Consider the following 72,089-nt stretch of genomic DNA (forward strand, 5'->3'; position numbering starts at 1 on the left):
ACACTTGATGTATATACAGTGTGAGGTACACTTGATGTATATACAGTGTGAGGTACACTTAATGTATATACAGTGTGAGGTACACTTGATGTATATACAGTGTGAGGTACACTTGATGTATATACAGTGTGAGGTACACTTGATGTATATACAGTGTGAGGTACACTTGATGTATATACAGTGTGAGGTACACTTGATGTATATACAGTGTGAGGTACACTTGATGTATATACAGTGTGAGGTACACTTGATGTATATACAGTGTGAGGTACACTTGATGTATATACAGTGTGAGGTACACTTGATGTATATACAGTGTGAGGTACACTTGATGTATATACAGTGTGAGGTACACTTGATGTATATACAGTGTGAGGTACACTTGATGTATATACAGTGTGAGGTACACTTGATGTATATACAGTGTGAGGTACACTTGATGTATATACAGTGTGAGGTACACTTAATGTATATACAGTGTGAGGTACACTTAATGTATATACAGTGTGAGGTACACTTGATGTATATACAATGAGAGGTACACTTAATGTATATACAGTGTGAGGTACACATGTACAGTGTGAGGTACACATGTACAGTGTGAGGTACACATGTACAGTGTGAGGTACACATGTACAGTGTGAGGTACACATGTACAGTGTGAGGTACACATGTACAGTGTGAGGTACACATGTACAGTGTGAGGTACACTTGATGTATATACAGTGTGAGGTACACTTGATGTATATACAGTGTGAGGTACACTTGATGTATATACAGTGTGAGGTACACTTGATGTATATACAGTGTGAGTTACACTTGATGTATATACAGTGTGAGGTACACTTGATGTATATACAGTGTGAGGTACACTTGATGTATATACAGTGTGAGGTACACTTAATGTATATACAGTGTGAGGTACACTTAATGTATATACAGTGTGAGGTACACTTGATGTATATACAATGAGAGGTACACTTAATGTATATACAGTGTGAGGTACACTTGATGTATATACAGTGTGAGGTACACTTGATGTATATACAGTGTGAGGTACACTTGATGTATATACAGTGTGAGGTACACTTGATGTATATACAGTGTGAGGTACACTTGATGTATATACAGTGTGAGGTACACTTAATGTATATACAGTGTGAGGTACACTTAATGTATATACAGTGTGAGGTACACTTGATGTATATACAATGAGAGGTACACTTAATGTATATACAGTGTGAGGTACACTTGATGTATATACAGTGTGAGGTACACTTGATGTATATACAGTGTGAGGTACACTTGATGTATATACAGTGTGAGGTACACTTGATGTATATACAGTGTGAGGTACACTTGATGTATATACAGTGTGAGGTACACTTAATGTATATACAGTGTGAGGTACACTTAATGTATATACAGTGTGAGGTACACTTGATGTATATACAATGAGAGGTACACTTAATGTATATACAGTGTGAGGTACACTTGATGTATATACAGTGTGAGGTACACTTGATGTATATACAGTGTGAGGTACACTTGATGTATATACAGTGTGAGGTACACTTGATGTATATACAGTGTGAGGTACACTTGATGTATATACAGTGTGAGGTACACTTAATGTATATACAGTGTGAGGTACACTTAATGTATATACAGTGTGAGGTACACTTGATGTATATACAATGAGAGGTACACTTAATGTATATACAGTGTGAGGTACACTTGATGTATATACAATGAGAGGTACACTTAATGTATATACAGTGTGAGGTACACTAAATGCAGATATAGTGAGAGGTACACTTAAAAATATAAGAAAGGAGGAACACTGCAGTAAGGCTGTTGGCCCATACTGGGCAATTCCTCCACAAATTCCACCCACTAATAGAATATACACTTCGATCATGTCTCCCCTCATTCTTTGTCTTACAAGTGAATGTAATTTAAAGGACTTCAATCTTTTCTTCATACGGAAGATGTCTAACGCTATGTATTAATTTTGTTATTATTTACTGAATATTTTCTAACGAATTTATATCCATCCTGTAATATGGAAACCAGATCTGAGCTGCATAATCAGAGCCCAGTGATTTTTTTTGTTTCAGTTGGTCTACTTGTTTGATTAGCATAATACCTAGTGACCGTGATATTACATAATTTATCTTCTTCAGGCCCACTATAAAAATTAATTATTGAGATATTGTTAGTGTCTTCCTGTGTGAAAACCGAGAGAAAATAATTATTAAAAATCGAGCACATTTCTTTCTCCTTGTGAGTAAGATGCCCGAAATTACTTTTAAGGGGACCTACGTGTCTTTTCTCTAACTTTTGTTCTGTAAACCTAGAAAAAAACTTATGGGTTAGTTTTCGAATCCCTAGCAGATTTAATTTTATTGTCCGATTTAGCTTTTCTTATCCCCTTTTTAACGTCTCTCTTAATGTAAATATATTGATTCATAAGATGACTCTCACCTCTTTTGATGCGCCTATAAATTCCTTTCTTCTGCTCTAAAAGATGTTTGAGCCTATTATTCATTTATTTTGGGTCATTTCTATTCGTTCTTATTTCTCTATACGGAACAACGCTCTTTCTACAGCATGTATAGTGTTTAAAAGGGTGTCATATTGATACCTCTCTTCGTTACCCCAGTCTACACATGATAGCTGTTCTCTAAGCCCATGGTAATCTACTAAGCAAAAATCTGGGACCGTTACTAAGTTATCTCTACTATCGCTTGCGCTAAGTTCCTATGAAATTTTTATATTATTAACAAGGGTTTCCTTGTTTGCCAGAACCAAGTCCAGTAGGTTCTGTTTATTTATTTATTTATTTATTTAGTAATTTTAGCATGCATACAGAGGTACAAAAAAATACAGGTAAGAGCAGCATGCCAAAGCCACTTATATGCATAGCATTACGGGCTGGCTTAAAATTAACTTAAGATTAACTAAGCAATGATGAAATCAGTGATAAAACATTATTGTAAACAGATAACTATAAAGCACAAATGAGTATTACAAAGACAGGTCATATGGTTGCTTGCATTGCTGTACATTCAGTAGAATGGAGTATTCTGTTAGATAGTGTATTTTAAAAAATAACAAAGTTAGATTGGGTCCTAGGTTTAACATTTGTGTGATATAATTGTGAGTAACATTTAGGATATACAATTTATAAGGTTCAGTTATTCAGTATTTATTTGGTTTTGTGTGAGTAAGTGATCTTTGAGAAGAGACTTGAATTTATAAACAGGTAGTGTTTCTTTTATATTTACAGGTAATGAATTCCAGATTTTAGGGCCTTTTATGTGCATTGAGTTTTTGCATAGTGTGAGATGGACACGAGGAACATCAAAGAGTGATCTGTGCCTTGTGTTATGGTCATGTGTTCTGTTGAGGTTGGCAAGGAGATGTTTGAGGGGAGGGTTAATATCCGAGTTAAGTGTTCTATGTATGTAATAGGTGCAGTAATAAGTATGGATGTTTTGTATGGTGAGTAGGTTGAGTGTTTTGAATATTGGTGGAGTGTGTTGCCTGTAGTGAGAATTTGTTATCATTCTAACTGCAGCCTTTTGTTGGGTAATTAGTGGTCTGAGATGGTTAATTGTTGTTGAGCCCCATGCACAAATTCCATAGGTGAGATAGGGGTAAATAAGAGAGTGATAAAGGGCCAGGAGGGCTGACTGTGGAACATAGTACTGTATCTTCGATAGTATGCCTACAGTCTTGGAAATTTTCTTAGAAATTTGTTGTATATGTGTATGAAATTTGAGTCTATTATCAAGGTGGATTCCTAAGAATTTTCCCTCTGTTAGCTTTGTGATAGGTGATCTGTTTATCGTTATGTTAAGAGGTACATCTGTAGCTCTGTTTCCAAACTGAATGAAGGAGGTTTTGTCAATGTTTAGTGTAAGTTTGTTAGTCCTCATCCAGGTAGATATTTTCTGTAATTCGGTGTTTACAGTATTGGCTAGCGTGACTGGGCTCGGGTGAGAGAAGACGTATGTAGTGTCATCTGCAAAAAGTGTGGGTTTGAGTAATTGCGAAGCATTTGGTAGGTCATTTATGTATAGGAGAAAGAGAAGAGGGCCAAGGACACTTCCCTGTGGGACACCAACTGTAATTGGTTGAGCGGAAGAGCTTGCCCCATTTGCGTACACATATTGGCTTCTGTTGCTGAGGTAAGACTTGAGGTAGTTGAGGGAGTGCCCTCGAATACCATAGTGCGACAATTTTACGTGGAGCAAGTCATGGTCAACTGTATCAAAAGCTTTACGTAAGTCAATGAAGATCCCCAGTGGGACTTCTTTTTTCTCTATTGCAGTGTATATATGTTCTAGCATGTGTATAATAGCATCATTAGTATTTTTATTAGGCCTGAATCCAAATTGGCAGGGGTTGAGTATGTTTTGGGAGATGAGGTAGGAGTAGATTCGTTTATGAATTAATTTTTCGAAGATTTTTGAGAGAGGGTGTAAATTGGATATTGGCCTATAGTTATTCAACTCTGTTTGGTCTCCTCCTTTATGGATCGGGGTGACCCTTGCTATTTTGAGAGCTGTAGGGAAGGTGGAGGATTCAATGGATTTGTTAAAGAGTGTTGCAATGATTGGTGATAGTACTTGTGACGCTTTTTTGTATATAAAGGGTGGTAAGGTATTTAAATCTCCTGCCTTGTTTTTTAGTGTGTTGATAATAAGGGAGACTTCAGTAGGGTTAGTCGGAGCTAGGAACAGTGTGTTCGGGTAGTTGCCAGTGAGGTAGTCATTTGGTGGGGTATCTGAGCTTGGGATTTTATTGGCAAGGTTTTGTCCTATAGTGGAGAAGAAATCATTGAGTCTGTTTGCTGTTTCTGTTGGTGAGAGTTGGGGTTCATCTGATTTTGCTAATTTTATTTCGCTATTTCGTGATATCTTTCTTGTTCCCAGAATTTCTGATAGGGTCTTCCAGGTCTTTTTTATATCACCTCGTAAGTTGGATAGTCTGTTCTCATAATACAATTTTTTTGCCCTTCTTATCAAGCTGGTTAGGATTGAACATTAAAATGGTATAAAATACCGACAGGCTGTTAGGTAAGACACATATGCAACAGTTAGGTATCTTTATTATGAAACGTTTCGCCTACACAGTAGGCTTCTTCAGTCGACTGAAGAAGCCTACTGTGTAGGCGAAACGTTTCATAATAAAGATACCTAACTGTTGCATATGTGTCTTACCTAACAGCCTGTCGGTATTTTATACCATTTTAATGTTCAATCTGTCAGACACTGCAACACAAGGGTATCTTGGTACAGACCTGCAATCAACTTCGACAACTTCCACTAGTGAGAGCGGCTGGATTTGAGAGGGACCTGACCTCTCAACATCTGAGTTCTTACCTCTCCTAGTGGCCTACGTCTCACCTCTTGGCGCTATATAAGCTCCATCCTGTCACTTCATCTCCATATTGTTTCATACTATGGAACAATGCTCTTCTCCAGACTGAGGGACTGACCACCTCAAAACTTTAAGGGTGATGGACTGATTACATCGTCTTCAAGTATCTTCTGCTTCTATCAACTTTTCTGTACTCGACTGAAGAAGCCTACTGTGTAGGCGAAACGTTTCATAATAAAGATACCTAACTGTTGCATATGTGTCTTACCTAACACACTGGTTAGGATTGACGAGTAACGTTTTGTTTGGTCTCTGGTTATGTGACCCATTCTGTACTGTTTTTCATATCGGTGTTTTGTATTTATGGATTTGAGAATGCTGGGTGTTAGCCAGGGACTATTCAGTCTCTTAGCTGTCATCTGTTTAGTTTTTTAGGGCAGTGCTTGTTATAGAGGTATTGGGTCTTTTTTAGAAAATTATTAAAACATTCGTCAATATCTGTATAGATTTCTAGCTCAGTGTGCCAGTCAATGTTTGTTACTGCTGTTGTGAAGTTATTAATGGCTGCCTCATTGTGAAGTCTGAAGGTGACTTTAGTAGTGTCTTGGGGTATTATACCAAGAGTTGTTATGAGGAAAGTAGGGTAGTGATCTGTGGTATTATCTGTAATTATGCCTGATTTTAAAGGGGATATGGTGTTGGTCCAGATGTGGTCAAGTAGGGAAACACTAGTCTCTGTAACTCTTGTAGGTTTTGTTACTGTTGGTAGCAACATGCAGTTACTCATTGTGTTTGTGAATTCAGTAACGTGTGGGTCCTGGTCTTGCAGGAGATTTATATTGAAGTCACCTGAGAGTAGTAAGTGATCTTTGTTCATGCGTGCATCAGTTATCATACTTCCTAGGTTTTGACTAAATTGGCTAATGTTTGATTGTGGAACTCTGTAGATGTTTATCACTGTGAGAGTTTTTTGTAGGTATTTGGATTTGAATTTAGCTATTATATATTCCCCATGTTCATCCCTTGTGCAAGTATTAGTGATGGTTTAGAAAGACACGTAAGCAAACACTATAACATATTTATTAGAAAAGTTTCGGTCCTGGGACCTTGATCACTTCTAACATACAGAGGTAGAAAGACATTATATATATAGGCGGAGAGTGAGATGTGACGCACGTGACCTGAGGAATGTCATAAGAACATAAGAATGGAGGAACACTGTAGAAGGTCTACTGGCTCATGCGAGGCAGGTCTTTATCAAAACAACCTCTACCTATGATGAGGACGGGTAGACGATGAAATCATGTGACTCCTGTGTTGTTGGGTTGATGCTGCTTAAGTATCATGTATGCCAATGTTTTTGAAATTTTGTAGTTTCCAGTGTTGCGTTCTATAGTGTCGGTGACGGCGATTAGTGAGGCTTCTAGGCACCGTCGGCGTCTGAGGTCTGGTTCGGTGAGAACGAGTTGTGCCTCATTCCAGTTCATCAAATGCCCCGTGGAGTCTCTGTGGAGGACACAGGCGTACCTTACATCGTCTCTGTTAGAGGCATTTCGATGCTCATTCAGGCGGACTGCAAGATCTCTGCCTGTCTCGCCTACATATTTCTTGGGACAGAACCCACAGGGGATAGTGTAGACGCCTGCTGTAGAAGTTAGAGGTGTGGGGCTGCGTTTCGTAGTGAGGTCTTTGATAGATGATGTGTTTATGGTGGAAACGTTGATGTTACTCATAGCAAGTGCCCGGCGAGTATTCGTGGCAACATCGCCACATGGGAGTACTATGAACTGTTTAGGGGGGTGTTCCATGGGCGGTTTGTTGAGGATAGGTTGTGCCTTGAGTCTGCAATCTCGGATGAAGAAAGATGGGAACTGAAGACGTGTAAAGGCTTGTGTTATGTAAGTGCATTCTTCTTCTAGAAAACAAGGGCTGGAGATGCGAAGAGCTCTCAAGAAGAAGCCAATGAGGACTCCTCTCTTAGTGCGGGTGTCTTGGTGTGAATAAAAGTGTATAAGATCGTCCTAGTTGGTAGGTTTTCTATACACTTTGAAGAGAAGTTTGTCACTGTCGGGAGATCTGCACAGTAGAACGTCGAGGAAAGGAAGTTTGCCATCATTTTCGAGTTCAAGTGTAAACTTTATTGATGGTTCAACTGCATTGATCTTGTTGAGAAGGGCCTGGATATTGAGACGTCTCGGATAGAAAACCAATATATCATCAACGTATCTTAGCCAGGTAACGGTGTTGGGAATGAGGGTGCTGAATTTCTCTGTCTCCAGGTTTTCCATGAAGAGGTTGGCACAGCACTGAGCGGGCTGCCCATTGCCATCCCAAAGCATTGTTTGTAACAGTTGTCCTGATACTTGAAGAAGTTGAAATTAACACACAGTTCCACTAGATTGATGAAATCTAGAAGAGGTAAAGGGAGGTCGTGGTTTTCAGTGAGCCTCTGTCTCAGAATGTTGATTGCAGCGTCAGTAGGAACGTTGGTAAAGAGGGCTGTGACATCGAAGGAAGCCATGCTTTTGTTTTTGACATTCAGGTTGGAAATTCGGGAGAGAAGGTCACCTGAGTGTTTGAGGTGGGCTTGACTGATGGTGCCCAGAAGCGCTGAAAGGTATTTGGCAAGGTGGCCGGCTAGTCTGTGTGGTGCACTCCCTATGCCTGAAGTGATAGGCCGTAGTGGGATGCCAGGTTTGTGTGTCTTAGGAAGGCCATACAGGCGTGCTGGTTTCGGTTGACCTGGTAAAAGTTTAAGTAGTTTTTTGCCTTGTTCTGATTTTCGTAAGATGCTACGAGCCTTTTGAAGGAAAGTCTGGGTACTTTGAAGTAGCACTGATTCCGATACAGGCTGGTATGTGTTGGCATCGTTGAGAAGATTTAAGACTTTATTGTTGTAGTCGACAGTGTTGAGTAACACCACACCACCTCCTTTGTCAGCGGTTGTAATGACGATATCATCGTTGTTGGCCAAGTTCCTGAGTGCTTGGATGTATCTTCTGGGAATGACCGGTCTTGAAGGCTCAGTAGCTGCAGCAGTGATAATTCCTTGGACAAAGCCCTTTTGAAACTCGGAGTCTCCAAAAGGTTGGTTCTTGGTTACCATATCCACCAGATTATGTTTCTTGTTGATGCCAGTAGTAAACTTGAGCCCTAGGCTGAGGGCTTCTGTCTCGATGACGGTTAGTGTATAGGAAGATAAGTTATTTATGATTTCTGGTCGTCCCATTTCGCTCCATTTGCTGTGGGAGCACAGGTCTTGTAGTTTTCGTGATAGCTTCAATTTCTGTTGGATGTTGGCAGTGGTAACTTGGCTGAGTATATATTCTGCAGTCCTTCTGTCAGGAGTAGGAAGTGAAGCACGAATCTGAGCGGCACGTAATGAGGCCTCCTTCTGAGCATGTCGCAGTTCATCAGAGCTTTCTCTAAGGTAGGCGTAAACAGCAGGAGAGAAAGGGTGTCTAGATGTGGTCAGTTGTCGAGGAGTGGACCGTGGTACAACCATCTCAGCAAGACAGTCTTCTAGGAAGTTGTATTCTCTGTATGCTATGTCCATAGTGTGTTGCAGTGTCAGACAAGATGGTATAAACCTTGGTAATAAATACCGACAAGTTGGTTTAGAAAGACACGTAAGCAAACACTATAACATATTTATTAGAAAACGTTTCGGTCCTGGGACCTTGATCACTTCTAACATACAGAGGTAGAAAGACATTATATATATAGGCGGAGAGTGAGATGTGACGCACGTGACCTGAGGAATGTCATAAGAACATAAGAATGGAGGAACACTGTAGAAGGCCTTCTGGCTCATGCGAGGCAGGTCTTTATCAAAACAACCTCTACCTATGATGAGGACGGGTAGACGATGAAATCATGTGACTCCTGTGTTGTTGGGTAGATGCTGCTTATGTATCATGTATGCCAATGTTTTTGAAATTTTGTAGTTTCCAGTGTTGCGTTCTATAGTGTCAGTGACGGCGATTAGTGAGGTTTCTAGGCACCGTCGGCGTCTGAGGTCTGGTTCGGTGAGAACGAGTTGTGCCTCATTCCAGTTCATCAAATGCCCCGTGGAGTCTCTGTGGAGGAAACAGGCGTACCTTACATCGTCTCTGTTAGAGGCATTTCGATGCTCATTCAGGCGGACTGCAAGATCTCTGCCTGTCTCGCCTACATATTTCTTGGGACAGAACCCACAGGGGATAGTGTAGACGCCTGCTGTAGAAGTTAGAGGTGTGGGGCTGCGTTTCGTAGTGAGGTCTTTGATAGATGATGTGTTTATGGTGGAAACGTTGATGTTACTCATAGCAAGTGCCCGGCGAGTATTCGTGGCAACATCGCCACATGGGAGTACTATGAACTGTTTAGGGGGCTGTTCCATGGGCGGGCACTTGCTATGAGTAACATCAACGTTTCCACCATAAACACATCATCTATCAAAGACCTCACTACGAAACGCAGCCCCACTCCTCTAACTTCTACAGCAGGCGTCTACACTATCCCCTGTGGGTTCTGTCCCAAGAAATATGTAGGCGAGACAGGCAGAGATCTTGCAGTCCGCCTGAATGAGCATCGAAATGCCTCTAACAGAGACGATGTAAGGTACGCCTGTGTCCTCCACAGAGACTCCACGGGGCATTTGATGAACTGGAATGAGGCACAACTCGTTCTCACCGAACCAGACCTCAGACGCCGACGGTGCCTAGAAGCCTCACTAATCGCCGTCACCGACACTATAGAACGCAACACTGGAAACTACAAAATTTCAAAAACATTGGCATACATGATACTTAAGCAGCACCAACCCAACAACACAGGAGTCACATGATTTCATCGTCTACCCGTCCTCATCATAGGTAGAGGTTGTTTTGATAAAGACCTGCCTCGCATGAGCCAGTAGGCCTTCTACAGTGTTCCTCCATTCTTATGTTCTTATGACATTCCTCAGGTCACGTGCGTCACATCTCACTCTCCGCCTATATATATAATGTCTTTCTACCTCTGTATGTTAGAAGTGATCAAGGTCCCAGGACCGAAACGTTTTCTAATAAATATGTTATAGTGTTTGCTTACGTGTCTTTCTAAACCAACTTGTCGGTATTTATTACCAAGGTTTATACCAAGTATTAGTGATACATTCTAGTTGGTCTGAGTAGTATATAGCTGTGCCACCCCCTTGTTGGTCTGGCCTACAGTTGTGTATAGCTGTGTAACCAGGAATGGCATAGACATCTGTAGTATCAGGCTTTAGCCAGGTTTCAGTTAGTGTAATGATGGACATATTGGCATGCAAGGAATTTAGTAATGCTAGGAGGTCATCGTAATGCTTGCTTAAAGATCTAATATTGTAGTTAAAGATAGTTATGTTGTTGTTGGCTTTGAGAAGTGCCTTTGATTGTTCTGCTGTGTAGTAATTACAGTAACTGTTTGATTCATTTAAGTCATTAAATAAGAGGTTGGTATCAGGATCAATGCTTGTGATCATAAGATTTGTAGTGAATCTATAGTTAGAATTAAGTATAAAACAAAGTAAATATTCTAAAGCTAATAAAATAGCACCTGAATTATTTAACAAATGTAAAAATAATGAGCTAAGGTAGTTTTTTAAAGCTAAAATAAAGGAGACAATATAAAAGGGACTAAAATAATTTGTGGTGAACAAATAAAGTGATGATCAAATAATGGAGCTTGGGAATATGATAGTAGGTAGTACTTTAAAGTTAGAATTATAATATAAAATTATAATATAAAAGGGACTAATGTAAGTTGTGGTGAACAATAAAGTGGTAATCAAATAATTGCACTAAGGTCTAATATAATGACTTTTGTGGAGTCTATGTTTTGAGCTAGAATGAGCTATAGTACAACTAGATTTAATCTAATAATATAAAAATACAAATTAAAAATAGCACCAGTCTCTCACTAGTAATTGCAATCTTGGTTATAATATGATAGTAAGATGGTAGACAGGTACACAGGTACACAGGTAGACAGGTACACAGGTACACAGGTACACAGGTACAAAGGATAATATAAAGGTTGGAGTTGAATATACAAACTTGAAAATTTGGCAACAAAATGTTATGGGAAGTATAAAATAATGTTTAATGTACAAAAGTAAAATTGACTGTTATTCTCTGTAAGATTAGTATCCCTGAGAAATCGTGATAGATCATTCTCGTTCGTGATTGTGTACAGTTGACCTACATTTGTTTTCCTAACAAGAATTTTCCCATCCCGTGTGAAGCATTGGTGTATTGTGTCGTTATTCTCCCGCTTAAGTTTTCTGACTCTATACAGGAGGTTCTGACGTTTTTTGGTAAGACACTCGTTTATGTATACCTCTTTCTTTACTTTAATAGATGCAATAATTAAGTCTTTTTTCCTGTCATGTGAGTGGAATCTAAGCATAACACTTTTTCTACCATTGGATCCTAGTAACCTGGCTTCTTTTATTTCTGACTCTGGTACAATAACACTTGTTTGGTCCTTTATGATCTGCAGAGTAATTTCTTTACTGTTTGTTTGGTTCATATCACTGGGAAAAAGTGGACTGTTAACTATTACTGCGTCCGATAGTTTATCTTGCTCAGTTTTATCTTCTTGGAGAGCAAAGTAGTCACTGAACTGGTTATCTAAGTTGTTCTTCCATTCTTTTACTGCTTCTTCAACCTTTGTATTAAGATATATTATTTGTTGGGTATGGCTATCTATGACTGCTTGGATGGTCTTGTCACAGTTAGTCATTCCTGGTGTTGATAACTTTTGTTCAAGACTGAGGATTTTGTTCTCGAGTTGTGTCATCCTGGTGTCTTGTTTTGTTAGCGTCTCTCGAAGATTCATATTTTCAATAACTAAGTTGGAGATGCATGTCTTTAAGGTATCTGGATCGTTGGTCATACCTGAGAGACTACTTGGTAGGTTGAATCCGGGGAAGAGAGGGGAGGATGGGCTGGTGGCAGCCATGTTTGTTGTTATTGTTGGGGTGTCGCCTTGAGCGGTGGTGAGTGGGGTGGTTGCTGGGCCGGCGTCCTCCTGGATACACTTGTTGAATAGTTGATTTTTCGGTGTTTTCTTGCTGGCCTTGGTGCTGTTTCCTCTTAGATTGCGCCTCATAATACTACAGGAATTGTTGTAGTTAAGAAGAAGTTGTAGTTATACAAAGCTTAGGGTTACGTTGTTCGGCTGGCAGCGGGGTGTTGCTTTCGGTTTGTGGGCAGTCTTCCTTTGATCTCTATTATTTTCGATTTGTAGGTTTCACTGTTGGTAATATTTGGTCATTCTGGGTGCTACGTTGGGTAGTGCAGTTTTGCTTGTAACTAGGTCATCATAGGAGCATTGGTAGCTTTGATAGTTGGAGAAAAGTACGGAGCTTGGAAGTCGCTTGGAAGTCTGTAACAAACTGCTTTAAAAAAACAATCCTAAAGTACCTCTATGAAGTCGTTAGACTTTAAATTCCCAGTCAAGGAATTCCAATCAATATGATTAAAGTTGAAATCCCCTAGAATTACTACGTTATCGTGCCTCGTGGCCCTATCAATTTCCTCCCACAGTAGTCTCCCTTGGTCCCTCTCTAAGTTTGGAGGACGGTGTATCACGCCTAAAATAAATTTTTCGTGCCCCTTGAAAATTGTGCCCAGGCAGACTCAGTATGTGTTATTTCCAACTTTACACCCATTTATATGCAACGCTTCAAGCGATCTCGGAGATACTGTGCCACCCCACTCCTCTTCCCGATACTTCTGTCTACTTGGAACAGTTTAAAACCCTGAATGCGATATTCAGCAGGCATGTCCCGACTTTTTCATATTAATTAACCCTTTGAGGGTCGACAGGCCCTCTCCGAAACTCGTTCTCAGGGTCGGCCAAATTTAAAAAAAAAAAAATTATTTTCTCTTATGAAAAGATAGAGAATCTTTTTCCGATCATAACGACACCAAAAGTTTGAAATTTGATAGAAAACTTACGGAATTATGCTCTCGCAAAGTTAGCGGTCTCTGCGATGTTTACACATCGGCGATTTTGCCCACTTTAAGCCCCATTTTCGGCCAATTTCACTGTACTAGTCGACAAAAAACATGAATATTTCGCTAGAACTCCATTTTTTCTATCGAATGGGTGCAAGAAACCACCCATTTATAAATTCAACTATCCAGTACAGTGGTCAGAATTTAGCAATTTTGCCAATTTCACACAAATTTCAAAAGATGCCAATTTCGGAATAGGGTCCAGAATAAACAAGAAAGACATTCCTGGCACTAAAATGACATTTCCTCTAGTCATTAGTCACGTCTCAAGGCCCCTCTTATATTCTTTTGCTTTCCACTTTGAATTTTTATTCTCACAAAAAATATAAGATTTACTGTTATGCAGACTACTGCATTAGTGTAAAAAATGGTATAAATATTATTGGTGCACTTGTAAAAGAATATTAGACTCACCAGTTGACGTGTATTGCACGCTTGGCACGATTTGTTTACTTTTGAAGTTTGGTAAAAATCGAACATTTCTGCTACTTTGAGCTCAATTTCAAGGCACCTTTCATTGTAAAACCAGTCAAAATCATCTCAATTTTAGTAATATGTCTTCCATTCTATAAAATGAGACCAAGAAAACTAGAATACAACAATAAATACTATACGAAAATACACTGCAAAGTCGCTGATTTATTAAAAAAAATGGAAAAAGTTTTTTTTTTCTCATTATGCACCATGTGCTGCAGGATTTTTTTTAGACTGTGCACACTGACCACATAGACCCATTCTTTCATATGAAGGCCTACCAGCTTTCTCCCACTAGATTTGAGGTCGCTAGAATTTATGAGTACTAGTACGTCAAAAACCCCTACGCGTAAGACGTACTAGTACGACGAAAACCCTCAAAGGGTTAAACCACGTCTCAGTTATGGCAAAATCATCAATGTTACCTGCACTTGCTACTAATCTCAACTCGTCCATCATATATCTAGCACTGCCACTATTAGTAAAGCATAAATTCGGAAACCCTCTCTTCTCTTTTCTCTTCCTGCTTATTTCTGTTCCTCCACTTCTTGATGTATATACAGTGAGAGGTACACTTGATGTATATACAGTGAGAAATACACATGATGTATATACAGTGTGAGGTACACTTGATGGATATACAGTGAGAGGTACACTTGATGTATATACAGTGAGAGGTACACTTGATGTATATACAGTGAGAGGTACACTTGATGTATATACAATGAGAGGTACACTTGATGTATATACAGTGAGAGGTACACTTGATGTATATACAGTGAGAGGTACACTTGATGTATATACAGTGAGAGGTACACTTGATGTATATACAGTGAGAGGTACACTTGATGTATATACAGTGAGAGGTACACTTGATGTATATACAGTGAGAGGTACACTTGATGTATAAACAGTGAGAGGTACACTTGATGCATATACAGTGAGAGGTACACTTGATGTATATACAGTGAGAGATACACATTATGTATATACAGTGTGAGGTACACTTGATGGATATACAGTGAAAGGTACACTTGATGTATATACAGTGAGAGGTACACATGATGTATATACACTGAGAGGCACACTTGATGTATATACAGTGTGAGGTACACTTGTTGTATATACAGTGAGAGGAACACATGATGTATATACAATGTGAGGTACACACATGATGTATATACAGTGAGAGGTACACTTGATGTACACACAGTGAGAGGTACACATGATGTATATACAGTGAGAGAAACACTTGATGTATATACAATGAGAGGTACACTTGATGCATATACAGTGAGAGGTACACATGATGTATATGCAGATTGAAGATTGAGACACTTATGCAGCATATGGGAATCTTTATTCAGGAAACGTTTCGCCACACAGTGGCTTCATCAGTCCAATACAAAGAGGAAGGCGTAAGGAGAGGAGGAGAATGAGGTAATCAGTCCCTCAACCTGGAGTCGATGTGTTCAGTCCATCAATCTTGTAGAATGTACAGCATAGGGCCGTAGACGTGGCTTATATACTGTAGTGAGGTGACGTGAAGCAGATGGAGGCGGGGTCATAGTGGTACCATCCACTAGTCGAAGTAGGTCTTCGTCCAAAGGTTGAACAAGTTTTGAAGAATTCTTTGTAACAAGACCCCATGATGCTGCCGTGTCTGACAGTTGTGATGAATGGTTTGAAAAACCGACAAGTTGAAGATTGAGACACTTATGCAGCATATGGGAATCTTTATTCAGGAAACGTTTCGCCACACAGTGGCTTCATCAGTCCAATACAAAGAGGAAGGCGTAAGGAGAGGAGGAGAATGAGGTAATCAGTCCCTCAACCTGGAGTCGATGTGTTCAGTCCATCAATCTTGTAGAATGTACAGCATAGGGCCGTAGACGTGGCTTATATACTGTAGTGAGGTGACGTGAAGCAGATGGAGGCGGGGTCATAGTGGTACCATCCACTAGTCGAAGTAGGTCTTCGTCCAAAGGTTGAACAAGTTTTGAAGAATTCTTTGTAACAAGACACGGCAGCATCATGGGGTCTTGTTACAAAGAATTCTTCAAAACTTGTTCAACCTTTGGACGAAGACCTACTTCGACTAGTGGATGGTACCACTATGACCCCGCCTCCATCTGCTTCACGTCACCTCACTACAGTATATAAGCCACGTCTACGGCCCTATGCTGTACATTCTACAAGATTGATGGACTGAACACATCGACTCCAGGTTGAGGGACTGATTACCTCATTCTCCTCCTCTCCTTACGCCTTCCTCTTTGTATTGGACTGATGAAGCCACTGTGTGGCGAAACGTTTCCTGAATAAAGATTCCCATATGCTGCATAAGTGTCTCAATCTTCAACTTGTCGGTTTTTCAAACCATTCATCACAACTGTCAGACACGGCAGCATCATGGGGTCTTGTTACAAAGAATTCTTCAAAACTTGTTCAACCTTTGGACGAAGACCTACTTCGACTAGTGGATGGTACCACTATGACCCCGCCTCCATCTGCTTCACGTCACCTCACTACAGTATATAAGCCACGTCTACGGCCCTATGCTGTACATTCTACAAGATTGATGGACTGAACACATCGACTCCAGGTTGAGGGACTGATTACCTCATTCTCCTCCTCTCCTTACGCCTTCCTCTTTGTATTGGACTGATGAAGCCACTGTGTGGCGAAACGTTTCCTGAATAAAGATTCCCATATGCTGCATAAGTGTCTCAATCTTCAACTTGTCGGTTTTTCAAACCATTCATCACATGTATATGCAGTGTGAGGTACACTTGATGTATATACAGTGAGAGGAACACTTGATGTATATACATTGTGAGGTACACATGATGTATATACAGTGAGAGATACACTTGATGTATATACAGTGAAAGGTACACATGATGTATATACAGTGAGAGGTGGTTTAGAAAGACACGTAAGCAAACACTATAACATATTTATTAGAAAACGTTTCGGTCCTGGGACCTTGATCACTTCTAACATACAGAGGTAGAAAGACATTATATATATAGGCGGAGAGTGAGATGTGACGCACGTGACCTGAGGAATGTCATAAGAACATAAGAATGGAGGAACACTGTAGAAGGCCTACTGGCCCATGCGAGGCAGGTCCTTATCAAAACAACCTCTGCCTATGATGAGGACCAGTAGACGATGAAATCATGTGACCCCTGTCATAGGCAGAGGTTGTTTTGATAAGGACCTGCCTCGCATGGGCCAGTAGGCCTTCTACAGTGTTCCTCCATTCTTATGTTCTTATGACATTCCTCAGGTCACGTGCGTCACATCTCACTCTCCGCCTATATATATAATGTCTTTCTACCTCTGTATGTTAGAAGTGATCAAGGTCCCAGGACCGAAACGTTTTCTAATAAATATGTTATAGTGTTTGCTTACGTGTCTTTCTAAACCAACTTGTCGGTATTTATTACCAAGGTTTATACCACAGTGAGAGGTACACACATGATGTATATACAGTGTGAGGTACACCTGATGTATATAGAGTGAGAGGAACACTTGATGTATATACATTGTGAGGTACACATGATATATATACAGTGAGAGAAACACTTGATGTATATACAGTGAGTGGTACACTTGATGCATATACAGTGAGAGGTACACATAATGTATATACAGTGTGAGGTGCACATGATGTATATACAGTGTGAGGTACACTTGATGCATATACAGCGAGAGGTACACATAATGTATATACAGTGTGAGGTACACATGATGTATATACAGTGAGAGGTACACTTGATGCATATACAGTGAGAGGTACACATAATGTATATACAGTGTGAGGTACACATGATGTAATTCATGTACATACTTGTGTATGTACATGAATTATAAACAACACATGTCGACGCGCATGTGCAACACCCATTCTCGACTAACAGTTAGAAATCGTGTGTATACCAGCATCAACGACTCTAGAAGGTAAGGCGCCTCGCTGTCCACTCTTAAGTGCCGAGTCTTAACAAAAGTGGTCCCCTAGTGTTTTTTATACAAGTTATGATGATTTGAGAAGAGTTGTGATCACCTGTGAAGAGTTTTAAACAGCTTTGAAAAGTTATTAAGAGGTGTGATGAATTGTGAAGCGTTGTGATGAGTTGCAATGAGTTGTGATGACTTATGAAAGGTTGTGACGCTGTGAAGAGCTGTGATGAGGTGTGAAGAGGTATGACGAGACGAGTTTGAAGAGTTGTGACGAGTTATGAAGAGCTGTGATAAGTTATGAGCAACTGTGATGAGTTATGAAGAGTTGTGGCAAGTTAAGAAAAACTGTGATGAGTTATAAAGAATTGTGATGAGTTATGAATAATTGTGATGAATTATGAAGAGTTAAGTCAAGTTAAAAAGAGATGTGATGAGTTATCATTAGTTGTGACAAGTTATAAAGAGTTGTGATGAAGTGTTGGATGAGTTATAAAGAGTTGTGACGAGTGATGAAGAACTGTGATGAGATATGAATAATTTTAATGATTCATAAAGAGTTGTGACGAGTTTCATGAACTGTGATGAGTCACGAAGAGTTATAAAGGACAGTTATTATTTGATGAGCCTTGATAAGTCGTGATGAGTTGACTTGTTGAAGAGATCATTGTCTTGATAAGTTGTGATGAGTTGACTTGTTGAAGAGATCATTGTCTTGATAAGTTGTGATGAGTTGACTCGTTGAAGAGATCATTGTCTTGATAAGTTGTGATGAGTTGACTTGTTGAAGAGATCATTGTCTTGATAAGTTGTGATGAGTTGACTCGTTGAAGAGATCATTGTCTTGATAAGTTGTGATGAGTTGACTCGTTGAAGAGATCATTGTCGACAGTGTTACTAGGAGGTCGAAAGAGACGTATAAGAGATGGGGAAGATGACTGTAGTGAGGAAGATGACTGTAGTGGGGAAGATGACTGTAGTGGGGAAGATGACTGTAGGAAAGACGGTTGTAGTGGGGAAGATGACTGTGGGGAAGACGGTTGTAATGGGGAAGATGACTGTAGGAAAGACGGTTGTAGTGGGGAAGATGACTGTGGGGAAGACGGTTGTAATGGGGAAGATGACTGTAGGAAAGACGGTTGTAGTGGGGAAGATGACTGTGGGGAAGACGGTTGTAATGGGGAAGATGACTGTAGGAAAGACGGTTGTAGTGGGGAAGATGACTGTGGGGAAGACGGTTATAATGGGGAAGATGACTGTAGGAAAGACGGTTGTAGTGGGGAAGATGACTGTGGGGAAGACGGTTGTAATGGGGAAGATGACTGTAGGAAAGACGGTTGTAGTGGGGAAGATGACTGTGGGGAAGACGGTTGTAATGGGGAAGATGACTGTAGGAAAGACGGTTGTAGTGGGGAAGATGACTGTGGGGAAGACGGTTATAATGGGGAAGATGACTGTAGGAAAGACGGTTGTAGTGGGGAAGATGACTGTGGGGAAGACGGTTGTAATGGGGAAGATGACTGTAGGAAAGACGGTTGTAGTGGGGAAGATGACTGTGGGGAAGACGGTTGTAATGGGGAAGATGACTGTAGGAAAGACGGTTGTAGTGGGGAAGATGACTGTGGGGAAGACGGTTGTAATGGGGAAGATGACTGTAGGAAAGACGGTTGTAGTGGGGAAGATGACTGTGGGGAAGACGGTTGTAGTGGGGAAGATGACTGTGGGGAAGACGGTTGTAGTGGGGAAGATGACTGTGGGGAAGACGCTTGTAACGGGGAAGATGACTGTAAAAAAGACGGTTGCCATGGGGAAGATGACTGTGGGGAAGACGCATGTAATGGGGAAGATGACTGCAGGAAAGATGGTTGTAGTGACGAAGATGACTGTGGGGAAGACGCTTGTAATGGGGAAGATGACTATAGGAAAGACGGTTGTAATGGGGAAGAGGACTGTGGGGAAGACGCTTGTAATGGGGAAGATGACTGTAGGAAAGACGGTTGTAGTGGGGAAGATGACTGTGGGGAAGACACTTGTAATGGGGAAGATGACTGTAGGAAAGACGGTTGTAGTGGGGAAGCTGACTGTACGAAAGACGGTTGTAGTGGGGAAGATGACTGTGGGGAAGACGCTTGTAATGGGGAAGATGACTGTAGGAAAGACGGTTGTAGTGGGAAAGATGATTGTGGGGAAGACGCTTGTAATGGGGAAGATGACTGTAGGAAAGATGGTTGTAGTGGGGAAGATGACTGTGGGGAAGACGCTTGTAATGGGGAAGATGACTGTAGGAAAGATGGTTGTAGTGGGGAAGATGACTGTGGGGAAGACGCTTGTAATGGGGAAGATGACTGTAAAAAAGACGGTTGTAGTGGGGAAGATGACTGTGGGGAAGACGCATGTAATGGGGAAGATGACTGCAGGAAAGATGGTTGTAGTGACGAAGATGACTGTGGGGAAGACGCTTGTAATGGGGAAGATGACTGCAGGAAAGACGGTTGTAGTGGGAAAGATGACTGTGGGGAAGACCCTTGTAATGGGGAAGATGACTGTAGGAAAGACGGTTGTAGTGGGAAAGATGACTGTGGGGAAGACCCTTGTAATGGGGAAGATGACTGTAGGAAAGACGGTTGTAGTGAGGAAGATGACTGTGGGGAAGACCCTTGTAATGGGGAAGATGACTGTAGGAAAGACGGTTGTAGTGAGGAAGATGACTGTGGGGAAGACCCTTGTAATGGGGAAGATGACTGTAGGAAAGACGGTTGTAGTGAGGAAGATGACTGTGGGGAAGACCCTTGTAATGGGGAAGATGACTGTAGGAAAGACGGTTGTAGTGGGAAAGATGACTGTGGGGAAGACCCTTGTAATGGGGAAGATGACTGTAGGAAAGACGGTTGTAGTGAGGAAGATGACTGTGGGGAAGACCCTTGTAATGGGGAAGATGACTGTAGGAAAGAGGGTTGTAGTGGGAAAGATGACTGTGGGGAAGACCCTTGTAATGGGGAAGATGACTGTAGGAAAGACGGTTGTAGTGAGGAAGATGACTGTGGGGAAGACCCTTGTAATGGGGAAGATGACTGTAGGAAAGACGGTTGTAGTGGGGAAGATGACTGTACGAAAGACGGTTGTAGTGGGGAAGATGACTGTGGGGAAGACGCTTGTAATGGGGAAGATGACTGTAGGAAAGACGGTTGTAGTGAGGAAGATGACTGTGGGGAAGACCCTTGTAATGGGGAAGATGACTGTAGGAAAGACGGTTGTAGTGAGGAAGATGACTGTGGGGAAGACCCTTGTAATGGGGAAGATGACTGTAGGAAAGACGGTTGTAGTGAGGAAGATGACTGTGGGGAAGACCCTTGTAATGGGGAAGATGACTGTAGGAAAGACGGTTGTAGTGAGGAAGATGACTGTGGGGAAGACCCTTGTAATGGGGAAGATGACTGTAGGAAAGACGGTTGTAGTGGGGAAGATGACTGTACGAAAGACGGTTGTAGTGGGGAAGATGACTGTGGGGAAGACGCTTGTAATGGGGAAGATGACTGTAGGAAAGACGGTTGTAGTGGGAAAGATGACTGTGGGGAAGACGCTTGTAATGGGGAAGATGACTGTAGGAAAGACGGTTGTAGTGGGGAAGATGACTGTGGGGAAGACGCTTGTAATGGGGAAGATGACTGTAGGAAAGATGGTTGTAGTGGGGAAGATGACTGTGGGGAAGATGCTTGTAATGAGGAAGATGACTGTAGGAAAGATGGTTGTAGTGGGGAAGATGACTGTGGGGAAGACGCTTGTAATGGGGAAGATGACTGTAGGAAAGACGGTTGTAGTGGGGAAGATGACTGTAGGAAAGACGGTTGTAGTGGGGAAGATGACTGTTGGGAAGACGCTTGTAATGGGGAAGATGACCGTAGGAAAGACGGTTGTAGTGGGGAAGATGACTGTGGGGAAGACGCTTGTAATGGGGAAGATGACTGTAGGAAAGACGGTAGTACTGGGGAAGATGACTGTGGGGAAGACGCTTGTAATGGGGAAGATGACTGTAGGAAAGACGGTTGTAGTGGGGAAGGTGGCTGTGGGGAAGACGCTTGTAATGGGGAAGATGACTGTAGGAAAGACGGTTGTAGTGGGGAAGTTGACTGTGGGGAAGACGCTAGTAATGGGGAAGATGACTGTAGGAAAGACGGTTGTAGTGGGGAAGATGACTGTGTGGAAGACGCTTGTAATGGGGAAGATGGCTGTAAGAAAAATGGTTGTAGTGGGGAAGATGACTGTGGGGAAGACGCTTGTAATGGGGAAGATGACTGTAGGAAAGACGGTTGTGGTGGGGAAGATGGCTGTGGGGAAGACGCTTGTAATGGGGAAGATGACTGCAGGAAAGACGGTTGTAGTGGGGAAGATGACTGTGGGGAAGACGCTTGTAATGGGGAAGATAACTGTAGGAAAGATGGTTGTAGTGAGGAAGATGACTGTGGGGAAGACGCTTGTAATGGGAAAGATGACTGCAGGAAAGAGGGTTGTAGTGGGGAAGATGACTGTGGGGAAGACGCCTGTAATAGGGCAGATGACTGTAGGAAAGAGGGTTGTAGTGGGGAAGATGACTGTGGGGAAGACGCCTGTAATGGGGAAGATGACTGTAGGAAAGACGGTTGTAGTGGGGAAGATGACTGTGGGGAAGACGCTTGTAATGGGGAAGATGACTGTAAGAAAGACGGTTGCATTGGGGAAGATGACTGGTGGGAAGACAGTTGTATTGGGGAAGATGACTGTGGTGAAGACGGTTGTATTGGGGAAGATGACTGTGGGGAAGACGGTTGTATTGGGGAAGATGACTGTGGGGAAGACGGTTGTATTGGGGAAGATGGCTGTGGGGAAGACATTTGCAGTGGGGAAGATGACTGTGGGGAAGACGGTTGTAGTAGGGAAGATGACTGTGGGGAAGACAGTTATATTGGGGAAGATGACTGTGAGGAAGACGGTTGTATTGGGGAAGATGGCTGTGGGGAAGACATTTGCAGTGGGGAAGATAACTGTGGGGAAGACGGTTGTAGTGGGGAAAATGACTGTGGGGAAGACAGTTGTAGTGGGGAAGATGACTGTGGGCAAGATGACTGTAGGGAAGGTGGTTGAAGTGGGGAAGATGACTGTGGGGAAGACGGTTGTAGTGGGGAAGATAACTGTGGGGAAGACAGTTGTATTGGGGAAGATGACTGTGGGGAAAACGGCTGTATTGGGGAAGATGACTGTGGGGAAGACAGTTGTAGTGGGGAAGATCACTGTGGGGAAGACGGTTGTAGTGGGGAAGATGACTGTGGGGAAGACAGTTGTAGTGGGGAAGATGACTGTGGGGAAGACGGTTGTAGTGGGGAAGATGACTGTGGGGAAGACGGTTGTAGTGGGGAAGACGACTGTGGGGAAGATAACTGTGGGGAAGATAACTGTGGGGAAGACGCTTGTAATGGGGAAGATGACTGTAGGAAAGACGGTTGTAGTGGTGAAGATGACTGTGGGGAAGACGGTTGTATTGGGGAAGATGACTATGGGGAAGACGGTTGTATTGGGGAAGATGACTGTGGGGAAGACAGTTGTATTGGGGAAGATGACTCTGGGGAAGAAAGTTGTAGTGGGGAAGATCACTGTGGGGAAGACGGTTGTAGTGGGGAAGATGACTGTGGGGAAGACAGTTGTAGTCGGGAAGATGACTGTAGGGAAGATGACTCTGGGGAAGACGGTTGTAGTGGGGAAGATGACTGTGGGGAAGACAGTTGTAGTCGGGAAGATGACTGTGGGGAAGATGACTGTGGGGAAGACGGTTGTAGTGGGGAAGATGACTGTGGGGAAGACAGTTGTAGTCGGGAAGATGACTGTGGGGAAGACGGTTGTAGTGGGGAAGATGACTGTAGGGAAGACGGTTGTAGAGGAGAAGATGACTGTGGGGAACACGGTTGGAGTGGGGAAGCTGCCGCTACACCCTGCAGTACTGCTGATGCAGCAGCCGCTACACCCTGCAGTACTGCTAGTGCAGTTGCCGCTACAACCTACAGTACTGCTGGTCCAGCTGCCGCTATACCCTGCAGTACTGCTGATGCAGCAGCCGCTACACCCTGCAGTACTGCTGATGCAGCAGCCGCTACACCCTGCAGTACTGCTGGTCCAGCTGCCGATACAACCTGCAGTACTGCTGGCCCAGCTGCCGCTACACCCTGCAATACTGCTGATCCAACTGCCGTTACACCCTTCAGTACTGCTGGTCCAGCTGCCGCTACACCCTGCAGTGCTGCTGATCCAGCTGCCGCTACAACCTGCGGTACTGCTGGTCCAGCTGCCGCTACACCCTGCAGTACTGCTGGTCCAGCTGCCGCTACACCCTGCAGTACTGCTGGTCCAGCTTCCGCTACAACCTGCAGCACTGCTGATCCAGCTGCTGTTACGCCTTTCAGTATTTCTGATCTAGCTGCCGTTATACCCTGCAGTACTGCTGGTCCAGTTGCCGCTACACCCTGCAGTACTGCTGATCCTGCTGCCGCTACACCCTGCAGTACTGCTGGTCCAGCTGCCGCTACACCCTGCAGTACTGCTGGTCCAGCTTCCGCTACAACCTGCAGTACTGCTGGTCCAGCTTCCGCTACAACCTGCGGTACTGCTGGTCCAACTGCCGCTACACCCTGCAGTACTGTTGGAGCAGCTGCCGCTACAACCTCCAGTACTGCTGGTCCAGCTGCCGCTACACCCTGCAGTACTGCTGGTCCAGCTTCCGCTACAACCTGCAGCACTGCTGGTCCAGCTGCCGCTACAACCTGCAGCACTACTGGTCCAACAGCCGCTACACCCTGCAGTACTGCTGGGGCAGCTGCCGCTACAACCTGCAGTACTACTGGTCCAGCTTCCGCTACAACCCGCGGTACTGCTGGTCCAACTGCCGCTACACCCAGCAGTACTGGTGGGGCAGCTCCGCTACAACCTGCAGTACTGCTGGTCCAGCTGCCGCTACACCCTTCAGAACTGCTGGTCCAGCTTCCGCTACAACCTACGGTACTGCTGGTCCAGCTGCAGCTATACCCTGCTGTACTGCTGGTGCAGCTGCCGCAACAACTTGCAGTTCTGCTGATCCAGCTGCCGATACACCCTTCAGTACTGCTGGTCCAGCTGCCGCTACACCCTGCAGAACTGCTGATCCAGCTGCCGCTAAACCCTGCAGTACTGCTGATCCAGCTGCCTCTACAACCTGCTCTACTGCTGATCCAGCTGCCGCTACACCCTGCGGTACTGCTGATCCAGCTGCCGCTGCAACCTGCAGTACTGCTGATCCAGCTGCCGCTACACCCTGCAGTACTGCTGGTCCAGCTGCCGCTACACACAGCAGTACTGCTGATCTAGCTGCTGCTACACCCTGCAGTACTGCTGATCCAGCTGCCGCTACACCCTTCAGTACTGCTGGTCCAGCTGCCGCTACACCCTGCAGTACCGCTGATCCAGCTGCTGCTACACCCTGCAGTACTGCTGATCCAGCTGCCGCTACACCCTGCAGTACTGCTGGTCCAGCTGCCGCTACACCCTGCAGTACTGCTGGTCCAGCTGCCGCTACACCCTGCAGTACTGCTGGTGCAGCTGCCGCTACAACCTGCAGTACTGCTGGTCCAGCTGCGGCTACACTCTTCAGTACTGCTGGTCCAGCTGCCTCTACAACCTGCAGTACTGCTGGTCCAGTTGTCCCTACAACCTGCAGTACTGGTGGTCCACCTCCCGCTACAACCTGCAGTACTGCTGGTCCAGCTGCCGCTACAATCTGCAGCACTGCTGGTCCAGCTGCCGTTACAACCTGCAGTACTGCTGCTCCAGCTGCCGCTACAACCTGCAGTTCAGCTGATCCACCTGCCGCTACACCCTGCAGTACTGCTGGTCCAGCTGCCGCTACACCCTGCATTACTCCTGGTGCAGCTGCCGCTACAACCTGCACTACTGCTGGTCCAGCTTCCGCTATAACCTTCGGTACTGCTGCTCCACCTGCCGCTACACCCTGCAGTACTGCTGGTGCAGCTGCCGCTACAACCTGCAGTACTGCTGATCCAGCTGCCGCTACACCCTTCAGTACTGCTGGTCCAGTCGCCGCTACACCCTTCAGTACTGCTTATCCAGGTGCCGCTACACCATGCAGTACTGCTGATTCAGCTGCCGCTACACCCTGCAGTACTGCTGATCCAGCTGCTGCTACAACCTGAAGTACTGCTGATCCAGCTGCCGCTACACCCAGCAGTACTGCTGGTCTAGCTGCCGCTACACCCTGCAGTACTGCTGATCCAGCTGCTGCTACACCCTGTAGTCCTGCTGATTCAGCTGCCGCTACAACCTGCAGTACTGCTGGTCCAGCTTCCGCTACAACCTGCAGTACTGCTGGTCCAGCTGCCGTTACAACCTGCAGTACTGCTGGTCCAGCTGCCGCTACAACCTGCAGTACTGCTGGTGCAGCTGCCGCTACAACCTGCAGTACTGCTGGTCCAGCTGCCGCTACACCCTTTAGTACTGCTGATACAGGTGCCGCTACACCCTTTAGTACTGCTGGTGCAGCTGCCGCTACAACCTGCAGTACTGCTGGTCCAGCTGCCGCTACAACCTGAAGTACTGCTGGTCCAGCTGCCGCTACAACCTGCAGTACTGCTGGTCCAGCTCCAGCTACAACCTGCAGTACTGCTGGTCCAGCTGCCGCTACAACCTGCAGTACTGCTGGTCCAGCTGCCGCTACAACCTGCAGTACTGCTGGTGCAGCTGCCGCTACACCCTGCAGTACTGCTGGTCAAGCTGCCTTTACACTCTATAGTACTGCTGGTCCACCTGCCGCTACACCCTGCATTACTGCTGGTCCAGCTGCCGCTACACCCTGCAGTACTGCTGGTCCAGCTTCCGCTACAACCTGCAGTATTGCTGGTCCTGCTTTTGCTACAACATGCGGTACTGCTGGTCCAGCTGCCGCTGCACCTTGCAGTACTGCTGTTGCAGCTGCCGCTGCAACCTGCAGTACTGCTGGTGCAGCTGCCGCTACACCCTGCAGTACTGCTGGTCCAGCTGCCGCTACACCCTGCAGTACTGCTGGTCCAGCTGCCGCTACAACCTGCAGTACTGCTGGTCCAGCTGCCGCAACAACCTGCAGTACTGCTGGTCCAGTTGCCGCTACAACCTGCAGTACTGCTGGTCCAGCTGCCGCTTCACCCTACAGTACTGCTGGTCCAGCTGCCGCTTCAACCTGCAGCACTGCTGGTTCAGCTGCCGCTACACCCTGCAGTACTGCTGGTCCAGCTTCCGCTACAACCTGCAGCACTGCTGGTCCAGCTTCCGCTACAACCTGCAGTACTGCTGCTCCAGCTGCCGCTACAACCTGCAGTACTGCTGGTCCAGCTGCCGCTACAACCTGCAGTACTGCTGGTCCGGCTGCCGCTACACCCTTTAGTACCGCTGGTCCAGCGGCCGCTACACGCTGCAGTACTGCTGGTCCAGCTGTCGCTACACCCTGCAGTACTGCTTGTCCAGCTGCCGCTACAACCTGCAGTACTGCTGGTCCAGTTGCCGCTACAACCTGCAGTACTGCTGGTCAAGTTCCCGCTACAACCTGCAGTGCTGTTGATCCAGCTGCCGCTACACCCTCAGTACTGCTGGTCCAGCTGCCGCTACACCCTCAGTACTGCTGGTCAAGCTTCCGCTACAACCTGCAATACTGCTGGTCAAGCTTACGCTAAAACCTGCGGTACTGCTGGTCCAGCTGCCGCTACACCCTGCAGTACTCCTGTTGCAGCTGCCGCCACAACCTGCAGTACTGCTGGTCCAGTTGCCGCTACACCCTTCAGTACAGCTCGTCCAGCTTCCGCTATAACCTGCGGTACTGCTAGTCCTGCTGCAGCTACACCCTGCAGTATTGCTGGTGCAGCTGCCGCTAAAACCTGCAGTACTGCTGATCCAGCTGCCGCTACACCCTTCAGTTCTGCTGGTTCAGCTACCGCTACACCCTGCAGTACTGCTGATCCAGGTGCCGCTACACCCTGCAGTACTGCTGATCCAGCTGCCGCTACACCCTGCAGTCCTGCTGATCCAGCTAACGCTACACCCTGCAGTACTGCTGGTCCAGCTGCCGCTACACCTTGCAGTACTGCTGGTCCAGCTTCCGTTACAACCTGCAGTACTGCTGGTCCAGCTTCCGCTTCAACCTGCAGTACTGCTGGTCCAGCTTCCGCTACAACCTGCAGTACTGCTGGTCCAGCTGCCGCTACAACCTGCAGTACTGCTGGTCCAGCTGCCCCTACAACTTGCAGTACTGCTAGTTCAGCTGCCGCTACAACCTGCAGTACTGCTGGTCCAGCTGCCGCTACACCCTGCAGTACTGCTGGTCCAGCTGCCGCTACAACCTGCAGTACTGCTGGTCCAGCTGCCGCTACAACCTGCAATACTGCTGGTCCAGCTTCCGCTACAACCTGCAGTACTTCTGGTGCAGCTGCCGCTACAACCTGCAGTACTGCTGGTGCAGCTGCCGCTACACCTTGCAATACTGCTGGTCCAGCTGCCGCTACACCCTGCAGTACTGCTGGTCCAGCTGCCGCTACAACCTGCAGTACTGCTGGTCCAGCTGCCGCTACAACCTGCAGTACTTCTGGTCCAGTTGCTGCTACAACCTGCACTACTGCTGGTCCATCTGCCGCTACAACCTGCAGCACTGCTGGTCCAGTTGCCGCTACATCCTGCAGTACTGTTGGTGCAGCTGCCGCTACAACCTGCAGTACTGCTGATCCAGCTGCCGCTACACCCTTCAATGCTGCCGGTCCAGCTGCCGCGGCACCCTGCAGTACTGCTGGTCCAGCTTTCGCTACAACCTGCAGTACTACTTGTCTAGCTGCCGGTACACCCTGCAAGTACTGCTGGTCCAGCTTCCGCTACAACCTGCAGCACTGCTAGTACGGCTGCCGCTACAACCTGCAGCACTGCTTGTCCAGCTGCCGCTATAACCTGCAGTACTGCTGATCAAGCTGCCGCTACACCCTGCAGTATTGCTGGTCCAGCTGCCGCTACACCCTGCAGTACTTCTGGTCCAGTTTCTGCTACAATCTGCAGTACTGCTGATCCAGCTGCCGCTACACCCTGCAGTACTGCTGATCCAGGTGCCGCTACACCCTGCAGCACTGCTGGTCCAGCTGCCGCTACACCCTGCAGTACTCCTGGTGCTGCTGCCGCTACAACCTGCAGTACTGCTGATCCAGCTGCGGCTACACCCTTCAGTACTGCTGGTCCAGCTACCGCTACACCCTGCAGTACTACTGATCCAGGTGCCGCTACACCCTGCAGTACTGCTGATCCAGCTGCCGCAACACCCTGCAGTACTGCTGATCCAGCTGCTGCTACAACCTGCAGTACTGCTGATCCAGCTGCCGCTACACCCTGCAGAACTGCTGGTCCAGCTGCTGCTACACCCTGCAGTACTGCTGATCCAGCTGCTGCTACACCCTGCAGTCCTGCTGATCCAGCTGCCGCTACACTCTGCAGTACTGCTGGTCCAGCTGCCGCTACACCCTGCAGTACTGCTGATCCAGCTGCTGCTACACCCTGCAGTACTGCTCATCCAGCTGCCGCTACACCCTGCAGTACTGCTGGTCCAGCTGCCGCTACACCCTGCAGTACTGCTGATCCAGCTGCTGCTACACCCTGCAGTATTGCTGGTCCAGCTGCCGCTACAACCTGCAGTGCTGCTAGTTCAGCTTCCGCTACAACCTGTAGTACTGCTGCTCCAGCTTCCGCTACAACCTGCGGTACTGCTGGTGCAGCTGCCGCTACACCCTGCAGTACTGCTGGTGCAGCTGCCGCTACAGCCTGCAGTACTGCTGATCCAGCTGCTGTTACCCTCTGCATTACTGCTGATCCAGCTGCAGCTACTCCCTGCAGTACTGCTGGTCCAGCTGCCGCTACACCCTGCAGTACTGCTGATCCAGCTGCCGCTACACCCTGCAGTACTGCTGATCCAGCTGCCGCTACACCGTGCAGTACTGCTGGTCCAGGTGCCGCTACACCCTGCAGTACTGCTGGTCCAGCTTCCGCTACAACCTGCAGTACTGCTGGTCCAGCTTCCGCTACATCCTGCAGTACTGCTGGTCCAGCTTCAGCTACAACCTTCAGTACTGCTGGTCCAGCTGCAGCTACAACCTGCAGTAGTGCTTTTCCAGCTTCCGCTACAACCTGCAGTACTGTTGGTGCAGCTTCCGCTACAACCTGCAGTACTGCTGGTCCAGCTTCCGTTACAACCTGCAGTACTGCTGGTCCAGCTGCCGCTACAACCTGCAGATCTGCTGGTCCAGCTGCCGCTACATCCTGCAGTACTGCTGTTCCAGCTTCCGCTACAACCTGCAGTACTGCTGATCCAGCTGCCGGTACAACCTGCAGTACTGCTGGTGCAGCTGCCGCTACAATCTGCAGTACTGCTGGTCCAGCTGCCGCTACACCCTGCAGTACTGCTGGTCCAGCTGCCGCTACACCCTGCAGTACTGCTGGTCCAGCTGCCGGTACACCCTGCAGTACTGCTAGTCTAGCTGCCGCTACAACCTGCAGTACTCCTGGTCCAGCTGCCACTACAACCTGTAGTACTGCTGCTCCAGCTGCCGCTACACTCTGCAGTACTTCTGTTGCAGCTGCCGTTACAACCTGCAGTACTGCTGGTCCAGCTGCCGCTACACTCTTCAGTACTGCTGGTCCAGCTGCCGCTTCACCCTGCAGAACTGCTGATCCAGCTGCCGCTACAACCTGCAGTAATGCTAGTCCAGCTTCCGCTACAATCTGCAGTACTGCTGGTCCAGCTGCCGCTACAACCTGCAGTACTGCTGGTCCAGCTGCCGCTACACCCTGCAGTACTGCTGATCCAGCTGCTGCTACACCATGCAGTCCTGCTGATCCAGCTGCCACTACACCCTGCAGTACTGCTGGTCCAGCTGCCGCTACACCCTGCAGTACTGCTTATTCAGCTGCTGCTACATCCTGCAGTACTCCTGATCCAGCTGCCGCTACACCCTGCAGTACTGCTGGTCCAGCTGCCGCTACACCCTGCAGTGTTGCTGGTCCAGCTTCCGCTACAACCTGCGGTACTTCTTGTCCAGCTGCCGCTACACCCTGCAGTACTCCTGGTCCAGCTGCCGCTACACGCTGCAGTGCTGCTGGTCCAGCTTCCGCTACAACTTGCAGTACTGCTGGTCCAGCTTCCGCTACAACCTGCAGTACTGCTGGTCCAGCTGCCGCTACACCCTGCAGTACTGCTGGTCCATCTGCCGCTACTCCCTTTAGTACTGCTTGTGCAGCTGCCGCTACAACCTGCAGTACTGCTGGTCCAGCTGCCGCTACGCCCTGCACTACTGCTGGTCCAGCTGCCGCTACAACCTGCAGTACTCCTGGTCCAGCTGCCACTACAACCTGTAGTACTGCTGCTCCAGCTGCCGCTACAACCTGCATTACTACTGATCCAGCTGCCGCTACACCCTGCAGTACTGCTGGTCCAGCTGCCGCTACACCCTGCAGTACTGCTGGTCCAGCTGCCGCTCCACCCTGCAGTACTGCTGGCCCCGCTGCCGCTACTACCTGTAATACTGTTGATGCAGCTGCCCCTGCAACCTTCAGTACTGCTGGTGCAGCTGCCGCTACAACCTGCAGTACTGCTGGTCCAGCTGCCGCTACAACCTGCAGTACTGCTGGTGCAGCTGCCGCTACAACCTGCAGTACTGCTGGTGCAGCTGCCGCTACAACCTGCAGTACTGCTAGTGCAGCTGCCGCTACACCCTGCAGTTCTGCTGGTCTAGCTGCCGCTACAACCTGCAGTACTGCTGGTGCAGCTGCCGCTACACCCTGCAGTACTGCTAGTGCAGCTGCCGCTACACCCTGCAGTTCTGCTGGTCTAGCTGCCGCTACAACCTGCAGTACTGCTAGTGCAGCTGCCGCTACACCCTGCAGTTCTGCTGGTCTAGCTGCCGCTACAACCTGCAGTACTGCTGGTGCAGCTGCCGCTACACCCTGCAGTACTGCTAGTGCAGCTGCCGCTACACCCTGCAGTTCTGCTGGTCTAGCTGCCGCTACAACCTGCAGTACTGCTGGTGCAGCTGCCGCTACAACCTGCAGTACTGCTAGTGCAGCTGCCGCTACACCCTGCAGTTCTGCTGGTCCAGCTGCCGCTACAACCTGCAGTACTGCTGGTGCAGCTGCCGCTACAACCTGCAGTACTGCTGGTCCAGCTGCCGCTACAACCTGCAGTACTGCTGGTGCAGCTGCCGCTACAACCTGCAGTACTGCTAGTGCAGCTGCCGCTACACCCTGCAGTTCTGCTGGTCTAGCTGCCGCTTCACCCTGCAGTACTGCTGGTCCAGCTTCCACTACATCCTGCAGTACTGCTGGTACAGCTGCCGCTACAACCTGCAGTACTGCTGGTGCAGCTGCCGCTACAACCTGCAGTACTGCTGGTGCAGCTGCCGCTACAACCTGCAGTACTGCTGGTCCAGCTGCCGCTACTTCCTGCAGTACTGCTGGTGCAGCTGCCGGTACACCCTGCAGTACTGCTGGTCCAGCTGCCGCTTCACCCTGCAGTACTGCTGGTCTAGCTGCCGCTACAACCTGCAGTACTGCTGGTGCAGCTGCCGCTACAACCTGCAGTACTGCTGGTGCAGCTGCCGCTACAACCTGCAGTACTGCTGGTGCAGCTGCCGCTACAACCTGCAGTACTGCTGGTCCATCTGCCGCTACAACCTGCAGTAGTGCTGGTCCGGCTGCCGCTACAACCTGCAGTACTGCTGGTCCAGCTGCCGCTACAACCTGCAGTACTGCTGGTGCAGCTGCCGCTACAACCTGCAGTAGTGCTGGTCCGGCTGCCGCTACAACCTGCAGTACTGCTGGTCCAGCTGCCGCTACAACCTGCAGTACTGCTGGTGCAGCTGCCGCTACAACCTGCAGTACTGCTGGTGCTGCTGCCGCTACAACCTGCAGTACTGCTGGTGCAGCTGCCGCTTCAACCTGCAGTACTGCTGGTCCAGCTGTCCGCTACAACCTGCAGTAGTGCTGGTGCAGCTGCCGCTACAACCTGCAGTACTGCTGGTGCAGCTGCTGCTACAACCTGCAGTACTGCTGGTGCAGCTGCGGCTACAACCTGCAGTACTGCTGGTCCAGCTGCCGCTACAACCTGCAGTACTGCTGGTCCAGCTGCCGCTACAACCTGCAGTACTGCTGGTGCAGCTGCCGCTACAACCTGCAGTACTGCTGGTGCAGCTGCGGCTACAAGCTGCAGTACTGCTGGTGCAGCTGCCGCTACAACGTGCAGTGCTGCTGGTCCAGCTGCCGCTACAACGTGCAGTACTGCTGGTCCAGCTGCCGCTACAACCTGCAGTACTGCTGGTGCAGCTGCCGCTACAACCTGCAGTACTGGTGGTCTAGCTGCTGCTACAACCTGCAGTACTGCTGGTCCAGCTGCCGCTACAATCTGCAGTACTGCTGGTGCAGCTGCCGCTACAACCTGCAGTACTGCTGGTGCAGCTGCCGCTACAACCTGCAGTACTGCTGGTGCATCTGCCGCTACAACCTGCAGTACTGCTGGTCCATCTGCCGCTACAACCTGCAGTAGTGCAGGTCCGGCTGCCGCTACAACCTGCAGTACTGCTGGTCCAGCTGCCGCTACAACCTGCAGTACTGCTGGTGCAGCTGCCGCTACAACCTGCAGTACTTCTGGTGCAGCTGCGGCTACAACCTGCAGTACTGCTGGTGCAGCTGCGGCTACAACCTGCAGTACTGCTGGTGCAGCTGCCGCTACAACCTGCAGTACTGCTGGTCCAGCTGCCGCTACAACCTGCAGTACTGCTGGTCCAGCTGCCGCTACAACCTGCAGTACTGCTGGTGCAGCTGCGGCTACAACCTGCAGTACTGCTGGTCCAGCTGCCGCTACAACCTGCAGTACTGCTGGTGCAGCTGCCGGTACAACCTGCAGTACTGCTGGTGCAGCTGCGGCTACAACCTGCAGTACTGCTGGTCCAGTTGCGGCTACAACCTGCAGTACTGCTGGTCCAGCTGCCGCTACAACCTGCAGTAGTGCAGGTCCGGCTGCCGCTACAACCTGCAGTACTGCTGGTCCAGCTGCCGCTACAACCTGCAGTACTGCTGGTGCAGCTGCCGCTACAACCTGCAGTACTTCTGGTGCAGCTGCGGCTACAACCTGCAGTACTGCTGGTGCAGCTGCGGCTACAACCTGCAGTACTGCTGGTGCAGCTGCCGCTACAACCTGCAGTACTGCTGGTCCAGCTGCCGCTACAACCTGCAGTACTGCTGGTCCAGCTGCCGCTACAACCTGCAGTACTGCTGGTGCAGCTGCGGCTACAACCTGCAGTACTGCTGGTCCAGCTGCCGCTACAACCTGCAGTACTGCTGGTGCAGCTGCCGGTACAACCTGCAGTACTGCTGGTGCAGCTGCGGCTACAACCTGCAGTACTGCTGGTCCAGTTGCGGCTACAACCTGCAGTACTGCTGGTCCAGTTGCGGCTACAACCTGCAGTACTGCTGGTCCAGCTGCCGCTACAACCTGCAGTACTGCTGGTGCAGCTGCGGCTACAACCTGCAGTACTGCTGGTGCAGGTGCGGCTACAACCTGCAGTACTGCTGGTCCAGCTGCCGCTACAACCTGCAGTACTGCTGGTGCAGCTGCGGCTACAACCTGCAGTACTGCTGGTCCAGCTGCCGCTACAACCTGCAGTACTGCTGGTGCAGCTGCCGGTACAACCTGCAGTACTGCTGGTGCAGCTGCGGCTACAACCTGCAGTACTGCTGGTCCAGTTGCGGCTACAACCTGCAGTACTGCTGGTCCAGTTGCGGCTACAACCTGCAGTACTGCTGGTCCAGCTGCCGCTACAACCTGCAGTACTGCTGGTACAGCTGCGGCTACAACCTGCAGTACTGCTGGTGCAGGTGCGGCTACAACCTGCAGTACTGCTGGTCCAGCTGCCGCTACAACCTGCAGTACTGCTGGTGCAGCTGCGGCTACAACCTGCAGTACTGCTGGTCCAGCTGCCGCTACAACCTGCAGTACTGCTGGTGCAGCTGCCGCTACAACCTGCAGTACTGCTGGTCCAGCTGCCGCTACAACCTGCAGTACTGCTGGTCCAGCTGCCGCTACAACCTGCAGTACTGCTGGTCCAGCTGCCGCTACAACCTGCAGTACTGCTGGTCCAGCTGCCGCTACAACCTGCAGTACTGCTGGTCCAGCTGCCGCTACAACCTGCAGTACTGCTCGTGCAGCTGCGGCTACAACCTGCAGTACTGCTGGTCCAGCTGCCGCTACAACCTGCAGTACTGCTGGTCCAGCTGCCGCTACAACCTGCAGTACTGCTGGTCCAGCTGCCGCTACAACCTGCAGTACTGCTGGTCCAGCTGCCGCTACAACCTGCAGTACTGCTGGTCCAGCTGCCGCTACAACCTGCAGTACTGCTGGTGCAGCTGCGGCTACAACCTGCAGTACTGCTGGTCCAGCTGCCGCTACAACCTGCAGTACTGCTGGTCCAGCTGCCGCTACAACCTGCAGTACTGCTGGTGCAGCTGCGGCTACAACCTGCAGTACTGCTGGTGCAGCTGCGGCTACAACCTGCAGTACTGCTGGTCCAGCTGCCGCTACAACCTGCAGTACTGCTGGTGCAGCTGCGGCTACAACCTGCAGTACTGCTGGTCCAGCTGCCGCTACAACCTGCAGTACTGCTGGTGCAGCTGCGGCTACAACCTGCAGTACTGCTGGTCCAGCTGGCGCTACAACCTGCAGTACTGCTGGTGCAGCTGCGGCTACAACCTGCAGTACTGCTGGTGCAGCTGCCGCTACAACCTGCAGTACTGCTGGTGCAGCTGCGGCTACAACCTGCAGTACTGCTGGTGCAGCTGCCGCTACAACCTGCAGTACTGCTGGTGCAGCTGCGGCTACAACCTGCAGTACTGCTGGTGCAGCTGCCGCTACAACCTGCAGTACTGCTGGTGCAGCTGCGGCTACAACCTGCAGTACTGCTGGTGCAGCTGCCGCTACACTGTCTAACTCGCTTCTAACTTTGAATTTCTAGTTAACTCGTCAGCAAAACTTTCTAATTTTTTTACCGTGATTTAAATAACATTTTTTCTCAGTGATCTGAGAACACATAATACACGAACAGGTATACCTGGTATACCTGGAGTCTACCTGAAGGGTTTTCCGGGGATCAACATCCTCGCGGCTTGGTCCACTGCTATGACTCCCGTGGATCAGGACCTGATTAACCAGGCTGTTACTGCTTACTGCTGGCCGCACGTAGTCCAACGTACGAAGCGCAGTTAGGCTGATCTGGCACCGACTTTAGTATCTGTCCATCTCCCTCTTGAAGACAGTCAGGGGTCTATTGGTAATTCCCCATATGAATGATGGGAGGCTATTGAACAGTCTTGGACCCCGGACACTTGACCCTACTTTTCACTGTTAGTGTTTTGCACCGCCTGCCCAATCTTTTACTATGGTACGGAGTGATTTCTGTGTGCGGATTCGGGACCATTCCTTCTAGGATTTTCCAAGTGTAGATAATGATATTTCTCTCTCGCTTGCGTTCCAACGAGTACAAGTCAAGTGCTTCCAAGCGTTCCCAGTAGTTAAGGTGTTTGATGGAACTTATATGTTCAGTAAAGGATCTCTGTACATTCTCCAGATCTGCAATTTCACCTGCTTTGAATGGAGGTGTTAATATACAGCAATATTCCAGCCTAGAGAGAATAAGTGTTTTGAAAAGGATCATCAATGGCTTGGCATCATCCACCCTTTCATTTTCTTTGCAGGTGTGATCATGGCACTGTTGTGATCCTTGAAAGTGAGATCCTCACACATTACTACTCCCAGGTTCCTCACATTATTTCGTCGCTCTGTTGTATGATTAGAATTTGCAGTGTAAGTAAATGGTATAAAATACCGACATAATGGAAAAATAAACACATAAGCAGCATAATGAGATCCTATACTGACAACGTTTCGCCCACACAGTGGGCTATATCAAGTCACAAACAAATCAGATCTGTTTGTGACTTGATAAAGCCCACTGTGTGGGCGAAAAGTTGTCAGTAAAGGGTCACACTATACTGCTTATGTGTTTATTTTTCCAGAATTTGTAGTATACTTAGTTCTAATTATGATCTCTGGTTTTCCATAACGGAGTAGTTGGAATTTGACTTCATTGAACATTATATTATTTTCCGTTGCCCTTCGGAAAACTTGGTGTATAACTTCTTGGAGGTTCACCGCGTCCTCAATAAATGACTCATTCATATCCTAGTATCGTCTGTAAAGCATGACACTGTGCTGTGTATTACATATCTGTCTATGTCTGGTATGAGGATAAGTAACAGGATGAGGGCGAGTACTGTGCTTTGTGGAGCCTTTTCACTATGGCAAGTTCCGATTTAACTCTGTTTACCACTAATCTTTGTGTTTGAGTGGTTAGAAAGTTGAAGATCCATCTCCGCACTTCGCCAGTTATTCCTTTGGCACACATGTGGTGCATTATTACACCATGATCGCACTTGTCAAAGGTTTCTGCAACGTCTGTGTATATTACATCTGCATTCTGTTTTCCTTCTAGTGCAACCAAGACCATATCATAGTGATCCAGTAGTTGCGAGAGGCAGGAGCGACCTGCCCTGAACCCATGTTGCCCTGAATTGTGCAGTTTTTGGAAATCCAAGTGTTTGCAATTATGCTTCTTAGCACTCTTTCGAAAACTTTTATGATATGGGACGTTAGGTCTATTTTTCTTACCTATTGCTTTGCTGCCACCTTTATAGAGTGGGGCTATATCTGTTGCTTATAGTGACTGTGGAATTTCACCCATGTCTAAGCTCCTTCTCTATAGTATACTTAGGGCACGCGAAAGGGGTTTATTGCAGTTCATAATGAACACAGAGTTCCACGAATCTGGGCCTGGGGCTGAGTGCATGGACATGTTGTCAATGGCTTTCTCAAAGTATATTGGCAAACATAGGCATGCAAAGTCTATTGGCATACATTGATGGAGTTTTGAGGCTCATTCATGAAAAAATAATTTGGATTGTCGATCTTTAGATTGATTAGTGGCTCGCTAAACACGGAGTCGTATTGGGATTTCAGTATTTCACTTATTTTTTGTTGTCATCTATGTAATTCCCATCTTATCTGAGCAGGGGCCCGTTACTAGATATAGTATTTGCCTTGTTTTTTTGCACATGAAAAGAAATATTTGGAATTTCTTTCAATTTCACTAATCCCTTTTAGCTCCTCGTGTCTCTCCTGGATCCTGAATGAATCCTTTAATTTAAGTTCGATACTTTCCACTTCCCTGGTCAGTGCTTTCTTCCGCATATCAGGTAATCTAGCGCTCTTGAGGAGCTCAGTGATTTTTCGTCGTCTTCTCTACAGGGAGCATCTTTCTGTCTCCAGTTTACTTCTTCTCTTTGTTTTTTCTTAGGGAACATGCCTTGAACATACTTCAGCTGCCAGGAAATTGATCCTTTCAAAATACTGGTTTGGATCCATGTTATTTAAGATATCTTCCCAATATGTTTCATTTAAGACATGGTTCACCTGGTCCCAGTTGATGCTCTTGTTGTTGTAGTTGTATTTGGTGAAGACACATTCACAGGTACATGCATTTTGTTGATCAGCACCCCTTTGCATGTAAGTCAGAAATTCGATTAGATTGTGATAGGATTTAGTTGTTTTAGATATTGATAAGTCTCTTATCAGGTCCTCATTATTTGTGAAGATAAGGTCAAGTGTGTTTTCCAGTCTTGTTGGCTCCACTATCTGCTGACTTAGGGTGTGTTTACTGCAGAGATTTAGTAGCTCATGAGTGTGTGACTTTTCATCTGCGCTGCTTCCAAGGAATGTTTCTGCTATAACATTATTTGCTACATTCTTCCATTTTGTATGTCTTAGGTTGAAATCCCCAACCAGTAAGATGTTTGGGGATGGAGCTGGAAGGATTTCCAGAAAGCAATCAATTTTCAGTAGCTATTCTTTGAACTCCTGGGAGGTTGCATCTGGTGGCTTAAGCCATGCTGTTGGTGGATGGCTTAAGGCCCTGTATGTTAGCAAATATAAACGAGGTCATATTCTGTATTTGTTGGGGAATTTAGTTGTCGGTATCCGTAATTGTGGTTCTGGAAGGCCATGGGGGATGGGGGGCACTGTCTGTGCCTCCAGTCCAACAAGGCTCCAAGGTGGTGGACTATTTTTATTATTTCCTTCCATTTCCTTACTTCGTTTCCTGCCACTAAAAAATCACTTGTAGTAGGATTGTCGCAACTACTGTTTCTCTTATAAGGTCTGTACCTCCTGGTCTCTTTTAGATGTATGCAGGGCAGATGGTGTTCTAGCACTGTTTCTAGAGGACTGAAGAGTGGCACATTTCTGGGTGAAACGACACATTCCTTTAGATAGGAGGTCACTTGTTTTTCCTGATATTCCATTCTTACAGATGCCCCAAACAAAGAATTTGTACTATTTTGCTTTTGGATGGGTAGAATTTGTGGTAGGTGTGTTCTCAGTTTGTGCAGTTTCTAGGACTGTGCTATAATCCTAAGTAGACAAGCCAGAGCCATCCCTTCCTGCTTCCAGGGAAGTAGCACTTTCCCCAGAAGAAGAAGAAGAAGAAGAAGAAGAAGAAGAAGAAGAAGACTCCACTTCATCTGTAATGTGGCCTATGATCTTCTGCAATGATGGTTGTATATTTAAGGTTTTAGTGTTGACTGTGGTAAGTCCCTAGCGGAGTTTGGTCTAACAGTAACTCTAGGACCTGAGTCCGAGTCAGCACTTGAGTTGGGGGCTGAGTCTGGGTCAGCACCAGCGCTGTGGGAAGTAGCGCTAGGATTTAGGGATGGGTCTGGGTCAACACTATGTGGGGGAGGGGATTGCGTAACTGACGCTTTTGCTTCCTGTGTTTTCTTCAGTGGGTGACTATTTAATTTCGAGTCATCTGTTGTGATATGGGCATTCTGCATTTTTTGGTTCATTCCTCCTATCTCTTCCTCCCATATTTTATATGTCTTGGGTAGACTGTCCAAGAGTTCCTCTTTATTTTCTTGCTTATTTTCATTATTTATTACCCTCCTTAGTACCTACATGATACCTTTCTAAAGTTCTACATCTTTATTTCACAACCAGAAGCAGCTTGCTAGCGCTTCCTGCACCAGAGATGTGATACAGGTTGCACATGATCCTGGATTTCCTTCCAATGATTTTTTACATGTCCCACAGGAATGCTGTACTGACAAAATATTTTAGTTTATTAAAGGCTGTATAAAATACACAAAAATAAATAAATAATACCAGCAGCAGAACAAGCGACTCTCTCTCTCTCTCTCTCTCTCTCTCTCTCTCTCTGTTTTACACAGGGTTTGACAAGGTTAGGGTAAGGGTTCCCAACTTTATTTACAAGCTAAGAGCTGTTACCTACATCAGCTCATTTGAAAGCATTTTTTATTGTTTAAAGACATGCAAATGTGAAATAAGATGAAGTTTGGGCCATCTGTGGGCCAGTAATTTCATTTGATCAATTGACTTTATTTCACTGATATTTTTATGCTGTACGAATATGTTCTAGAATCGAGTCATAATATGAGTAAATGATTTCAGATGAAGTGATGTTCTTGAGAAGGATAAAGTCAGAGTGTAGTTGTGTTGTTTAGAAGCTCACTTCTTGCAGTGCGAGAAGTGCAGCCATGTATGGGACCTTGACAACAATCGCCTAGTACATAACAGTAAGACCACTCACATCCCTCCAGTGTTGAAGGCTCTGTTAAACTAATACATCTGTCCAGGTCGGGTCCAGACGAGAGATGAGGCATTTTGCTCTGTTCTTTATTCTGTCAAGAAGTCGTAGACTAGACTGGGGTAGGGAATCCAAGAAAATGGAACATACTCAAGGTGTGAGCACACTAGTGCCTCGTACAGAGCCTTACAGCCTTTACAGCCTTTGTTGTAAGCTTTCTGGCTGCTTGTTTGCAAGATTTACAGTGTGATTCTTCATAGTCAGTTTGGACTCAAATTTCACCCCAAGGATATTAACCTCATCATTTGTACCACTGCTCCAGCATTAACAATTTAATTTTTCTCAAGAGCAAATAATGTGACCTGCCATCGTTTCTCCCCAGGCTGATATAGCTGTAATCTGGTGATTGATGTAACTGAGAGCAATTGGCATTTTTTCTCATGGATAAGTATACGTCAGAGTACAGTCATCTGCATATGCATGGTATTCTGGGATCAGATGAAGGACATTCCATAACAATGGCCCAATTATACTTCCTTGTGGAATACTTGCACCACAGAGTGTCTTTTTGACTCTGTCCCAATGAAGGTAATCACCGAGAAGGCATAATGCACACCCAGCGACTCCTAGTGCTTCTAGTTTTGACAAGAGTCACTGGTGCCATATTCAGTCGAAAGCACCACCAGTGTCCAGTGTTACTACACAGTGATTGGAGCCACTTAGCAGAGAGGTTTAATATCAGATCAGGAACAGAGTGACCTTCTTTCCAACCATACTGATGGTCACAAAGAAGCTTGTGGTAGTCGAGAAACGCCTTCTCCAAGCCTTGTGCTTAGCAGTTACGGCCTCTCGACAACTGTTGCGTCTTACCATTTACTTTGGGCTTCCCTTAGTGATATTTCCTGGATATCAGCCCAAGACAGACACAACAATTCTGACAGAGAATTTTAGAGGAATTAAAATCTAAAAATTCGATAAAAGCCTTATTTTTAATGAATCAAATCCACTATGTTTAAATAATAGAGATATATATATAGTTTAGTATATATCCATGGATTTTCATAATAATGTGCTTTATATCAAATTAACCTTTAACCAGTAGGTATACAACTGTTCAATTCTTATCACTCTCAATAAATGGTAGGAGATTATACAACTTTCTCCGGCAGGTAATTATCAGTTATACAAATGCAGGTATATATTATATCCCATTATTTCACGAATAGGAGTCTATCTCTACACAGAGAGACATAGATGGTAAAGTTTATTCCAGTAATCACTCAAAGAACAGTTAAGTGAATATACAGTCTCCCAAGATAATGGAAAATTTTCAAATAGATGAGAGTATAATGCCAACTAAATGTGATCTTGTCGAAGGGTGAAACCCAACTGTTTCAACCAAACAAACCATGACTAGAGTCAACTGGGGTCACGTGACACACCCAGGAAAGGAGGGGGGTAGGGGAAGAGAAGTGGTCTTTAAGAAATACACCCAAAAGGGAGGATGAACCATTAAACCCCTACATATCATAATTTACACAAACACTGCTAAAATATTATATATATATATATATTATTACATAATATGGTACAAAAGATTTAAGAGATACATTGTTGATAAAAAGGTGGCATATACGGTACACGTTGTTACGTGTGTATCACCGATTATAAGGTGAAAATCTCATCCAGCTCCTCAGAGCTGGGGCGTGTGCCCAAAATACAGCAGGCATTACCCCTTTGAACAGCCGCACTGAGCCACTGGAACAGAAAACTAGCTGCCCTGGGATCCCTAGTTACCCTGATGAGTCTTTTTCCCAGCTCCTTAAGGAATTTAGATGCACTCTTTCCCCATGAGCCAAGGGTCTCTGAGCCGATGGGAACAAACATATAATGATGGACAAGTTCTCCATATTTTCTAGACTTTTGGGACTCCCTGAAGCTGGCAGCTGCCCCTCCTTCCTCCCTGGTGTATTGGAGACAGGTATCAGCCAAGGTAGATGCACATGTATATATATGCAATAAGATCACAGTAAACAGGTGATTTTAGAATATGCAAAACAACCACTCTGAAAGAATAGAGAAATTCCAAGCGCTTTCGTGACTACTCACATTATCAAGGAACTATGAAAGTAAAGCATCAAAGGAAGGTATATAAGGGGTCTGGCCAACACCTCACTATCAGATCCCACAACGGTTAAACACCTGACACGCGCCGGCCCAACTGGACAGGTCCTTTGCACAACCCACCAACAAACTATTCTACCCAAGAAAATTTAAAAAAATTATTATTTGTCCAGTGTATTATTAAATTCTTCCCAAATTCTATTAATTATAAATGGATCTAATTTATATAAACCAAAGGAAATATTCATATTATTGTCAAAACTCCTTTTTATGAAACAAGATTCAATTATATTCCTGTCGACCATGGACTTGCTTGATTCTACTTTGTCAACTTTTTGAAAATCAATTGGATGGTTAAAATCTCTTACCTGAATAAATAGAGCATTGGAATCTTGTCCAGTTCTAATGCTATATTTATGTTGCTTTAATCTTAGTTCGAGATTTTTACCAGTTTGACCGTAATAAACTTCATCGCAAATTTTACAAGGAATCTTATAGACACATCCATCAGCATTTTGGGGGGAATTCTTTATCAAAATTTTTTTACTGTATCAAGATTTTTGAATACAACTTTAATATTAAAAGTCTTAAGAAGAGAAGGCATATCAGCCAAGTTTTCATGGTAAGGGAGAACCAACATATTTTTAGTTGAATAAGGCTGGTTGTCCCTTTTTGGATTGTAAAAAGTATTTCTAGCAACTTTAAAAGATTTATCAATTACATTTCTTGGGTATTTCAAATCATTACCTATTTCATGAATTTTGGATATTTCCTCATCTATGAACTCAGGACTACAAATTCGTAAAGCTATCAAAAACATTGATGAGAAAACAGACAGTTTGACTCTATCTTGATGCGAAGAATAATAGTGGACATAGGATCAGTTATTTGTAGGTTTTCTGTAAATTTTAAATTTGAATTCATTATTACCCTTAATAATTAAAACATCTAGAAAAGGCAATGAGTTATTTTCTTCAAACTCAACAGTAAAGTTTATAGAATGGGCTAAGCTATTTAATTTTCCAAGGAAATGGTGTATATCTACATTTTTGGGCATAAGACACAAAATATCATCAACATATCTGAACCATTTAGCTCTATTAGGGAGGATTGTGTTAAGCAACCTTGTTTCAAAAAATTCCATGTATAGGTTACTAAGAACAGGTGAAAGAGGATTTCCCATTGCCATACCAAATTTCTGAGTGTAAAACTTATCATTAAATACAAATTTTGCATCAACAATGCAAAGTTCAATAAGTTTAATGATGGTAGGAACTGGCAGTACTAAATCAAAGTTAACGAGTTCTTCAGATAAGAAACTTAATAAATCATCAACAGGAACTTTCGTAAACAAGGAAGTAACATCAAAACTAACCATGTTAAAATCATTTAAGTCAGTCAAGGAGCTTAATTTATCAACTAAGTCTATGTTGTTTTTAACATTAAAGTTAGAAATTTTGCCAACAATAGGGCTCAAAATATCAACAAGCCATTTGGATAATTTATATGAAACTGACCCTATGGAGCTAATAATTGGTGTGACTAGATTCCCTGGTTTGTGTGTTTTTATTAGTCCATACATGTAAGGTAAAGATGGATTAGTGGAAGTAAATTGTTTGACTAATCCATCTTTACCTTATATTCTTCATCTCGTTCTGCTGGAATCTTCAGGGTCATAAAGACAGTTCTGTGGTCAGATAATTCAACATATCCACTGAGTCGAGGGATTCAACAAAGTTTTTCTTGTCAAAGACTGTAAGAAGTTCATTAAAATCTCTCTGTTATATGTTAATATTTATGTTTAAGCAGAAGGCAATCCACTTTTGGAGGATTTTTTCTTTCTTAATATTTCAGGTTGTGACACTGAGAGATTTGGAAATTGTCGGAGCCATTCCAGGATTCTGTGAATAGGTTTAATAATTTGGTCATATGGCTCCTGCACATACTAATTGTTCCAAGAATTTTGCCGAAAATTTTGCTGAAAATTTGAAGTCGATCGGACTAGACATACTCGTGTTATGAGCGAAAGGAAATATAATAGTTGGATAAAGGAAATCAAATTCTGGTAATTATTTACAGGTCTCGTTCGGAGACACTTAATGAAAAAGACTGTTCGCAAAGGCTTATATCGGGTAATTTTTTTCCAGTGGTGAATGCAAGTAAAACAACAATATCAAATGGAAATGTTTTGTATAATTGCATGAATTAAAACAGTGAAGTATATATTGTAGCATGTTTGGAAGCCTACTTACTAAATAATTCCAAAGTTATATTTTTTCTGCCTATAGTTCACATACTTCCTCCAAGAATTCATCAAATTATACGAATAAAAGTTGTTTGTAAATAATTACTTTTATATTTCTGTTTTGCAGACCCATCCTCACCCTTCCCTCAAAAAAATGAAATTTTCACTGGAGAAGAGAGTAGTGTTGCTGCTGGTGCTGGTGGTGACGGTAGGAGGTGAGAGCTGGATAGAGTACCTGGAACCCAGTCACATAACATCACTCATCAACATCTTCCCTCAGCTGAACATTGCGTCTGGTACAGCAAGAATACTGCTGGCGGCTGCTGGCTTCGCTTGCTTCAAGGTAACCAACACTTATTGTGAATAATACTCTCACCAGCTCACTGCTTATAACTCTCATAGTTACTGGTTCACTGCTTGTTACAACTCAAAGTTACTGCTTGTTATAACTTTCATAGTTACTGGTTCACTGCTTGTTACAATTCTCACAGTTACTGTTTGTTATAACTTACACAGTTACTGGTTCACTGCTTGTTATAACTCTCACAGCTACTGCTTGTTATAACTCACACAGTTACTGGCTCACTGTTAAAACTCTCACAGTTACTGCTTGTGAGTAATAACTGCTTGTTATAACTGACAGTTACTGCTTCACTGCTTGTTATAACTCACAGTTACTGCTTGGTATAACTCACAGTTACTGCTTTACTGCTTGTTATAACTCACAGTTACTGCTTGTTATAACTCGCAGATACTGCTTCACTACTTGTTATAACTCACAGTTACTGCTTGTTACAACTCACACAGTCACTGCTTCACTGCTTGTTATAACTGTCACAGTTACTGCTTCACTACTTGTTATAACTCACAGTTACTGCTTGTTATAACTCTCACAGTCACTGCTTGTTATAACTCTCACTGTCACTGCTTGTTATAATTCTCATATTTATTAGTTCACTACTTGTTATAACTCACACAGTTACTGCTTTGTTGCTTTTTACATCTCACGGAGTTACTGGTTCACTCTTACTTATAACTCTTATAGTTATTGGTACACTGTTAGTTATAACTCTCGCACTGGTTCACTGTTAGTTATAACTCGCACATTGGTTCACTGTTAGTTATAACTCTCACAGTTAAAGGCTCACTGTTTACCTGGAGTTTACCTGGAGAGGATTTCGAGGGTCAACGCCCCCGCGGCTCGGTCTGAGACCAGACCTCATGGTGGATCAGGATCTGATCAACCAGGCTGTTACTGCTGGCCGCACGCACACTGACGTACGAACCACAGCCCGGTTGGTAAGGTAGTACTGACTTGAGGTGCCTGTCCAGTGCCTTCTTGAAGACAGCCGGGGGTCTGTTGGTAATCCCCCTTATGTATGCTGGGAGGCAGTTGAACAGTCTTGGGCCCCGGACACTTATTGTGTTGTCTACTCGTGGCGCCCCTGTTTTTCATCGGGGGAATGTTGCATCTCCTGCTGAGTCTTTTGCTTTCATAGGGAGTGATTCTCGTGTGCAGGTTTGGTGTCAATCCCTCCAGGACCTTCCAAGTGTATATTATCGTGTATCTCTCTCGCCTGCGTTCCAGGGAATACAGATCAAGGACCTTCAACCGTTCCCAGTAGTTTAGGTGCTTTACAGAACTTAGGTGTGCCGTGAAAGTTCTTTGTACACTCTCCAGGTCTGCAATGTCGCCAGCCTTGATGGGGGCCGTTAGTGTACAGCAGTATTCCAGCCTAGAAAGCACAAGCGATTTGCAGAGAATCATCATGGGCTTGGATTCCTTAGTTTTGAAGGTTCTCATTATCCATCCTATCATTTTCCTAGCAGATGAGGTACATACATTGTTGTTGTCTTTGAAGGCGAGATACTCTGACATTATCACTCCCAGGTCCTTCACATTACTTTTTCGCTCTATTGTATGGTTAGAATTTGTTGTATACTCTGATACATTTTTAATTTCCTCAAGTTTTCCATATCTGAGTAGTTGAAATTTCTCCTTGTTGAACTTCATATTGTTTTGAGTGGCCCATTTGAAGACCTGGTTGATGTCCGCTTGGAGTCTAGCAGTGTCTTCGACGGAGGTCACTGCCATGGCAATCAGGTGATGTTTCATCATCACTGTTAGTTATAACTCTCACAGTTAAAGGTTCACTGTTAGTTATAACTCACAGTTAAAGGTTCACTGTTAGTTACAACTCTCACAGTTAAAAGTTCACTGTTAGTTATAACTCTCACAGTTGGTAGTTACTTCCTATACTATTACTAATAACTGCAAAATATTAAAACCATCACCTTCAATAAACCTTCTGCAGTTTTTGGTTCTTATATTTTTATTCTTTAACTATGTTAAAAAATCTTACTTTAATATTTCAGACTAGGATTCATCTTCACATTTATGTAACATAATCATGTCAACAACTTCAAAATTTATTTTGAGGTCTTGTGTTTTGATAGTTTGTTTCGTGCTGTGGTTTATATCCCAGCACCGGTAAGGCTGGGGTTGTTTAACTACTCGTTAAATAAAGTTAGATTTCCCACCGATGGGTTATTAGAGATGTTAGGTAAGACACATATGCAACAGTTAGGTATCTTTATTATGAAACGTTTCGCCTACACAGTAGGCTTCTTCAGTCAAGTACAGAAAAGTTGATAGAAGCAGAAGATACTTGAAGACGATGTATTATTATTATTATTAACGTTTCATAATAAAGATACCTAACTGTTGCATATGTGTCTTACCTAACAACCTGTCGGTATTTTATACCATTTATTAGAGATGGTTTGGTTGTTTTCCCTGGAAACGTTTCGGCCCCCTCCTGAGTATCTTCCGATATAGCAAGAATATACAAAGGGGTTGAACATGTACGTGAACTTTTAATTAAATATGAGAATTTGTAGCCAGAATGTAAGGCTAGACGAGAGAACTGTCATGTGCCGCGGTGCTGGTGACGCAGACATGCCAACTATGGGAAAATTTACCAGCCAAGTCTACTTTTCGACAGAAAATGAAATATACTTAGCGTCAATGATGATTCAGATTTCTTGCAACCGCATTTAAGAAGTCTTCTTCGCGTGAATCATGGTAGCGGCCTGGTTACAGACCGGGCCGCGGGGGCGTTGACCCCCGGAACTCTCTCCAGGTATACTCCAGGTATGTTGGCTTCACGGAAGACTGAGGTGATAGTGGTGACGACCTGTACTGTAGGGAAGACAACACCACTAATATTTGGAAATATAAACACATATGCAGTATTATGTGATCCTTTATTGACTACGTTTCGCCCACACAGTGGGCTTTTTCAAGTCACAAACAGATCTACCTGGGGTGGAAGGGACGCGAGTATTTATAGTCAGGTTCAGAATGCTGAGGTCAGGTGGAGAATGCTGCATCTGATGATGTACCGAGTGGGGTTATAGAGTCTAAAATCTTGGGTAGCTTGGAAAGGAGATTGGATAAATTTGTGAGCAGACCTTCTACAGTGTTCTTCCATTCCTGTGTTCTTATGTGGGATAGCGATGAAGAAGTTTCTTGGCAAGTGGTTCAGCTATGTTATAGAAGCCACTATTCTGGTTGAAGTTGTCGGATATAGAAATAAGTGATGATTCCAGGATCACATTATACTGCATATGTGTTTATATTTCCATCGTGTCGGTATTTTATACCATTTATTTCCACCACTAATATTTACGGTCTCCCTGGGAGTATTGTGGAAGAGTAAAACTTTCCTTTGGCAGAGGCGGACGACGTGTTCATCTGTAAGGAATTCTCGATTACGAACCTTGTAGGCGAGAAGGAAAATAAAACCCGCGTTAGTCTTGGGGTCGTGTTGGGAAAAATAATGTATTAAATTATCTATATTGGTGAGTTTACTGTAAACACTGAGTTTGAAAGTCGTTCCCTGTAAATATAATCTTTCTCACTACCTGTAGACTCATTCTGTCGTTTAACTAGATGCTTAACTAATCAAAAACAACATCGTTATACCAGCGATTGCTAAATCATTTAACGAGTCTTCTCAGACATGACAGGAGATACGTTTTTGTTCCTAGTCGAATAAAACATCACCATTTTAATCTTATTTCGTCTAATTAACACACATACTATAGTCGTTGACAATAATTCGTTTAAATGTATCTAAATTGTTTTTCTATATTCAGGCTGCTCTGATCATCGAGGCTGTGGATCTAGCTCGACGTAGCCGGGAGAAAGATGCCGAAGATTACGCTGAATTCTTTGGACTACAACCAATAGATAATTCACCTGACACAGACAACGGAGCCTCACGTCGTTACGCATACGCTGCACCTGAAACGGGTTTAACGCCACCCAAACACATACCTCAACATTCCTCATATGGTCATATAGTGCGTGGTCATCCACCGCGTCACCATGGAACACACAGACGCCACAAAAGATTCATTAATGAGGAGGTGGAGGAGGCGCAGAAGTTGCTGATATCGGCAGCCTTTCACCTGGACATTGACAGCTGCGTCTTCAAGCTTCTGTGTCATCTAAACAACAAACAGGAAAATAGTTTCTCTGTTGAAGAGTACATCCTCCTTGAACTGTTGGCCAACAGCCCTGAGACACTGTCCTCCTACAATGTGGCCCTCCTCCAGGCCACGGAGGTCGGCCAGGTGGAAGACCAGGCCATATGCAAGAAGGTATTCCCCAGTTGTCCCCTGGGGGAAGAGGAACTTGGTAGTCTCCTGCGGCAGACGTGGGGTTGCGGCAGCACTCCTCTCTAACTTGTGTTTAAGAAGTAACTTTGTGGCAGCTTCCATCTAACCGTGCATTATTATTATTATTACAATTAATTATTATTATTATTATTATTATTATTATTATTATTATTATTATTATCAACATCATCATCGTTATTAATATCATATTCATAAGGAAGTGCTAAATGTACACGGGTCATACAGCGTCTACTAAGTGGAGGTAAACAGATCTGATCTATTTCATTGAGTCCTACACTCAAGTTCATATACAAATTACATTTAGGTTTCCCTGGGTAATTATTGATATCTCACCCCACTATATCTCTCACTCCACTATCTCACTCCACTATCTCTCTCACTCCACAATCTCTCTCACTCCACTATCTCTCTCACTCCATCATCTTCTTTATGAGAAAAGAGAAGATCATTAATAATACATGTGTGTTAGTCGGTTGCTAGCTCTAAAAACACTTGTCGATAGACAACTGTCCTGAGATGAGAAGTTTGAGTGTATGTAGTAGTAGTAGTGTAATATTAGCAGTAGTAGTAGTAGTAGTATTAGTGTAGTTTTATTTATTTATTTATTTATTTACAATTTGAGCATACATACAGAGGTACAAAAAAATACAGATAAGAGCAGCATGCCAAAGCCACTTATACTATGCATAGCATTACGGGCTGGCTTAAAATTAACTAAGCAATGATGAAATCAGTGATAATACATTATTGTAAACAGATAACTATAAAGCACAAATGAGTATTACAAAGACAGGTCATATGGTTGCATGCATTGCTGTACATTCAGTCGTATGGAGTATTCTGTTAGGTAGTGTATTTAAAAAATAATAAAGTTAGATTGGGTTTTAGGTTTAACATTTATGTGATATAATTGTGAGAAACATTTAAGATATACAATTTATAAGGTTCAGTTATTCAGTATTTATTTGGTTTTGGGTGAGTAAGTGATCTTTGAGAAGAGACTTGAATTTATAAACAGGTAGTGTTTCTTTTATATTTACAGGTAATGAATTCCAGATTTTAGGGCCTTTTATGTGCATTGAGTTTTTGCATAGTGTGAGATGGACACGAGGAACATCAAAGAGTGATCTGTGCCTTGTGTTATGGTCATGTGTTCTGTTGAGGTTGGCAAGGAGATGTTTGAGGGGAGGGTTAATATCAGAGTTAAGTGTTCTATGTATGTAATAGCTGCAGTAATAAGTATGGATGTTTTGTATGGTGAGTAGGTTGAGTGTTTTGAATATTGGTGGAGTGTGCTGCCTGTAGTGAGAATTTGTTATCATTCTAACTGCATCCTTTTGTTGGGTAATTAGTGGTCTGAGATGGTTAATTGTTGTTGAGCCCCATGCACAAATTCCATAGGTGAGATAGGGGTAAATAAGAGAGTGATAAAGGGCCAGGAGGGCTGACTGTGGAACATAGTACTGTATCTTCGATAGTATGCCTACAGTCTTGGAAATTTTCTTAGAAATTTGTTGTATATGTGTATGAAATTTGAGTCTATTATCAAGGTGGATTCCTAAGAATTTTCCCTCTGTTAGCTTTGTGATAGGTGATCTGTTTATCGTTATGTTAAGAGGTACATCTGTAGCTCTGTTACCAAACTGAATGAAGTAGGTTTTGTCAATGTTTAGTGTAAGTTTGTTAGTCCTCATCCAGGTAGATATTTTCTGTAATTCGGTATTTACAGTATTGGCTAGCGTGACTGGGCTCGGGTGAGAGAAGACGTATGTAGTGTCATCTGCAAATAGTGTGGGTTTGAGTAATTGCGAAGCATTTGGAAGGTCATTTATGTATAGGAGAAAGAGAAGAGGGCCAAGGACACTTCCCTGTGGGACACCAACTGTAATTGGTTGAGCGGAAGAGTTTGCCCCATTTGCGTACACATATTGGCTTCTGTTGCTGAGGTATGACTTGAGGTAGTTGAGGGAGTGTCATCTAATACCATAGTGTGACAATTTTACGTGGAGCAAGTCATGGTCAACTGTATCAAAAGCTTTACGTAAGTCAATGAAGATCCCCAGTGGGACTTCTTTTTTCTCTATTGCAGTGTATATACGTTCTAGCATGTGTATAATAGCATCATTAGTATTTTTATTAGGCCTGAATCCAAATTGGCAGGGGTTGAGTATGTTTTGGGAGATAAGGTAGGAGTAGATTCGTTTATGTAGTAATGTAGTAATAATAGCAGTAGTGGTAGTATTAGTAGTAGCAATTGTAATGTAGTAATAGTAGTAGTAGTTGTAGTAGTAGTAGCAGTAGAAGTGCTAACAGAAACCAGGTCATGACCTCTACATGACACAGACTACCAGTGATAACCTGAGAGTTGGGGAATCCACTCACAGTTACTTATCCAACTACTCTCCACCACTACCACCACCAACACCACCAACACCACCATCGTCACCACCACCTCCATCATCACCACAGTCACTATCGCCATTAACACCACCATCACCACCACCACCATCACCACCGTCACCACCACTACCACTACCACTACCACCATGTGAATATATGTATATATATACATACATATATATATATATATATATATATATATATATATATATATATATATATATATATATATATATATATATATATATATAAGTAGTCATAATTTCTACAGGGGGGCTCCTTCCGGTTTAGGGCCTTCCACTGGGAGGCTCCTTCCGGTTTGGGCCTTCCACTGAGCGAGGTATCCGGTCTAGGACCAGCAGCTGGAGGGTCACCTTTTCACACCTAGGTGTTACTTCCGGTTTTGACCATGACCTCGCCCTCGAGACTACCTCACCCTTGACCCCCCCAACCAATACCCCCGCCCACGACCCCCCCCCCCCTTCGCGACCCCGCCGTCGCGCCGCGCGCCCGCCCCGCGCGCCCGCGCCCGCCCGCGCCCTTCGCGACCCCCCGCCGCGCGCCCACCCGCGCGCCCGCCCGCGCCCTTCGCGAGCCCCGCCGCGCCTTCTGCTGCGCCTTCTGCAGCGTCGTCCGGATCGCCCCCGCGCCTCGAATTTTTTCCGATTTTTTTCGAATTTTTTTTGAATTTCATTTTCTTTTGCTCTCCATCTCCTCGGATCAAGTTTTTAAGGTTCCCCCTCTCACTTTCACCCCCACCCCAAAATTTCTCGATATTACCAAGTTTTTTGGATTCCCCCCTATGGGGGTTTCGAAAGTCTCCATCTCCTTGGATCAAGTTTTTTGGATTCCCCCCCTATGGGGGTTTCGAAATTCTTATGATCTCCTCGGATCAAATTTTTGGATTACCCCTCCCACTTCTCATCCCTTGGATCCCCCCCTTTCACCTCAAATTTTTCTCGATAATACCATGACTCCATCTCCTCGAATCAATTTTTTTGGATCCCCCTATGGGTTTTCGAAATTCTCCATCTCCTTGGATCAAGGTTTTTTTTTTGGATTGTCCCTCCTTCCACCCCCCACCCCCCACCCCCAACCCCAAAAATTTCTCAATATTACAAGTTTTTGCATTCCCCCCTATGGGGGTTTTCGAAAGTCTCCATCTCCTTGGAACAAATTTTTGGATTACCCCTCCCACTTACCCCCCCCCCCCCGGAACCCCAAAATTTCTCGATAATACAAGTTTTGGATTCCCCCCTATGGGGGTTTCGAAATTCTTATGATCTCCTCGGATCCCCCCTCCCACTTTCACCCCCACCCCAAAATTTCTCGAAATCAAAAGTCTCCATCTCCTCGGATCAAATTTTTGGATTACCCCTCTCACTTTCACTCCCACCCCAAAATTTCTCGATAATACCAAGACTCCATCTCCTTGGATCAAGGTTTTTTGGATTCCCCCCTCTGGGGGTAAGCATTCAAATGAACTCCTCCTATGGGGCATGGTGCTCTCTCTTACTACAGGTCTAAACAAGTGTGACGTCATTATTCCTCTCATTAATGTGTTTACTCGACGGTCAGTGACGTCACGCGATGACCCCCACACACACAGGCTGAATCTTGTCTACCCTTTTAGTTAATAAGGGGACATAATACATCAGAAAGGCACATTTTTTCGTTAATACCCACAATTTCTTTACAACACAAGTCTAGACATTTTTAACTATTTCATCTAAGGTCACTCCCCACGAAGTAACCTCCCCCCCCACCCTCCCAAACCCTCACACTCCAACCAACACCTCACAATTTTCACTCATAACTCCAATTTTTCTCGTTTTAACCCTTTTTGTTCATTAAAGTTAATAAGGGGACACAATACATCAGAAAAAAAAGTCACAAAAACTAACTCAAACACTTTTACTTTGAACATCTTCAAAACACTATCATAAATCATTTGAATACTCACATAAACACCTTTATACATTTCCAAACAACACTGAAATACTCCAAAACATCATTCGAACACCCCCAAAATCACCTCTGAATACTCCCAGAACACCTTCATAAGTACTCTTGCACATCATTTGAACACCTTCATAAGTACTCTCATAATCATTTGTACACCTTCAAAAAACACCTTTGAATACTCACATAAACACCCTTGAACACCTTCAAAACACCTTCAAAGCACTCTCATAATCATTTGAACACACTCAAAACACCTTTGAATAACCTCAAAACACCTTTGAACACCTTCAAAACACCCTTGAACACCTTCAAAACACCCTTGAACACCTTCAAAAACAACATTTGAACACACTCAAAAACACCTTTGAACATTTCCAAAACACTATTTGAGTACTCCCAAATAAGATTTGACATCTCTAATTTATCTGCACTTACACATTTCATTAAATTACAACTCATCCCTCAGTCTCCAGACTAGGCATTTTCTCGTTTTTACCCTTTTAGTTCATTAAAGTTATTAAGGGGACACAATACATCAGAAAAAAAGTCACAAAAACTAACTCAAACACTTTACTTTGAACACCCCCAAAACACTCTCATAATCATTTGTACACCTTCAAAAAACACCTTTGAATACTCACATAAACACCCTTGAACACCTTCAAAACACCTTTGAATAACCTCAAAACACCTTTGAACACCTTCAAAACACCCTTGAACACCCTTGATCACCTTCAAAAAAACAACATTTGAACACACTCAAAACACCTTTGAACACCTTTGAACATTTCCAAACAACACTGAAACACTTCCAAAAACACCATTTGAGTACTCCCAATTACACCACTGAATACTACTAAAACACCGCTGAATTCAATCAAAACACCCTTCAACACCTTCAAAACACCTTTGAACACCTTTGAACATTTCCAAAAACACTATTTGAGTACTCCCAATTACACCACTGATTACTACTAAAACACCGCTGAATTCAATCAAAACACCCTTCAACACCTTCAAAACACCTTTGAACACCTTTGAACATTTCCAAAAACACTATTTGAGTACTCCCAATTACACCACTGATTACTACTAAAACACCGCTGAATTCAATCAAAACACCCTTCAACACCTTCAAACACCCTTGAACACCTTCAAAACACTCTTGAACACCTTCAAAAACACCTTTGAACATTTCCAAAACACTATTTGAGTACTCCCAATTACACCACTGATTACTACTAAAACACCGCTGAATTCAATCAAAACACCCTTCAACACCTTCAAACACCCTTGAACACCTTCAAAACACTCTTGAATACCTTCAAAAACACCTTTGAACATTTCCAATCAACACTGAAACACTTCCAAAAAAACACAATTTGAGTACTCCCAATTACACCACTGAATACTACTAAAACACCGCTGAATTCAATCAAAACACCCTTCAACACCTTCAAAACACCTTTGAACACCTTCAAAACACATTTGAACACCTTCAAAACACTCTCATAATCATTTGAACACACTCAAAACACCTTTGAATAACCTCAAAACACCTTTGAACACCTTCAAAACACCTTTGAACATTTCCAATCAACACTGAAACACTTCCAAAAAACACAATTTGAGTACTCCCAATTACACCACTGAATACTACTAAAACACCGCTGAATTCAATCAAAACACCCTTCAACACCTTCAAAACACCTTTGAACACCTTTGAACACCTTCAAAAAAAACATTTGAACACACTCAAAACACCTTTGAATAACCTCAAAACACCTTTGAACACCTTCAAAACACCCTTGAACACCCTTGATCACCTTCAAAAAAAACAACATTTGAACACACTCAAAACACCTTTGAACACCTTTGAACATTTCCAAACAACACTGAAACACTTCCAAAAACACCATTTGAGTACTCCCAAATACACCACTGAATACTAAAACACCACTGAATACACTCAAAACACCACCAAAATCACCATAAACTAAGATCAACACCCACATCCCACAACACCCACAACCCACAACACCCACAATTTTTTCTCGTTTTATCTAATTTCATCAGAAAGTCACAACACCCACACCTCCCATTTTTTTTTTTTTTTCTCGTTTTAACCCTTTTAGTTCATTAAAGTTAATAAGGGGACACACTACATCAGAAAAAGTCACAAAAACAACCCACTTATAACGTCTTTTCGGTATCTCTAGTTCGACAACAACACCCACATCCCACAACACCCACATCCCACATCCCACACACACACAGACACACACACACACACACACTAACCTAGCCTAACCTAACCTAACACCTAACCATCCTAACCTAACCTAACCTAACCTAACCTAACCTAACCTAACCTAACCTAACTTATCCTAACCTAGCCTAACCTTAACCTAACCTAACCTTACCTAACCTAACCTAACCTTACCTAACTTATCCTAACCTAACCTAACCTAGCCTAACCTAACCTAACTTAACCTAACCTAACCTAACCTAACCGAACCTACCCTAACCTAACCTAACCTAACATAACCTAACCTAACCTAACCTAACCTAACCTAACTTAACCTAACCCAACCTAACCTAACCTAACCTAACCTAACCTAACTTAACCTAACCTAACCTAACCTAACCTACCCTAACCTAACCTAACCTAACCTATCTTAACCTAACCTAACCTAACCTAGCCGAACCTATCCTAACCTAACCTAAAATATATTGGAACACTTCCAAAATACATTAGAGTACTCCAGAATTACTTTGAACGACTCCATTTTTTTTGGATATTTCCAAATTAGTTTTGAAAACTTTATCGTAAAATCGAACATTATTTTCTTGTTGGTAAACACACTCAATGGTAGAAATATTTACTCGATTTCCGAATAGAAACACTTTCCTCGCTCTGAGAGACTCATTGTGGGTCACCCCTTCCCCCCCAACACCACTGGGTAATGCGGTTCACACCCAAGGTAGATTTAAGATAATCATGAACACCTGCGTCAACTCAGGACAGACAGACGCCATGAAATGCGGGTAACATCCAAGGTAGAAAATCATCTCTTTCCAGACCAACTGTCTATCCTAACCTAACCTAACCTAACCTAACCTAATTCCTAACCTAACCTAACCTCACCTAACCGAACCTAACCTAACTCCATCAATCACCTCTATCCTAACCTAACCTAACCTAACCTAACCCAACCTAACTCCATCAAACACCTCTATCCTAACCTAACCTAACCTATCCTAACCTAACCTAACTCCATCAAACACCTCGAATACTACCTAACTTAACCTAACCTAACCTTACCTAACCTACCGAACCTAACCTAACCTAACCTAACCTATCCTAACCTGTCCTAACCTAACCTAACCTATCCTAAGCTAACCTAACCTAACCTAACCTAACTTATCCTAAGCTAACCTAACCTAACTTATCCTAACCTAACCTATCCTAACCTAACCTAACCTAAAATAACGAACCTAACCTAACTTATCCTAATCTAATCTAACCTAACCTAACTTATCCTAACCTAACCTAACTTATCCTAACCTAACCTAACCTAACCTAAAATAACCTAACCTAACTTATCCTAACCTACTCACTTTACTTTGAACACCTTCAAAACACTCTCATACATCATTTGAGACCCCCTTTTCTCAATATCTCTCATCCACAACCTTTATCATCTCACTACAGAACAACCCCAAGATTACTTCGAACACTCTCATAAAGCATTTGAGTACTCACATAAACACTTTTGAACATTTCCAAACAACACTGAAGCACTTCCAAAATATCATTTTGATTACTCCCAAATAATATTTGACAGCTCTAATTTATCTACACTTACACATTTCATTAAATTACATCTCATCCCCCCAAACTCCTCCCTCATTCTCCAGACTTTACAACATTAGCACAAAAAAAAAAAAAAAAACTCATACACTTATGACATGAGACATTACCATATCTAACACACTGACTAACTTTGAACCAACTCTGAACACCACTGATCTTCTTCAAAAAATGCTCTGCACATCATTTGAACACCTTCAAAAAAACACCATCAAACACCTCCGAATACTCCCAAAAAACACTACTGATTACTACCAAATCACCACTGAATACTACCAATCACCGTCAAACTCACCAGAAACTAAGTTTAACATCACCATCTAACATCCTTTTTATAGAAATCCCCTCAAATCACTATAACCAAGAACTCCCTCCCCATTTGGCGCATGAAAAAAAAAAAAAAGCATGAACACAAACCTAATACTCAAACACTTAGTACATGATCACCATCAACTGAAAACATATCTTGTACACACACATAATATAAGACAATCACCAACTACAATCACCCATGTTCACTTACCTCAAAATCACTAATATCACAGAAAACAATCATTTTTATAAACATTTCACACACACACACACAAAAAAAAAAAAAAAAAAAAATCATATTTGACAATATCTAAGCGCACTCACCTCACTACCACCAACACACGATGTCTCACCTCACAGGACCGACGAGCTCACCTCCAGTGACGTCACACTCCCATTGTGTTACTTGGTGGTTGGTAACATCACACCTAACCCCCCTTGTTTCAACCTGTTGTACCCTACATTATCTAAGAACACTATATCCAAGACGATTACCAGATTTTATGATCCCCAACACCAAGATCACAGAAAACACACATTTTTATAATTATTCACACAAAAATCACGATCACCAATTCCATATCATGTTTACCGTCATCTATCAACACTAATCACCAAGATCACCAAAAAATCTAAGATCATGCATCTCAAAACTACTATGATCACTGAAAACACTTATTTTTTAAACATTCGCACAAAAATAAGACATACACAAAAATACCACAACACTTCCACCAACATCTATAACATAACATGAGCACTATAACATATCACTATCACAAAAAAAAATAATACACAGACACCCACATATTATACATTTCAATTGCAAATTTAAGACATGAGACATACACACCAAATCTAAGACATTCACCTCCAACTAAGACATACACATCACCCTTAAAACTTCCTTATTCATTCCGTATATCTCCTAGAGCTGTTTTAACCCCGACGGATCCATCACGACGTAGGAGCCAGAGTGTAGTAGGTGGTGTTGGAGTGGTGATGGTTCCTCTGGCTCCTACGTCGTGATGGAACCGTCGGGGTTAAAACAGCTCTAGGAGATATACGGAATGAATAAGGAAGTTTTAAGGGTGATGTGTATGTCTTAGTTGGAGGTGAATGTCTTAGATTTGGTGTGTATGTCTCATGTCTTAAATTTGCAATTGAAATGTATAATATGTGGGTGTCTGTGTATTATTTTTTTTTGTGATAGTGATATGTTATAGTGCTCATGTTATGTTATAGATGTTGGTGGAAGTGTTGTGGTATTTTTGTGTATGTCTTATTTTTGTGCGAATGTTTAAAAAATAAGTGTTTTCAGTGATCATAGTAGTTTTGAGATGCATGATCTTAGATTTTTTGGTGATCTTGGTGATTAGTGTTGATAGATGACGGTAAACATGATATGGAATTGGTGATCGTGATTTTTGTGTGAATAATTATAAAAATGTGTGTTTTCTGTGATCTTGGTGTTGGGGATCATAAAATCTGGTAATCGTCTTGGATATAGTGTTCTTAGATAATGTAGGGTACAACAGGTTGAAACAAGGGGGGTTAGGTGTGATGTTACCAACCACCAAGTAACACAATGGGAGTGTGACGTCACTGGAGGTGAGCTCGTCGGTCCTGTGAGGTGAGACATCGTGTGTTGGTGGTAGTGAGGTGAGTGCGCTTAGATATTGTCAAATATGATTTTTTTTTTTGTGTGTGTGTGTGTGAAATGTTTATAAAAATGATTGTTTTCTGTGATATTAGTGATTTTGAGGTAAGTGAACATGGGTGATTGTAGTTGGTGATTGTCTTATATTATGTGTGTGTACAAGATATGTTTTCAGTTGATGGTGATCATGTACTAAGTGTTTGAGTATTAGGTTTGTGTTCATGCTTTTTTTTTTTTTTTTCATGCGCCAAATGGGGAGGGAGTTCTTGGTTATAGTGATTTGAGGGGATTTCTATAAAAAGGATGTTAGATGGTGATGTTAAACTTAGTTTCTGGTGAGTTTGACGGTGATTGGTAGTATTCAGTGGTGATTTGGTAGTAATCAGTAGTGTTTTTTGGGAGTATTCGGAGGTGTTTGATGGTGTTTTTTTGAAGGTGTTCAAATGATGTGCAGAGCATTTTTTGAAGAAGATCAGTGGTGTTCAGAGTTGGTTCAAAGTTAGTCAGTGTGTTAGATATGGTAATGTCTCATGTCATAAGTGTATGAGTTAGATTTTTTTTTCTGCTAATGTTGTAAAGTCTGGAGAATGAGGGAGGAGTTTGGGGGGATGAGATGTAATTTAATGAAATGTGTAAGTGTAGATAAATTAGAGCTGTCAAATATTATTTGGGAGTAATCAAAATGATATTTTGGAAGTGCTTCAGTGTTGTTTGGAAATGTTCAAAAGTGTTTATGTGAGTACTCAAATGCTTTATGAGAGTGTTCGAAGTAATCTTGGGGTTGTTCTGTAGTGAGATGATAAAGGTTGTGGATGAGAGATATTGAGAAAAGGGGGTCTCAAATGATGTATGAGAGTGTTTTGAAGGTGTTCAAAGTAAAGTGAGTAGGTTAGGATAAGTTAGGTTAGGTTATTTTAGGTTAGGTTAGGTTAGGTTAGGATAAGTTAGGTTAGGTTAGGATAAGTTAGGTTAGGTTAGATTAGATTAGGATAAGTTAGGTTAGGTTCGTTATTTTAGGTTAGGTTAGGTTAGGATAGGTTAGGTTAGGATAAGTTAGGTTAGGTTAGCTTAGGATAAGTTAGGTTAGGTTAGGTTAGGTTAGCTTAGGATAGGTTAGGTTAGGTTAGGACAGGTTAGGATAGGTTAGGTTAGGTTAGGTTAGGTTCGGTAGGTTAGGTAAGGTTAGGTTAGGTTAAGTTAGGTAGTATTCGAGGTGTTTGATGGAGTTAGGTTAGGTTAGGATAGGTTAGGTTAGGTTAGGATAGAGGTGTTTGATGGAGTTAGGTTGGGTTAGGTTAGGTTAGGTTAGGTTAGGATAGAGGTGATTGATGGAGTTAGGTTAGGTTCGGTTAGGTGAGGTTAGGTTAGGTTAGGAATTAGGTTAGGTTAGGTTAGGTTAGGTTAGGATAGACAGTTGGTCTGGAAAGAGATGATTTTCTACCTTGGATGTTACCCGCATTTCATGGCGTCTGTCTGTCCTGAGTTGACGCAGGTGTTCATGATTATCTTAAATCTACCTTGGGTGTGAACCGCATTACCCAGTGGTGTTGGGGGGGAAGGGGTGACCCACAATGAGTCTCTCAGAGCGAGGAAAGTGTTTCTATTCGGAAATCGAGTAAATATTTCTACCATTGAGTGTGTTTACCAACAAGAAAATAATGTTCGATTTTACGATAAAGTTTTCAAAACTAATTTGGAAATATCCAAAAAAAATGGAGTCGTTCAAAGTAATTCTGGAGTACTCTAATGTATTTTGGAAGTGTTCCAATATATTTTAGGTTAGGTTAGGATAGGTTCGGCTAGGTTAGGTTAGGTAAGGTTAGGGTAGGTTAGGTTAGGTTAGGTTAGGTTAAGTTAGGTTAGGCTAGGTTAGGTTAGGTTAGGTTGGGTTAGGTTAGGTTAGGTTAGGTTAGGTTAGGTTGGGTTAGGTTAAGTTAGGTTAGGTTAGGTTAGGTTAGGTTAGGTTAGGTTAGGCTAGGTTAGGTTAGGTTAGGGTAGGTTCGGTTAGGTTAGGTTAGGTTAGGTTAAGTTAGGTTAGGTTAGGCTAGGTTAGGTTAGGTTAGGATAAGTTAGGTAAGCTAGGTTAGGTTAGGTTAGGATAAGTTAGGTAAGGTTAGGTTAGGTTAGGTTAGGCTAGGTTAGGATAAGTTAGGTAAGGTTAGGTTAGGTTAGGTTAGGTTAGGTTAGGTTAGGTTAGGATAAGTTAGGTTAGGTTAGGCTAGGTTAGGGATGTGTGTGTGTGTGTGTGTGTGTGGGATGTGGGATGTGGGTGTTGTGGGATGTGGGTGTTGTTGTCGAACTAGAGATACCGAAAAGACGTTATAAGTGGGTTGTTTTTGTGACTTTTTCTGATGTAGTGTGTCCCCTTATTAACTTTAATGAACTAAAAGGGTTAAAACGAGAAAAAAAAAATGGGAGGTGTGGGTGTTGTGACTTTCTGATGAAATTAGATAAAACGAGAAAAAATTGTGGGTGTTGTGGGATGTGGGTGTTGATCTTAGTTTATGGTGATTTTGGTGGTGTTTTGAGTGTATTCAGTGGTGTTTTAGTAATCAGTGGTGTATTTGGGAGTACTCAAATGGTGTTTTTGGAAGTGTTTCAGTGTTGTTTGGAAATGTTCAAAGGTGTTCAAAGGTGTTTTGAGTGTGTTCAAATGTTGTTTTTTTTGAAGGTGATCAAGGGTGTTCAAGGGTGTTTTGAAGGTGTTCAAAGGTGTTTTGAGGTTATTCAAAGGTGTTTTGAGTGTGTTCAAATGTTTTTTTGAAGGTGTTCAAAGGTGTTCAAAGGTGTTTTGAAGGTGTTGAAGGGTGTTTTGATTGAATTCAGCGGTGTTTTAGTAGTATTCAGTGGTGTAATTGGGAGTACTCAAATTGTGTTTTTTGGAAGTGTTTCAGTGTTGATTGGAAATGTTCAAAGGTGTTTTGAAGGTGTTCAAAGGTGTTTTGAGGTTATTCAAAGGTGTTTTAAGTGTGTTCAAATGATTATGAGAGTGTTTTGAAGGTGTTCAAATGTGTTTTGAAGGTGTTCAAAGGTGTTTTGAAGGTGTTGAAGGGTGTTTTGATTGAATTCAGCGGTGTTTTAGTAGTATTCAGTGGTGTAATTGGGAGTACTCAAATTGTGTTTTTTTGGAAGTGTTTCAGTGTTGATTGGAAATGTTCAAAGGTGTTTTTGAAGGTATTCAAGAGTGTTTTGAAGGTGTTCAAGGGTGTTTGAAGGTGTTGAAGGGTGTTTTGATTGAATTCAGTGGTGTTTTAGTAGTAATCAGTGGTGTAATTGGGAGTACTCAAATAGTGTTTTGGAAATGTTCAAAGGTGTTTTTGAAGGTGTACAAGAGTGTTTTGAAGGTGTTCAAGGGTGTTTGAAGGTGTTGAAGGATGTTTTGATTGAATTCAGCGGTGTTTTAGTAGTAATCAGTGGTGTAATTGGGAGTACTCAAATAGTGTTTTTGGAAATGTTCAAAGGTGTTCAAAGGTGTTTTGAAGGTGTTGAAGGGTGTTTTGATTGAATTCAGCGGTGTTTTAGTAGTAATCAGTGGTGTAATTGGGAGTACTCAAATAGTGTTTTTGGAAATGTTCAAAGGTGTTCAAAGGTGTTTTGAAGGTGTTGAAGGGTGTTTTGATTGAATTCAGCGGTGTTTTAGTAGTATTCAGTGGTGTAATTGGGAGTACTCAAATGGTGTTTTTGGAAGTGTTTCAGTGTTGTTTGGAAATGTTCAAAGGTGTTCAAAGGTGTTTTGAGTGTGTTCAAATGTTGTTTTTTTGAAGGTGATCAAGGGTGTTCAAGGGTGTTTTGAAGGTGTTCAAAGGTGTTTTGAGGTTATTCAAAGGTATTTTGAAGGTGTTCAAGGGTGTTTATGTGAGTATTCAAAGGTGTTTTTTGAAGGTGTACAAATGATTATGAGAGTGTTTTGGGGGTGTTCAAAGTAAAGTGTTTGAGTTAGTTTTTGTGACTTTTTTTCTGATGTATTGTATCCCCTTAATAACTTTAATGAACTAAAAGGGTAAAAACGAGAAAATGCCTAGTCTGGAGACTGAGGGATGAGTTGTAATTTAATGAAATGTGTAAGTGCAGATAAATTAGAGATGTCAAATCTTATTTGGGAGTACTCAAATAGTGTTTTAGAAATGTTCAAAGGTGTTTTTGAGTGTGTTCAAATGTTGTTTTTGAAGGTGTTCAAGGGTGTTTTGAAGGTGTTCAAGGGTGTTTTGAAGGTGTTCAAAGGTGTTTTGAGGTTATTCAAAGGTGTTTTGAGTGTGTTCAAATGATTATGAGAGTGCTTTAAAGGTGTTTTGAAGGTGTTCAAGGGTGTTTATGTGAGTATTCAAAGGTGTTTTTTGAAGGTGTACAAATGATTATGAGAGTACTTATGAAGGTGTTCAAATGATGTGCAAGAGTACTTATGAAGGTGTTCTGGGAGTATTCAGAGGTGATTTTGGGGGTGTTCGAATGATGTTTTGGAGTATTTCAGTGTTGTTTGGAAATGTATAAAGGTGTTTATGTGAGTATTCAAATGATTTATGATAGTGTTTTGAAGATGTTCAAAGTAAAAGTGTTTGAGTTAGTTTTTGTGACTTTTTTTTCTGATGTATTGTGTCCCCTTATTAACTTTAATGAACAAAAAGGGTTAAAACGAGAAAAATTGGAGTTATGAGTGAAAATTGTGAGGTGTTGGTTGGAGTGTGAGGGTTTGGGAGGGTGGGGGGGAGGTTACTTCGTGGGGAGTGACCTGAGATGAAATAGTTAAAAATGTCTAGACTTGTGTTGTAAAGAAATTGTGGGTATTAACGAAAAAATGTGCCTTTCTGATGTATTATGTCCCCTTATTAACTAAAAGGGTAGACAAGATTCAGCCTGTGTGTGTGGGGGTCATCGCGTGACGTCACTGACCGTCGAGTAAACACATTAATGAGAGGAATAATGACGTCACACTTGTTTAGACCTGTAGTAAGAGAGAGCACCATGCCCCATAGGAGGAGTTCATTTGAATGCTTACCCCCAGAGGGGGGAATCCAAAAAACCTTGATCCAAGGAGATGGAGTCTTGGTATTATCGAGAAATTTTGGGGTGGGAGTGAAAGTGAGAGGGGTAATCCAAAAATTTGATCCGAGGAGATGGAGACTTTTGATTTCGAGAAATTTTGGGGTGGGAGTGAAAGTGGGAGGGGGGATCCGAGGAGATCATAAGAATTTCGAAACCCCCATAGGGGGGAATCCAAAACTTGTATTATCGAGAAATTTTGGGGTTCGGGGGGGGGGGGTGAAAGTGAGAGGGGTAATCCAAAAATTTGATCCAAGGAGATGGAGAATTTCGAAAACCCCCATAGGGGGGAATGCAAAAACTTGTAATATTGAGAAATTTTTGGGGTTGGGGGGGTGGGGGGTGGAAGGAGGGACAATCCAAAAAAAAAACCTTGATCCAAGGAGATGGAGAATTTCGAAAACCCATAGGGGGATCCAAAAAAATTGATTCGAGGAGATGGAGTCATGGTATTATCGAGAAAAATTTGAGGTGGGGGGTGGGTGAAAGTGGGAGGGGTAATCCAAAAATTTGATCCAAGGTGATCATAAGAAATTCAAAACCCCCATAGGGGGGGAATCCAAAAACTTGATCCGAGGAGATGGAGACTTTCGAAACCCCCATAGGGGGGAATCCAAAAAACTTGGTAATATCGAGAAATTTTGGGGTGGGGGTGAAAGTGAGAGGGGGAACCTTAAAAACTTGATCCGAGGAGATGGAGAGCAAAAGAAAATGAAATTCAAAAAAAATTCGAAAAAAATCGGAAAAAATTCGAGGCGCGGGGGCGATCCGGACGACGCTGCAGAAGGCGCAGCAGAAGGCGCGGCGGGGCGGGCGCGCGGCGCGACGGCGGGGTCGCGAAGGGGGGGGGGTCGTGGGCGGGGGTATTGGTTGGGGGTCAAGGGTGAGGTAGTCTCGAGGGCGAGGTCATGGTCAAAACCGGAAGTAACACCTAGGTGTGAAAAGGTGACCCTCCAGCTGCTGGTCCTAGACCGGATACCTCGCTCAGTGGAAGGCCCAAACCGGAAGGAGCCTCCCAGTGGAAGGCCCTAAACCGGAAGGAGCCCCCCTGTAGAAATTATGACTTATATATATATATATATATATATATATATATATATATATATATATATATATATATATATATATATATATATATATATATATATATAAATATATATATATATGCAAAACAACCACTCTGAAAGAAATAGAGAAATTCCAAGCGCTTTCATGACTACTCACATTATCAAGGAACTATGAAAGTGAAGCATCCAAGGAAGCTATATAAGGGGTCGGCCAGCACCTCACTATCAGATCCCACAACGGTTAAACACGTGACGCGCGGCGAGCCAACTTGGATAGGTCCTTTGCAAAACTCACCCCCAAGCTATTTATTTGTCCAGTGTATTATTAAATTCTTCCCAAATTCTATTAATTATAAATGGATCTAATTTATATAAACCAAAGGAAATATTCATATTATTGTCAAAACTGCTTTTTATGAAACAAGATTCAATTATATTCCTGTCTACCATGGACTTGCTTGATACTACTTTCTCAACTTTTTGAAAATCAATTGGATGGTTAAAATCTCTTACATGAATAAATAGAGCATTGGAATCTTGTCCAGTTCTAATGCTATATTTATGTTGTTTTAATCTTAGTTCGAGATTTTTACCAGTTTGACCGTAATAAACTTTATCGCAAATTTTACAAGGAATCTTATAGACACATCCATCAGCATTTTGGGGGGAATTCTTAATCAAAAGTTTTTTTTACTGTATCAAGATTTTTGAATACAACTTTAATATTAAAAGTCTTAAGAAGAGAAGGCATATCAACCAAGTTTTCATGGTAAGGGAGAACCAACATATTTTTAGTTGAATAAGGCTGGTTGCCCTTTTTTGGATTATAAAAACTGTTCCTAGCAACTTTAAAAGATTTATCAATTACATTTCTTGGGTATTTTAAATCATTACCTATTTCATAAATTTTGGATATTTCCTCATCTATGAACTCAGGACTACAAATTCGTAAAGCTCTCAAAAACATTGATGAGAAAACAGACAGTTTGACTCTATCTTGATGCGAGGAATAATAGTGGACATAGGAACAGTTATTTGTAGGTTTTCTGTAAATTTTAAATTTGAATTCATTATTACCCTTAATAATTAAAACTACTATGGGTATCATTTCCAGATTCACATACTACTGTGGGTATCATTTCCAGATTCACATAGTACTGGGGTATCATTTCCAGATTCACATACTACTGGGGTATCATTTCCAGATTCACATACTACTGTCGTATCATTTCCTGATTCACATACTACTGGGGTATCATTTCCAGATTCACATACTACTGTGGGTATCATTTCCAGATTCACACACTACTATGGGTATCATTTCCAGATTCGCATACTACTGTGGGTATCATTTCCAGATTCACATACTACTGTGGTATCATTTCCAGATTCACTTACTACTGGGGTATCATTTCCTGTTCACATACTACTGGGGTATCATTTCCAGATTCACATACTACTGTGGGTATCATTTCCAGATTCACATAGTACTGGGGTATCATTTCCAGATTCACATACTACTGGGGTATCATTTCCAGCTCACATACTACTGGGGTATCATTTCCAGATTCACATACTACTGTGGGTATCATTTCCAGATTCACACACTACTGTGGGTATCATATCCAGATTCACATACTACTGGGGTATCATATCCAGATTCACATACTACTGGGGTATCATTTCCAGATTCACATACTACTGGGGTATCATTTCCAGATTCACATACTAATTGGATATTTCCAGATACACCTACTACTGGGGTATCATTTCTAGATTCACATACTAATTGGATATCATTTCCAGATACACATACTAATGGGGTATCATTTCCAGATTCACATACTACTGTCGTATCATTTCCAGATTCACATACTACTGTAGGTATCATTTCCAGGATCGTTTTGTAAAAGGAACTTCCACTACTGTGTGTGTGTATTCACCTAATTGTGTTCACTTAATTGTGGTTGCAGGGGTCGATACTCAGCTCCTGGCCCCGCCTCTTCACTGAGTGCTACTGGATCCTCTCTCTCTCTGCTCCAGGAGCTTTGTCATACCTCATCTTAAAGTTATGTATGGTTCCTGCCTCCACTACCTCACTTGCTAGGCTGTTCCATTTCCTGACTACTTTATGACTGAAGAAATACTTCCTAACATCCACACACACATGTGAGTGTGTGCGTGTGTGTGTGTGTGTGTAGACGTCTGAGCATTTGTGTGTACATGCCTGCATTTTATTTATTAACTTTCGTTAGTTTTTTCGAATGACTGTAATTAAATTTTCGGTTTTATTAAATTAAAAATAATGCTATAGCATTTGGATTTTTTCTCTATAAAAAAAATTCCGAAATTTTGTGACATCTGAGGTAACACTGTTGGCGCGGCCACAACAAACCAAAGCGTTTTACGGCGCTTTGATTTGTTGTATTCCACTAATGCGACGGTTTTCAATTATATCAATACTTCCTTTATTCGGCACCTGTTTTGCTATTCTGGCAGTTTTTTGGCATCACACGGTCAGCAAGTGGGCGTCCAAGACCGCTTTCTCCACGTTGTTTAGTGCGCCGCTCTGTATCACACGGTCAGCAAGTGGGCGTCCAAGACCACTTTCTTCACGTTGTTTAGTGCGCCGCTCTGTATATACAAGGATTTTGTACTGTAGAATAACAACTTGTTCTACAGCTGAAGTGAGAGTTATGTGAAGTATTGCCCTTCATGTGTTATTGCAAGCTAAAGAACAAAAGAACATAAGAAAGAAGGAACATTGCAGCAGGCCTACTGGCCCATGCGAGGCAGGTACAAGTCTCCTACCGGCTTAAGTCAATGCCCTAACCTAGTCAGGTTAGGTCACATTCACTTAAGGAAGGAGCACAGCATCTGACCTAGTAGCACAAGCTAGTCAGGTCCAGCTTACACCACCCACTTCCACTCATGTATTTACCTAACCTATTTTTAAAACTATACAACATTTTAGCCTCAATAACTGTACTCGGGAGTTTGTTCCACTCATCCACAACTCTATTACCAAACCAGTACTTTCCTATATCCTTCCTGAATCTGAATTTTTCCAACTTAAAGCCATTCCTGTGAGTCCTGTCTTGGCTACATATTTTTAGCATGCTATTTACATCACCATTATTTATTCCTGTTTTCCATTTATATACATCAATTATATTCTACACCCTCCTAGAGAGTGCAGATTCAGGGACCTCAGTCTATCCTCATAGGGAAGATTTCTGATACATGGGATCAACTTTGTCATCCTCCTCTGTACGTTTTCCAGAGCATTTATATCCATTCTGTAATACGGTGACCAGAACTGTGCAGCATAATCTAGATGAGGCCTAACCAACGATATATAGAGTTGAAGAACAACCTAAGGACTCCTATTATTTATATTTCTTGATATGAAGCCTAGGATTCTGTTCGCTTTATTGCGAACACTTATGCACTATTGTCTTGGTTTTAGGTTACTGCTAACCAGAGCTCCCAAATCCTTTTTGCAATCAGTAATATTAAGATCTACATTGTTTAGTTTATATGTGGCATGGTTATTTTCCTGTACAATGTTTAGAACTTTGTATTTGTCTATATTAAACTGCATCTGCCACTTCTCCGACCACTGCATCAGTCAGTTCAAGTCTTCCTGGAGTGCTTTAATTTCCTTGTCAGAATGAATTTATCGGCCTATTTTGGTGTCATCAGCAAACTTGCTTATGTCGTTATATACTCCCTCATCTATGTCGGTTATGTAGATTGTGAACAACAATGGACCCAACACTGACCCCTGTGGAGCACCGCTCGTGAGTCTTCCGCACTCTGATTTCTCCCCATTTATGCAAACTCTCTGCTGCCTATTTGTCAACCGTGCCTCTATCCAGGAAGATATTTCTCCTCCTGTTCCGTGTGCCTTAAGTTTCCTCAATTGTTTCTGATGTGTGACTATCAAAAAGCCTTACTGAAGTCCATATACACAACATCATATTCATTACCATGGTCTACCTCTTCAAACACCTTAGTGAAAAAAGTTAATAAATTCGTAAGACACGAACTCCCCTTCGTAAAACCGTGCTGAGATTCGTTGCTCAATTTATGCTTTTCAAGATGACTACGAATTGCCTCGGCAATTATTGATTCCATAAATTTTTCCCACTATGGAGGTAAGGCTTCTTGGTCAATAGTTCGAAGCTAAGGACCTGTCACCTGGCTTGAAAATATGTATCACATTTGCCATTTTCCACTTATCTGGCTGTGAAGACTTACTCAGCCCTGTAACAACTTCAGACAGTATTACCAAGGCTGGCTCCTCCTCAGGAAAATTAATGAATAGAAAAAGAAATAATTCACAAAGATAAACACTTTATTATTTAGTAATGCAAAGATAAAACAGTGAAACATGAAGGTGCATCCTACTTTAAAGAAAAATGAAAAATGAAATGGAAAAATGACATTTGAATTTAACACTAATATATACATGAGATTAAGACACATGTGCAACATCTGGGTATCTTTATTGTAGACGTTTCGCCATCCAGTGGCTTTATCAATACAAATTCTAGGACATAACTTGAAGACAGTAGAACTATGTACAGAAGATGAGGTAATCAGTCCCTTAACCTAGGAGTAGGTGCAAAGAGCACCATAGTCGTGGAGATTCTGAAGCAGAAGAAAGGAGCCTGGCGCTTATATAGTAACGTCAGGTGTAGCAGACGAGGGCATATTCACTGGTAGGCGGGATTCCCCAGTGGATGTAGGTCCTTCCCAAAGAGATGGGTTAGTTGTAGTAGTTGTCGTAGTCGTGAAGGTAATTCTGAGGACATGTACATAACCTTCACGACTACGACAACTACTACTACAACTAACCCATCTCTTTGGGAAGGACCTACTTCCACTGGGGAATCCCGCCTACCAGTGAATATGCCCTCGTCTGCTACACCTGACGTTACTATATAAGCGCCAGGCTCCTTTCTTCTGCTTCTGAATCTCCACGACTATGGTGCTCTTTGCACCTACTTCTAGGTTGAGGGACTGATTACCTCATCTTCTGTACATAGTTCTACTGTCTTCAAGTTATGTCCTAGAATTTGTGTTGATAAAGCCACTGGATGGCGAAACGTCTACAATAAAGATACCCAGATGTTGCACATGTGTCTTAATCTCATCTTGTCGGTATTATATACCATTCGTACACAACTAATATATACAGTTATACTGGGGTGTCTGGTTGAGGTTGACACCGTCTTTTAGAAATTGTAGCCATTACTGATGTGGTGGGGGGTCACAGGTGTTTAGTGACAACCCAACGACTAGTTCTTCACAGAGTCTATAGCCTTGAATAGTCAGTCCCGATGACAGGAATGTAGGTTCTTTACCACTACAAAGATGAGGGGTAGTGTCCTGTACAATTAATCAGGTAGGTAGATCATAAAGTGACGTCCCAGGACCGGTTTCAGTCCGTCTCCTTCAACACTTCTCGTCGGTTGGCAGGTGACCCGAGCTGTCATTCCAAGCTGGAAAGAGAGACAGGTTACCCACTGCTTAAGAAATCACTCGCCATGATAAGTGCAAGATACTTAAAAAAGGTGGTGATTATCTAAAAGTCTCATGTGGAGCTTAAAACTGAAAGGACTAAGTTTATTATTGGTCAAAAGTGAAGCTTTCAACCAATATCCACTAGAATAGGAGCAGAGGCTTTTACTTACAGTTGTGCTGGGAGCTGTGAGTCGAGTGATTACTGTTTGGCAGGAGCCCCACATGTCACCTTTCGGGGTGGGGAAAAATGGGGGGGAATAGCTGGAGCTAGACTGACCCTACCTTAACAAGCAGCCGGCAATCAAATTATCGTTACCATATATTTGCTCGCTACTCCTATCTGTTGAACTTTTCCCTCACACTCCCCCATACCAAGACTTATAGTCAAGGAGTATAAGAAGAATAGGCGAGGAAAAAGTTCTAACGTGTGGAAGTCGCGTAAGGCAACAAATCTTCTGCTGACTGTCACGATTTAACCAGTCAGAGAAATAATTGGATGAACCATTGATATACATAATATGAAACTTAAAAGCTTGGAG

The 72,089-nt window shown here is 43.5% G+C and overlaps 1 protein-coding gene across 1 annotated transcript; it reads left to right on the top strand.

Moving 5' to 3' along the window:
- Positions 1-45,127: 45,127 nt before the first annotated feature.
- LOC128689548 (uncharacterized) lies at positions 45,128-50,881 on the top strand. Its single transcript, XM_070093632.1, has 2 exons — positions 45,128-45,339; positions 49,158-50,881. The coding sequence occupies exons 1-2, from the start codon at positions 45,151-45,153 to the stop codon at positions 49,746-49,748; spliced, it is 780 nt and encodes a 259-aa protein (XP_069949733.1). The 5' UTR covers positions 45,128-45,150; the 3' UTR covers positions 49,749-50,881.
- The last annotated feature ends 21,208 nt before the right edge of the window (positions 50,882-72,089 follow it).

The sequence above is a fragment of the Cherax quadricarinatus genome, chromosome 3 (assembly GCF_038502225.1).
Source record: "Cherax quadricarinatus isolate ZL_2023a chromosome 3, ASM3850222v1, whole genome shotgun sequence".
NCBI classification, from domain to species: Eukaryota; Metazoa; Arthropoda; class Malacostraca; order Decapoda; family Parastacidae; genus Cherax; species Cherax quadricarinatus.

Bases quoted from the DNA above. Each gene is read 5' to 3' on its own strand.
- LOC128689548 (XM_070093632.1), top strand. From the start codon at position 45,151: ATGAAATTTTCACTGGAGAAGAGAGTAGTGTTGCTGCTGGTGCTGGTG. The intron at 45,340-49,157 runs GTAACCAACACT...TTCTATATTCAG, and splicing joins CTGGCTTCGCTTGCTTCAAG to GCTGCTCTGATCATCGAGGC.